Source organism: Marmota flaviventris, chromosome 8, assembly GCF_047511675.1.
Source record: "Marmota flaviventris isolate mMarFla1 chromosome 8, mMarFla1.hap1, whole genome shotgun sequence".
NCBI classification, from domain to species: Eukaryota; Metazoa; Chordata; class Mammalia; order Rodentia; family Sciuridae; genus Marmota; species Marmota flaviventris.
Window position 1 is genome coordinate 40,651,509 of NC_092505.1, and position 72,089 is coordinate 40,723,597.

The following is a 72,089-nucleotide window of genomic DNA, read 5'->3' on the forward strand; positions in this document are numbered from 1 at the left end:
AACAAGAACACTGCAGTTACCTTTTGCAGAGAACATTTGTCCTTGAGGCCAGCCCTTATGAAAATATTGTACAATATATATTGTCAATGGGGCCCCCATACTGTTTTTTCACCTACATTTTTCTGACCTGTCTTTCTTTTGTGACTTGTGATTGAAAAGCCCAACTGTCACATGGGACCACTTAGGAAACAACAGCAGGAGGTAGACTAGGTCCTGATTTCATGGCACAATCCTGCATGGGTTTTGCTTCATTTTAGTTTAGGGAGTGGGTTGTTTTGTTCTGATCTGGGCTTTTTTTTTTTTCTTTCTTTCTTTTCTTTTTTTTTTTTTTTGGTCAGGAGACACAGCTTCAACTGCTGACGTCATTTCTATGGTTAAATATGGTATGGAAGATTCAGCTTCATTCTTTTTCTTTCTCCTTGCCTTTTTTCCTGGCTTTGCTTGCAAAAATCACATTGTTGAAATTGACAGTGCCTGAGGGAATAGATAAATCCAACCAGAATGGGGCCAGTGCTGGTGACAAATAGCATTCTGGGCTGCTAATAACTTTGAGAGACATAGATGGAAAATACAGGGAAATAGGCACACAGTGAGAAGCCCCTAAGTGAGCTTTAGTGCCCCAGTGCATCCAGCATCCTGCTTGATTGAGATTTCCCTTGAGTGAGAAGTGAAAGCCCAATGAGGCTCTGTTAATGAAGCCAGATTTAAAGTTAGGTAGTCAGTGTAGTTAGATAAATCGGGTCTAATGCCGAGTGAAATCTAAAATGGAGGCCATGCTGGCAATGATTCCAGGAAACGCAGGACAGCTCATGGAATGTTAATGAAGTCCCAAAAGGCCCTAGGCCAAAGTCCACCTCAAAGAAATGTTAATGAACAGCCACCAGCAAAAAGGTGCTGACTCAGAAGTCCTTCCTGACCAGATTATTTCTTTGGCCCACCTGTGTCCCACCCCTCGGGCCTTCCCACCTACATTCCATCACTGAAAGAACTATAAAAAGGGGAGACAACATCCCTTCCACGGATTCCACCTCTTGGGTCCCCTTCTTCCTCCGGGAGAAGTCTTTTCTGCTGTCCTTTAATAAACTTCTAATTTCTACTCTGACCTTGCCTCGGCGTGCTTCTTTGGTGTTATTCTTCAACATTGGGGAAGCAAGGACTCGTCACCGGTCAACAGCGGTAACATTAGCTGGAGAAGGAGAGATGATTATTGCCAGAGAGAGAAGAGAAATCAGAATTTAAAAGGGTAACGATGTCCAAAGAACAGCACAATAACCATATGCATCATTAATTTTTATTTTCCATGTAAACAAAAATTAGTGCTGGGATATATATTAATTTCATTTTCTGGAATTATACATAAGAAACTATTAATGATACTGATGTGGTATAGAAATTTAACTGGGGTGGATTGAGGAGGGAAAACATTGCATTTATACTATACCTTTCTAGAATGAAGTTTTATTGTATTCCCAAAATAATATACATTAAAATAAAAATAATAATTAGTGGGGCTGGGGTTGTGGCTCAGTGGTAGAGTGCTTGCCTAGCATGCATGAGGCACTGAGTTCGATCCCCAGCACCACATAAAAATAAACAAATAAAATAAACACATTCTGGTCATCTACAACTAAAAAAAAATTAAATAATAATAATAATAATAATAATAATAATAATAATTAGTGTGTGTGGTGTGTATGTATTTTAAGGGATGGAGGGCAGGAGATGCTGACCTAAACTAGCTCCAGGTTTCTCCCATAATGCATCCCTCTGTGCCCTGTGCTCTGGGTCTAGGACAACCCATTCATCAGCCAGGACCCAGAGGAACATAGTAACATCAATAAACCCACCTTGACAACTGAGCACCTGTGGTTCCCAGTTATATTCATCATAGAATCAAGCCTTGGAGAAGCTTGAAGGAAAGCCCAGTCTGCAAGAAAAAGCCCAGGCCACGGCAGGGCAAGCCCATTTCAGATGGCCACTAAGCCCTTATTTCAGAAAGGAGCAAAACCACAGGTGATTAACTTCTTCCCTAGAAATGGGCAGCAGAGAACATGATGGGGTAACCACAATGAGCCTGCCTTAAGAGAAAAAACTCAACTGATGTGAAACCAGAGCATGAGTCTCCTGCCCATTTTGCCACTTACCATGGAGTTTGATCAGACCCCAGAAGGCCTCTCTATGTATGTGACAAATGATAGTCACATTATATAAAACAAGTCAATGCAGGTGACCAGCATCTGTAGCCTGGACATCTTCTACTTCCCCTTTGACCAGCAGAACTACACCCTTACCTTTGTTCTCTCCCATAAACAGGTAAGTTTGAGTTGGGGTTCAGGGATAGGGTAAATGACATCAGCCACAAAGCATGTATAGGCATCATTTTTAAAATTATATAAAAAGGGAGGGTAGGATATATGCTGAATGAGGTATGTTAGTTAGGTTTTTGTCTCTGTAACCAAAATACCTGACAAGAATAACTCAGAGGCCGGAAAGTTCATTTGGTCTCATGGTTTCAGAGGTTCAGTCCATGGTTGGCCAATTCTGTCTCTTTGGGCCCAAGGTGAGGTGAAGCATCATGGACAAAGGGCATGGTGAAGAAAAGCTGCTCAGCCTATGGCAGGGTCAGGAAGCAGAGACAGAAGGAAGGGTGAAGGGGCCACAGGGAAGATGAACTCTTCCAGGGCACACCACCAGCACTCCACCTCCTCCAGCCATGCCCCACCTGACTACAGTTACCACCTAGTCAGTCCATTCAAACTAGGATGGGGCTGATGATGTTACAGCTCTTACCTCTGAATATTCCCACATTAACATGCAAGTTTTGGGGGACCACATATCCAAACCATAACAAGGGGTATATGTGGAGGCTGGGGTGAGGGAGTCGAACTTAGAGAGGGGTCAAGATTTTCTGAGAAAGCACAGAATAGAAAAGAGGCAACCAAACAGTAAGCAAGTCATTTTATTGGGCAATCTGGATAAGGTGGCTATGGTAGGATTCTAATTCATCTCTGTAAGCCCTGCACAGGGTCACTGCTAAGCAGATGTGTGTTAAATGGCATCTGTCTTCCTTGTAATGAATAATATGTTGCTGGGCATGGACAAGGAAGTGCAAGACACAGATACTTTACATACAAGAGCAATGAGAGTGAGAACTAATGGGCTGCAAGGGATCCATGTGCCTTGTTTGTTTGAACAATGATGTCCTATGTGATCCCAGAGATTCTGGCATGGCTGTCCCCCTCACTACTACCTCTCTCACCCACACTTTTCTGAGTCCAGGAGCCAGGGCTTCCACTTTTTGCCCTAAGACTATAACTCTGACCCTTCCTCTTTTCCAAGTCCCCCAAAGCCTCTCCCATGTCTAAACTGCCAGTTTTGACCTAGGGTTTCTAGGTACAGGGAAGTCTTGTTAGTCCTAGGAAATCTGTTTCTCATCCAGCCCCAGGAAAGGCCCCTGTTGGGGTAAGGACACCAAAGAAGGAAGAAGCTCAAGCCATCCCTCTGTCCCTTCAGTCCTAAGGCACCCCATTCTCTACTTGCTCCTCCTCTCCGGGTGGCCATCAGGTACAGGTGAGAAACTGATGTGACTCCATTTTTTTAAAACAGCTTCTACCTCAAAGCCTGTCCAAGGGAAGGGGGCGTGACCCTTGTCCTTGGAGAAACCCACAGAGCACTCCTAGGCACATACCCACCCTGCTGAGTTATTTGTCTGCAAATAATAGGAGAGATCTGCTGCAGTGTCCCTGACTCAGTTAGGCTAGGTGAAGACCCATAGCAACCCCCTAGCAACCACCAATCAGCATGAGACAGGAAAAATACTTGGGATACCAGATGACCCCCCCCAGTAGTTTATGATGGTTAATAACATGTTAGGAAACCATGTAGTTTATCACGGACACCCCTCACGGATTAAACCAATCAGTTCAAAGGAATCCCCTTCTTGTACTAACCAATCACCCCGACCCAACTTGTTCCCACCAGAGAATGTGCTAATCAATGTTAAGAGCTGTTGTTTGACTTTCCCGTGGTGTGAAATGATTTGCTATGTGATGTTGTGACACATAGAATATCCTCCAAAACCTATAAAATCTCACTGAACAAAGGACCAGGACTCACTCCCTGGGACCGCTGTGTCGGAAACAGTTGTGAGTCCAGGCTCGAGCTTGCAATAAAGACTCTTGTGTAATTGCATGGGATTCGGCTCCTGGGGTCTACTGGGGTCCCATGAATTTGGCATTACACAAGCCCAGCCTCCAGGTGAAAAACCTCCTGGTGCCCAGTGGCTCTCTAGTGGCCATTGAAACCCTCCGCTTCTACCGGCTAGTAGAAAATTAGAACTGTGCCCCCATTCAAGATGATCTTTCTGCTGAGCTTTGTCTTCCTGCTCTGGATGAATAAACTCCCCAACCAGTGGCAACCCCTTTATCACTGTGGCTCCTCCCACTGCTGGAGAGTGAAAAGAATTTAAAAAGACAAGTTCACAAGGCAAGTGAACTAACCAGATGTGTGGAGGAAGTAGAGACAGAAGAGAGAGGGCATCTTAAAAACGGCATCTGCCTGAGACAAAGACAAAATAAAAATAAAACTATGACACTGTGACACGTCAACACACCAAAAAAAAAAAAAAAAAAAAAAACAAGTGGTACCTCTGAACCTGCCATCACTCCCCACCTTAGGCACCTACATTGCTCTGTGTCTGTCCCTTTATAAAAGAATGAAATATCCTAACTTACATCGCAGGCCAGAGAATGGAGGAGGGAAAAAAGTAAGAGAAGTATAACTTCAAGCTAAATTTACAAAAAAAAACCCTGCCCCACATCCCCTGCCTGGGTGCTGAAGATTTACCCATCAAGGTCAAGTCCCATCCTGCTTTTAGAACCAACCAACAAAGAAGCAACAAAAACTTCTCTTTGTGGACTAACCTCCTACCCCAGGACTCTGCCTTCCTGCACTGTCCTGTCCCTCCTATTAACAGACAGTGAAGGGCCAATGTAAATGACTTATGTTTTTTCTTCCCCAAATATCATTACAGAACACCCTGGCCCCTTTAGTGGGCATTTTCCCAATGGCTATCCGACCATCAGGCTGGTGGCTTGGAGAATTTTTTTCTGGGACTGGTCATTTCACCTCTGGGTAGTGAAAGGCGAGTGACTCACCCTAGACAGAGATTCAACCAGAGAGTTACTGGGGGGCTGTCCGAGGGGGAAGAAAAGGAAAGGTAGAGAGCAGAGAGAGAAGAGGAGGAGGGCAGAGAGAAAGAGAAAGAGCAGGGAGAGGAGAGAAAGAAGAGGAAGAGGGCAGAGAACATAAGCTTGCAAGCTTTGGCTTAAGAAGGGTTGCATAGGTGACGTGGCGTGTGCTGATTGGGCAGGGTGACTCAGGAATGGCGAGTGGACACTGTGTCTGGCGGGGATTGGTCAAGAAAACTTTGAATCTGGCGCCCTTCAGCTTGGCACCCTTCAGAGAGGAGGGGAAGGGGAAAGGGAAGGGATTCCGTGACTCTGGAGACAGCGGGGAGTCTCCCACACACCCAACAGGTAGCATCTGTAACAACTCAATAAACCCTTTATTTCAAACGAGATCCGGTGCGTTCGGGGTAGTATGGCCACAGACTAAATCCTTGAATTCAGAGACTTCTTAGCATCAACAGTTTGATTAACACCCAGATGATGGCGAGTCTGCTGCACCTGGCCTCCAGCAGCGCCCCCAACCCCATGCGGGGGTGGCTCCACTCCCTGTTGCTGCACTGCACCTGCCCCAGGAGGTGCCCCAAGATACAAGGGAAGGAGTATGTGAGGGGGGGGTCTCGCTCCCACTCATTTGCCTGAGGAGGGACTAGAACTGCCCACCTTCTCTTCATACTCTGCCCAGTCTTGTCCTCTTCTCACTTTAGATAAGACCCAAACAGACATGGTTGAATGGGGGCGCAGGATTGACAAAGACCCAGCTAGTTGGCCTCGTGTTGCAGTCCAGCCACATGAAGGGGACACTGCTTTTCCTGGCCTCCTCCATCATCACAGTGACCATTCTCTGGAGCACCTGGGAGCTGAACTCTCATTGTGCAAGATCACATCACTCTCAGTTTCCCATGGCCTCAGCTGGCCACGTTGGACACTGCTTCTCTGTTCCCACCTGCATGCAGTCCCCAGAATCTCCTGATTCCCTCTCCAGCCCCTTATACTAAAATAGAGCCACTGTCAACACTCCTAGAAATGAGATCATATTTTCAAAGTATAATGAACTCAGCATATACATGTTTATATTAGAAATATCATTTCTACTGGAACAGACAGGCATTATTAATTACAACAAATATTTACCAGAAAAGAAACTTATGCTACTAATGTAGAGGAAAAGGATTAATCCTCATTCAAGTATTTATACTATATGCTAGGTATTCTAGCACATACTATGTGCTAGGTACTCTTCTGGTGCTGAGGATATAGCAGTGAACCAAATTAACAAAACCTCTACTCTCGGGGCTGGGGATGTGGCTCAAGTGGTAGCGCGCTCTCCTGGCATGCGTGCGGCCCAGGTTCGATCCTCAGCACCACATACAAACAAAGATGTTGTGTCCACCGAAAAATAAATAAATAAATATTAAAAAAAAAAAAAACCTCTACTCTCATGGAGCTCACATTAGAGGTGGAGGGAGGAGAAAGAAAATAAAAACAGAGCCAAGCATGGTGTCACCCACCTGTAGTTCCAGCTACTTGGAAAACTGAGGCAGAAGGATCACTTTAGCTCAAGAGTTTGTGGCCAATGGGGGATGGTGGCGCATGTCTGTAATCCCAGCAGCTAGAGAGGCTGAGGCAGAAGGATTACGAGTTCAAAGTCGGTCTCAGCAACTTAACAAGGGCCTAAGCAACTCAGCAAGATCCTGTCTTAAAATATAAAAAACAGCTGGAGATATGGCTCAGTAGCTAAGTGTCCCTGGGTTCAATCCCTGGTAACAACAAAAAAAAGAGTTTGGGGCCAGGCTGGGCAAACTAGCAAGACCCTGTCTCAAAAGCGGGGAAGCGGGCGTTGCTGCTTAGAGAGTAGCTCAGTGGCAGAGTACTTTCCTAGCATTCTTAAGAGCCTGCTTTGGATCCCCCAGCACTAGAGTGGGGAGAAAAGAGGATTAAAAAATGATACATACAGTGTGTACCAAGTGCCAAGGAGGAGAAAACAAAGCAAAAGGAAGAATGGGAGACAGGAAGGGGTTATGAATTTGGATTGGGTGGCCACGCCAGGGCTCCTAGTAACTTCTGTCTGCTGGCTCCCATATATCATTTCGCAGCACCTGGGAGGTGGAGACTGTCTTGCAAGAGACTCAGAAGTTATGTAACTTGCCTAAGGTTATACAGCTTGTACTGTTTTTAGCTCCTTTTTAGAGCTAGGCTTCAGGTATGCACTTAATTAGTGTTTATAGAGCCCAAGTGATAGATGGTAAGAACAAATGTCCTTGGCTAAGCCCTGGTGGAGACCTGAAGATGAATCTAACACAAGCTCTGTCCTGGAAGAGCTTGTAACTTGGCAGGAAAAAGAAAATATATATGCTAAATAATTTCAATTAAATGTGTGGAACATGTTTTTAAGGTTTGTTGAGTGCCACTAAAGAGAAACTGCTCAGAAGTGTAAAGGAGCAAAACAGATTTTTTCATGGCGTGGTATGAAGGAGTCATTTGGAGTGCGACAGGACAAGATAGAGTTTGCATGTTAACAATGTGAAAATTTATCTGAATCCTGTGTTCCCAGGAAACAGCGATGGTTAAGAAAATCCTCCCTGAACTTTTTCTCTGAGAAATGGCTTACTGCAAAGACGCATCCTTTCCCATATAACTTAGATAAGACTCGCTATTCACTCTTTCTCCTGGCTCCCATAGGCTCACAGATGACTCCCTTGTCCTGTGACAAGGCCAGACACAGAGTCTTTAACTCCCTTTACTCTGACGTATGAACTATTAGCTGAGATTAGAACTATTTGAACCTGAATCTAGCTGGACACAGAGCTAAACATTTCCTGTTTGCCTAACTGCAACTTCCTCTGATTGGAACACAGTCCCTCCTGGAAATGATCCCACCTATAATGGGTATACTCCTTCCTACAAAAGTCCGAGTCAAAACCACCCTGCCCAGATACTCTGATCTGAGTGCTCTCCCTATCATGATAGCCTGAATGTGATCAATCTTTTTTATTTAGAGACAGGGTCTCACTAAGTTGCTTAGGGCCTCGCTAAGTTGCTGGGCTGGCTTTGAACTCAAGATCCTCCTGTCTCAGCCTCCCAAGCCTCTAGGATTATAAGTATGCGTCACCATGCTGGGCCTTGATCAATTTTCTTAATTGGCTCATTTTTGCCTTTGATAATATCCATCAGTTACCTGCAATTTGAAAAGAGCAGCAAAACAGCTCAAAGACAGCAAGCAGGGTTAGAATCCAACAGGTGAGAGCTGTTGTTATTGTCAATGCATAATTTTTCATTGAAGTACAGTTTTATTTTTTGTAAAATCTCATTCCTAATCTCAAAGGAAGAAGGAAGATTATTCTTGATCACAAAATAAGGCTGGTCTCATAACATTTGACTTCATTATTTACATGGTTGTAATAAGAGTGGTAATAAACTCTTTAGGCTTTTTTTTTTTTTTTTTTAATATAGTACTAGATATCCAGCCCAGGGCCTCCTACATGCTAGCAAGTGCTTTACCACTGAGCTACATCCCTAGTCCCCTTTAGGCCCTCTATAGTTGGCTTTCCTGAAAGTTTCCTAAAAGTTTCTTTTTTTTTCTTTTCTAAAAATTTCAAGTTTAACTTTTAAAAATCTCTTGAAGCTAGGTAGCCACGCAAATGATTTATCAATAGATTCCAACTCCAGAACCCCCAGATCTGGGTGAATTATCTTGAGGTCTCCAAACTAGCAAAGGGTTTCTGAGTGTGCTTGAAATTGCCCTGTAAGATTGGGAACACAAAAGCCCAGGTACCAGGCCAGTTTTCTTTAAATTAGCTTTGTAAGCACTGGCTCCATAACGCCAACCTTAGTTTCTTAAAAGTATCTGAACAAAATTTATTTGATTCAATGAGCATCATTCTCAAATATAAAATTTCAATCAAGGCTTTTATTGTACAACCAATGTTTCCAAATATGTTCTGGTGAAAAGGGAGGACAGATTCTACTAGAACCTATGCTAACAACTACTTTGTCATGAAAATACAATAGTTACATTATCACGAAATTAATAATATTCAATAAGAGTTTCCAAATTCTGCAAAAGTCAGGCAGGGAAAATAAGATATCATTTACAAATGTTTCATTTCAGTTTTCAAAAGTAGAGTCTTAAACACAAAGCAGAATTATAATTGCTAAATTGTTATGAGTTATAGATAGCTTAAGAGGAAAGAAAAGGCTTCCTTAAAGATCCAGAAAATAGAGCATTATAACAACAAAAACAATATTTCAAACAAAAACTGTAATCATACTCCTTAGTTCATTCAGTTCTGTGTAATGAAATCTTGTTACCTGGGATCTTGGCTTAGCATTCTTTTGAACCCACTGGCTTCTAGAAATTCTGGTTCACTTCATTAGTACAGTCTTAAAAATTGTTCAACTGGTACCATCAAATATCATGCCCATAGTATCCATGGTCCTTTTCCACAGGATTCTGAGATAATTGCTTGAAGACAAAGCACTCTGGCTTATAGTTGATGGTTGAGCTTTCATGAAGCATAAAAGTGAAACAAAAAAATATCTGTTAGTCAGTTTTTTGTCGCTGTGACAAAATACCTGAGAAAAACAACTTAAAGGAGGAAAGATTTATTTTGGCTCACAGTTTCAGAGGTTTTAGCGCATGGGCAGCCACTTCCATTGCCTTTAGGCCTGTGGTAAGGCAGAAAATCATGGTGGGGAGGGCAATATGGAGCAAAGCTGAACAACTCGCGGCAACCAGAAGACAAAAAGAGAGAGGAAGGGGCAGAGGTCCCAATATTTCCTTCAAGGATGTGCCCCCAACTAAAAACTCCCACATCCTAAGATTTCCGCTGCCTCCCAATAGGGACCAACCTTTAACACATGAGCTTTTGGGGAACATTCCAGATCCAAACTGTAACAGTATCTGTAGATGACAAAAGACTTTAAATGACTGTGGTTAGCTTACAACTCTTTACTGACGATTTTCAAAAGTGAAAGATCCAATAAGAATTCATTTTAAGAATGTAATTTTTTTAGTTGCTTATAGACCTTTATTTTATTTATGAATCTATATGTGATACGGAGAATCGAACCCAGTGTCTCACATATGCGAGGCAAGTGCACTACCGCTGAGCCCCAGCAGTCTCAAGAATGTAATTCTTTTTTTTTTTTTAGAATTTTAATATTTATTTTTTAGTTTTCGGTGGACACAACATCTTTGTTTGTATGTGGTGCTGAGGATCGAACCCGGGCTGCACGCATGCCTGGCGAGCGTGCTATCGCTTGAGCTACATCCCCAGCCCCAAGAATGTAATTCTTTATATCTTACAATTTGGTTGTTTCTATGAGATTGAAAACAAAACAATAAAACTAATTTTAACAACTTTAGGCAAAATAATTATAGACATAATAACTATTTTCAAAGGAGTCAATGAATATTACATCTAATTTATAAACTAGGATGAACATTCCTTTTACAGAGATAGAATATTAAGATATAACATACAATAATCCTGGCATATCATATATCATGAATATTTCAAGCTTATAATAAGAACATATTAAGAAAGCCAGGTGGGGTGGTGCACACCTGTATAATACCAGCTATTTAGGAGGCTGAGGCAAGAGGATCACAAACTTGAGCCCAGCCTAGGCAATTTAGTGAAATATATATATATTTCTTTTTTTTAATGGCTAGGGATGTAGTTCAGTTGTAGAGTACTTGCCTAGCATGTGTGATGCCCTGTGTTTGATCCTAAGTACTACCTAACAAAACAAAAGAGGAACATATTAAGAATATCAAGAGATTCAGTAAATCTTAAGACCTAAGCATCTGTATATTAATAACAATACATAGACACATTATATGAATCACTACTGGCCTAGAAGATGCTAGATTCAAATTGAAGAAGTAAAAATATAACCATTTGAACATTAAAAGGAAATAACTAAAATTATGATCAAAGGCTCCAACTACATGGGCAGAGATCTGCTGCCCTCTCCTGGAAGACAATACAGTTCTGCTCAAAGAAGGATTGCAGGCAGAACCAACCTCCTTCCTTCCTTCCCTCTCCCCACCTCCTTCCTCCTTCCTTCTTCCTCTTCTTCTTCCCTTCTTCTCTCTTCTCTTTTACTTTTTATAACTTTATTTGATTTATTTATTTTATGTGGTGCTGAGGATCCAACCTAGTCCCTCTCATGTGCTAGGCAAGCGCTCTGCCACTGAGCCACAACCCCACCCCTCTCTTTTACCTTTTTAAAGTGATTTACAAGAAAGTTGTAAAAATACAAAGAGCCCTGTGTACCCTTCACCTAGATATCCCAATTGTGAATATTTCTAGATCAATAAGTTACAGAATTGATGACCCATGAACTCTGAATACTTCAGCCTGTATTTCTTAAAAAGGAGGACACTCCCATATAAAACTACTGTATAACTATCAAAATCAGAAAATGGCTATCAATCCAGGTTGCCATCAATTGTATAAGCCCTATTCAAATTTTGCCAACCGTCTCAAAGTTCTTTTGTAGGTCCAGGATCCAATCCAGGAATGCACACTGCACTTAGCTGGTCACTCTCCTCAGCCTCCTTGAGTCTGGAACAGTTCCTCAGTCTTTTCCTTTGGTTCATTACCTGGGTATTTTTTAAGAATGCAAGCTCATTATTTTGTAGTTATATTGTCAACTGATTTGGATCGGTCTATTATTTACTCGTGATTTATTCATTTTGGGTAGGAATACCCTAGGAGTGGTGCTGAGTTCTCAATGCATATAGAAAGTGCATAATTTATCACTTATTCTGTTAACTGTAATTATTTAAAATGATGTCTGTCAGATTTCTCCACTGTAAAGGAATTAATTAATTAGTAAGTAATTTTTGTGAAGAGATACTTCGAGGACTATATAATTATCCTATTCCTCATCATGATGGTTCTGGCATGAATAAATCATTCTGTGATCTTTACAAAATTGTTATTTTCTAATTCCATCCCTGTTTCTATACTTATTCACTGACATTCTAATATAGAGTTTTCTTTACCCTTTAGCGCTTCATCCATTCATTATATCAGTATGGTTTCCCAGATTCTTCTTTTATTTAAAGGGTTACATCCATCATTATCAATATATATCTGGATACTCAAATTCTTTGAATTTACTCTAGACCAACAAAGAAAAAAAGCATTACTTGGTTCTGTGGCAGTGACAGGAACATGGACAATGTGACCATTTCATTTGTCAATGCTTTTCTGCCAAAGACCACCAAGAACACACCCCTAGTTAAGAACTTTTGGAGTTCTGAGACTCCAAAAGGAGTCTCAGAAAGGGAGTCTTAGAGCCTCTTACAGGATTTGGGTTTTGGTGGGGTGATTTTGGGAAAGTCTAAGAAAGTGGTAATTTGTAACTGTTGTCAAAAGGGTGGAAAATAATCAGCTAAAGAAGGAGTAGTTATTTATTTAGCAAGAGAGAGGTATTTTGAACCAGGCAGGGTGGCACATGCCTATAATCCCAGCGACCAGTTGGAGGTCAGCCTTAGCAACTCAGGAAGACTCTGTCTCAAAACAAATAAATAAAAAGGGCTGGGGATGTGGTTCAGTGGTAAAGCACCTCTGGGTTCAATCCTGGTATCAAAAAAAAGGAGGGTGGTATTTTGTGGATATAGTTATTCTGTTTATATCTGTGCTAAGACAAAACTAGGAAACAGTCTTGTCTAATCTGTTCTATTGTGGTCTTAAAATGATCATGTCTGAGATTAGAATTCTATAAATTCAGCCAGATGCGGTGATGCATGTCTGTAATCCCAGCGGCATGGGAGGCTGAGACAGGAGGATCGCGAGTTCATAGCCAGCCTCAGCAACAGCAAAGCACTAAGCAACTCAGTGAGACCCTGTCTTTAAATAAAATACAAAATAGTACTGGTGATGTGGCTCAGTGGTTGTGTGCCCCTGAGTTCAATCCCCAGTAACCAAAAAAAAAAAAAAAAAGAATTCTATAAATTCCTTTATGTTCAACCAGAGATCAAAAAAATGACCATGGAGTGTCAGATCAGTTCTAGATCTCAGGGGCTGCTCTTCTTCTTTCTCCCACTGTAGATTTCAGTCCTCCAAAATCAATGTAAAACTGGGCAGAGTAGAATATGGACAACATATATTAGGAAAACAGATTTCAATACTTTCATTAAAAAATATATTTGTTCCCTCTAAAATCTGGAACAAGACAGGGATGCCCTCTCTCTCCACTTCTGTTCAACATAGTTCTCGAAACACTGGCCAGAGCAATTAGACAGACGAAAGAAATTAAAGGCATAAAAATAGGAAAAGAATAACTTAAATTATCACTATTTGCAGATGATATGATTCTATACCTAGCAGACCCAAAAGGCTCTACAAAGAAACTATTAGAGCTAATAAATGAATTCAGCAAAGTGGCAGGATATAAAATCAACACGCATAAATCAAAGGCATTCCTGTATATCAGCGACAAATCCTCTGAAATGGAAATGAGGACAACCACTCCATTCAAAATATCTTCAAAAAAAATAAAATACTTGGGAATCAACCTAACAAAAGAGGTGAAAGACTTATACAATGAAAACTACAGAACCCTAAAGAGAGAAATAGAAGAAGATCTTAGAAGATGGAAAAATATACCCTGTTCATGGATAGGCAGAACTAACATCATCAAAATGGCGATATTACCAAAAGTTCTCTGTAGGTTTAATGCAATGCCAATCAAAATCCCAACGGCATTTCTTGTAGAAATAGAGAAAGCAATCATGAAATTCATATGGAAAAATAAAAGACCCAGAATAGCAAAAACAATGCTAAGCAGGAAGTGTGAATCAGGCGGTATAGCGATACCAGACTTCAAACTATACTACAGAGCAATAGTAACAAAAACAGCATGGTACTGGTACCAAAACAGGAGGGTGGACCAATGGTACAGAATAGAGGACACAGAAACCAATCCACAAAACTACAACTATCTTATATTTGATAAAGGGGCTAAAAGCATGCAATGGAGGAAGGATAGCATCTTCAACAAATGGTGCTGGGAAAACTGGAAATCCATATGCAACAAAATGAAACTGAATCCCTTTCTCTCGCCATGCACAAAAGTTAATTCAAAATGGATCAAGGAGCTTGATATCAAATCAGAGACACGCCGTCTGATAGAAGAAAAAGTTGGCTACGATCTACATTCGGTGGGGTTGGGCTCCAAATTCCTCAATAGGACACCCATAGCACAAAAGTTAATAACTAGAATCAACAAATGGGACTTACTCAAACTAAAAAGTTTTTTCTCAGCAAAAGAAACAATAAGAGAGGTAAATAGGGAGCCTACACCCTGGGAACAAATCTTTACTCCTCACACTTCAGATAGAGCCCTAATATCCAGAGTATACAAAGAACTCAAAAAATTAGACAATAAGAGAACAAACAACCCAATCAACAAATGGGCCAAGGACCTGAACAGACACTTCTCAGAGGAGGACATACAGTCAATCAACAAGTACATGAAAAAATGCTCAACATCTCTAGCAGTCAGAGAAATGCAAATCAAAACCACCCTAAGATACCATCTCACTCCAGTAAGATTGGCAGCCATTATGAAGTCAAACAACAACAAGTGCTGGCGAGGATGTGGGGAAAAGGGTACACTTGTACATTGCTGGTGGGACTGCAGATTGGTGCAGCCAATTTGGAAAGCAGTATGGAGATTTCTTGGAAAGCTGGGAATGGAGCCACCATTTGACCCAGCTATTCCCCTTCTTGGTCTATTCCCTAAAGACCTAAAAAGAGCATGCTACAGGGACACTGCTACGACGATGTTCATAGCAGCACAGTTCACAATAGCAAGACTGTGGAACCAACCTAGATGCCCTTCAATAGACGAATGGATAAAAAAAAATGTGGCATTTATACACAATGGAGTATTACTCTGCATTAAAAAATGACAAAATCATAGAATTTACAGGGAAATGGATGGCATTAGAGCAGATTATGCTAAGTGAAGCTAGCCAATCCCTAAAAAACAAATGCCAAATGTCTTCTTTGATATAAGGAGAGTAACTAAGATCAGAGTAGGGACGAAGAGCAGGAGAAGAAGATTAACATTTAACAGGGATGAGAGGTGGGAGGGAAAGGGAGAGAGAAGAGAAATTGCATGGTAATGGAAGGAGACCCTCAGGGTTATACAGTGGAGGGGGTAGAGAGAGAGGAGGGGAGGGGAGGGGAGAGGTGGGGAGGGGGGAGGGTGGAGGATGGGAAAGGCAGCGGAGCACAACAGATACTAGTATGGCAATATGTAAATCAATGGATGTGTAACTGATGTGATTCTGCAATCTGTGTATGGGGTGAAGGTGGGAGTTCATAACCCACTTGAATCAAAGTGTGGAATGTGATATGTCAAGAAATTTGTAATGTTTTGAACAACCCACAATAAAAAAAAAATAAAAAAAAAATAAAATTAAAATTAAAAATATATATATATATATTTGTTTTAATGACAGATACTCTAAAACAATAGGAGACTGTAAGAAATTGAATAATATGATAACTAATAACTATAGTTGAGTTTAAAAGAAAAATACATTTAAAAACCAGAATACTAGTGAGAAGAAAGCTCATTGATTTTGAATTTTCAAAGGCTGCTCAACCACTCATGAATTCAAAATCCCCAATTGACCTCTGTGGAAAAATTGTACCTCACCATTCCTGCAGAGAGGGTGGCTGGGAGGCAGGTTGCCTCTAGTTGCTGATGTCTCTTGCTATACTGATGAGGCCAAAATAGATGTGAACATTCTATTTTCCAGTAGCATCCAACCCAGGGAGAAAGGAAGGCAGTGAGCATGTTGGAGGGAGATCTACCCAAGAACTCTCTAAGGGGATTTGGAACAAGGCATTCCTAAATTAAGAAAGAAAAGTTTCGGTAGCTCAGTGGTAGAGCACCTGCCTCCCATGTGTGAGGCTCTGGGTTCAATCCTCAACACCACATAAAAATGAATAAATAAAATAAAGGTATAGTGTTTGTCTACAACTAAAAGTAAGAAAGAAAGAAACATTTCACTGGTCTTTCTACCGAGAAGCTGTGCCCTCCAATCTATTCTCCCATAACAGAAAATATGTGCTCTGTAAAATCTTATTTGTTTCCTGTTTTTAAATCTGTATTTTTTCTTAGTAAAGAATTTTTTAGAATTCTTAATTAATTAAAATGTCACAGGCGGGGCTGGGGATATAGCTCAGTTGTAGAGTGCTTGCCTCACATGCACAAGGCCCTGGGTTTAATTCCCAGCACCAAAAAAAAAAAAAAAAAAAAAAAAAAAAAGTCACAGGGGCATACATTTTTTCCATCACACCAAGCTGTAGTTGTGACTAACAGGTATGTTCATAAAGCAAGGATACAGGGAAGTTGGATAGTTGGAAAGGTGAAATTCAGATTGACTGATGAAAATAACACTAATGGCTAAGTTAAAAGATAATTTTCAGAAAAGGCAAAGCCATTGACTCTTATAGATATAAAAATGATCACATGTCAAAGATTTTACTCATACCACTGGTACAAGAGAATCAGACAAATGTTATAACCAGTTCAAAGGGAAATTCAATAGAGCATATACTTAGATGGGGTAAAGACTGCATTTGCAAGTGGAACAAACAGAAATTATAAATACTTTGCAATTCCTAATAATTTCGTTTTGTTGTTGTTGTTCTATTTGCAACATAATTTTTTCCAAGGGCAGAAATCCATTAAATTTCTCTTAGGACAGAATTTTTTCATGTTTCATCTGATCATTTACCTAGGTGTGACAAGAGTTAAGGTGTTAAGCTTCACTTTTTGGAAGTTTTCATGAGTAATCTCAGATTGGACTTTTTAAAGATTTTTCAGAGTAGGAAACCCCACCAAAACCTCTCCACCTGGTTTCATTTGCAGGAATCATAAACTTAGATGAAATTATCCTAAAATTTTGTGTTCTGTGAGGAAATTAATTTCTTTTCTCACCTATAAAACTGGGAACCCTATAAATAAGTTATAAGGGCTAATTTTCCAAGAAAGGATTATAATAATTGACTCCATAAAATTAATCTTTGTTCTTTAATAGTGTCTGGCCATATTTGATTAAAATAGCATCTTTCTCAAATATGACATTCTAGTCAAGGTCTTGGTTGCAAAAACAATGTTTCATGGTAAAAAGGAGAACAGATTCTCCTTGAATCTATGCCAGTTAATACAGTGTCCTGAAAATAAGAATATTCATTATGAGACTCTGAATTCTGGAAGGGTCAGACAGGGAGAATAATATTTACAAACATTTCATTTCAGTTTGAAAAAGCATAGTCCACTAAATTGTTATGAGCTTATGGGGAAAGAAAAGAACTTCCTTATGCACTTGGAAATTAAAACCTTATGATAATATCAACAATATTCCAAACAAATACTGCAATTATCTTTCATCTGTTCTTCCAGTCCTGTATAATTAATTCTTGTTCCACCAAATCTTGGGTTAGCAGATTTTGTTCCACTGGATTTTGATAGCTCAGGAGCTCACTAGCTTCTTGACTTGGTTCACTAGTGTGGTTTTAAAGTTGTTTAAATGATGCTTTTGGAAACCTGCATCCAAAAGTACTTGACATAGTTCTTTTCCACAGAGCTCTGTGATAGTACTTTGTTGAAGGCAAAATACTCTGGCCTGATTATTGAACATATAGGGAAGCATCAGAGTAAAACCAAAACTATCTGTAGATGCAAAAGACTAACTGGCTATGGTAAGCTTGAATTTCTTATTGATAATTTTCAAAAGTGAAATATTTAATAAGAGTTATTACAAGAATTATGCAACTAACAAGAAAATTTGATTGGTAAGGGCTAAGGGTTTGTAGTTCAGTGGTAGAACACTTGCCTAGTATGTATGGGGCCCTGGGGCCCTACCAGCACCAACCAAAAAAAAATTTTTTAAGAAAATTTGATTACTTCTTTGGCACATGAAACAAAATTAATAAGTCCAGAAGGCTTCATTGGTGAATTCTACCAAACATACATACAAGAGTCAACACCAATCCTTCACAAATTCTTCCAAAAAATAGGAGAGGTGGGACTACTTCTTAACTCATATGAATCCAGTATTACCCCAACACCAAAAGCAGACAAACACCAGAAAAGAAAATTGCAGATCAATATTTTTGTAAATATAAAGGTAAAAGTCCTTAACAAAGCCTATGGCATGGTGGTATATACCTATAATTCCAGCTACTTAATACACGGAGACAGAAAGATCACAAGTTGGAGCTCAGCCTGGGCAATTTAGCAAGACCCTGTCTCAAAATTTAAAAAATGAAAAGATCTGGGGAGGGGGCTGAGGATATAGCTCAGTTGGTAAAGTGCTTGCCTAGCATGCATAAAGTCCTGGGTTCAATCCCCAGCACCACCAAAAAAAAAAAAAAAAAAGGAAAAGAAAAGAAAGAAAAGGTCTGGGGATGTAGCTCAGTAGAAGAGCCTCCCTGTGCTCAATCCCCAGTAACACAAAAACAAAAACAGAAAGCAAAATCCAGCAACGTATACAGGGATTATATACTATGACCAAGTGAGATTGATCCCAGGAAAGGAAGGCTCTAAAAGTCTGTTAATATAACATATAAAAGTCAGAGTAAAATACAAAAAAAAAAAAAGATAACTTTAATAGAGTTGCAAAAAAAAGTATCTGACAAAACTGAACAGTCTTTTATGAAAAAAAAATAATCAACCAGCTAACAATGGAAATGAACTTTCTTTTTTTTTCTTTTAAATATTTATTTTTTGATTGTAGTTGGATACAATACCTTTATTTTATTTATTTATTTATACGTGGAGCTGAGGATCAAACCCCAGGGCCTCGCACGTGCTAGGCAAGCACTCCACCACTGAGCCACAATCCCAGCCCCACTGGAAATGAACTTTCTCAACCTGATACAAGGCATCAACAAAAAGCCCACAGTTAACAACCATATTTTTTGTTTGTTTGTTTTTGTTTGGTTTTGGGGGTTTGGGGGTTTTTTTGGTTGGGTTTTTGTTTTGTTTTGGTACTGGTGATTGAACCTAGGAGTGCTTATCTACTGCATCACATCCCCACCCCTCTTTATTTTAAGACAGGGTATCACTAAGTTACTTAGGACCTTGTTAAATTGCTGCAGTTGGCCTTGAACTTGCAATCCTCCTGCCTCAGCCTCCCAAGTAATTGGAATTATAGGTGTGTGCCACCATGCCCAATCTAGCATCATACTTAATGGTGAAAGAATGAATGTTTTCCGGGACTGGGGATGTGACTCAAGCGGTGGCCCGTTTGCCTGGCATGAGCAGGGCGCTGGTTCGATCCTCAGCACCACATAAAAATAAAATAAAGATGTTGTGTCCACCAAAAACTAAAAAATAAATATTAAAAAATTTTTTTAAAAAACCTCTTACAAAAAAAAAAAAAGAATGAATATTTTCCTCCTAAAATCAGGGAAAAAAAACGGATGTCCAGTATTGCCACTTCTATTCAACATTGTGTTAGAGGTTTTATCAGGACAAATAGGCAAGAAAACAAGTACAAGGCATACATTGGGAAGAAGTAAAACTATTACTTTATATATGGATGACATGATCTTATATATACTGAAAATCTTAAGGAACCCACAAAGAAACTATTAGAACTAAGTGAGTTTGGCAAGATATCAGGATATGGGAGACCAATATATAAAAATCACTTGTATTTCTAATAGTGTAACAATGACTAATACAAAAAATGAAATTAAGAAAACAATTTCATTCACAACAGCATCAAAAGAGAATGAGTACAGGGGAATAAGTTTATCCAAAAACAAAAACAAAAACTCAAGACTTGTATACCGAAAACTACAAAACGTTGAAAGAAATTAAAGCATATCTAAATAATTGGGAAGATATCCCATGTTCATGGATTGGATGACTTAACATTGTAAAGATGACAATACTCCTCAAATGGATCTAGTGATGCACCATAATCCCTATCCCAATTCCACTGTCTTTTACAGAATTTGACGAGCTGATCCTAAAATTCATAGGAAGGCAAGAGACAGAATAGCCAAGATACTTTGTTGTTTACTAATTAATTTATTTATTTGTAAATGGTTTTAACATCCAAATATATAACACACTACTTACAAATAGCAAAATATTTACATTACAATGTAAATCCTATGTAAATAGTTATTATGCTGTATTGTTTAGAGAATTATGACAAGAATAAAAGTCTATATGTTTTTGATATAAATGGAGTGGATTTTTCCCCTGAATATTTTTGATGAATGGTTGGTTGAACCTATAGATATAAGGACTATATAACAAAACAGGCATTTTTGCTCTGAGTGGTAGAGAATAAACCTAGAAAAGATCTTAGAAAAAGAAAAATACAGGCCAAGCTCAATATCCCTATCCAAGATGTCCACGAGATGGGGAAACTGAGGAAGGTGCATGGAGTTTGAAATTCATAGATCATCCAGTCATACTTGTGAGTTATAACATTTCCCCTCAAAATGACATATGGTACTCAAAAGAGAGAACACTGTCCTACCAGATGAGATTGCCCCAATTTTGAGAAACCTCCTTTGAGCATTCTTTTCCAACTTTAAGACATTTCATCCTGTGTGGTTAATGAGAATCTTTCACATTCTGGCTGGAGTAGACTTACATAGCCATCATGTCAGGATAAATGTTCATACCAGCCTGCACTCAGTATAGAGTTCCTATTCTTAGGCAAAAATCCCAAGACACCTTACCCATACAAATTTAGTCTAAGGAAGGCTAATGTCTCTTGTGATTTGACAGTTTTTTCCCATTCAACTTATCAATAGTGAAATATAAACTAGATGCAATTCTTTCTAATACCTCTCTTTGTGATTTTTCTAGGGGCTCTCTGGGAAATCTCAAAGATAATTTAAGACTTGTTTATTTTATTTTATGTTTGGGATTTTATTTTGAAAAGACAAAAATCATAAGTTTTGCTAAGAGAGGAGCATGGGAGAAATTTCCAGGATCATATCTCTTGATTATGGTAGCAATAACACAATATATACATTTGCCAAAACTCTCAGAACTATAGTCTTAACAAGAGTTCATTTTATTATATATCAAGTACACCTTTATTTTTTAAAATTGAAGTTTTCAGGAGATTTGCACTAAGCACTTGAGATGATAGGATTTGGCTCCCAGAGAAACAGTACTATATTTGCCTATTCATGTCAAAGTGACATTTAAAAAGTAAACATAGAAGGAAATGTAATTGTAAAGAACCTTATCTCTTTCCTAAGTGAGAAGCTTTTGTCTTCTTAAATAAGGAAAGATAATAAAGTCAACATAAACCATAGATAGCTATTCTGGTAATACACAGAATCTTTACCATCTAGGCAAATGACAGAAAACTAGAGAACCCTTCATACTGTGAATGAATACAATAAACAGTAAACTAAAGCCTATCAAAAATGAGCAAAACTTTGCTAAGATTTTAGCACATTTCATAATATTTCAGACTTATTTGTAGACCCTAAAAGGTAAATAAAATCCTTTTTCATAAATTTTCTATAACTTTATTTTTCCATTCTATTGTCCTTCACTTTTTTCTTTCTCATTCTAAAATGAGTCATTTTATTGTAGGATATAAGTATTCCCTGCTTCCTTTAATGAACAAAAATATATCTCATTATGTTGCATGTAAAGTGCCTCTTTGCCACCAATACTTTGGTAGAATTTTATTCACATATATTAATTGTAACTGGATTGTTTTTGTTGTTGGGTTTATTTATTTATTTTTGCATTGCTGGGGAATCTAACCCAGGGCTTGTGCATTCTAGGCAAGTGCTCTACAGCTGAACTATGTTCCCAGCCCTAATTGTAACTTCTAACCAGTGTAATTTTAACTTCACAGAGAAAACTGGGAAGTAGACAATTGTGCACTGTCACACATGAACATTTTGACAAATCACAACATAACCTTCTAGGGGCCATGTGCAACCCTAACAGTGCAATCTGTCTACTGGGAAAAATTGACAGATGCACTAACACAAAGACACATCCTCTCAGCAGTACATATAAATAAGAAGTAAACATATGTAAATTTGAAATTATGTGTAGTAATCAGTGTTTCAATTTAGACATGATCTAAACATCCAACAAATCCATTAAGTCTGTTTTGTGTCTATCTGAAGTTTTAAGCTATCTAAATTATCTTTAATCTGATACACAAAATAAAATTACTGTGAAATAATATTTCAGTAAATAAAGTGATAATTATTGCCATAATAATCAATTTAAACATAAATTTATATTTTTTATGAACTTAAAAATTAAGAATGCTAACTTATTTGATCAGTAAATCTATAGGTTTAGGAAGAACCTGTCCAAGTAGGAAAAAAAAAATAGTAAACTTCCATTATACTAACCACTGATAAATCAGAGTAGCATTTTTTAAACCAAACTTAGTAGTCTCATTTGACAAAAATTTGCCTAAATCACGCGAACTTGGATTCTTAAAACAATTCTGTGTTATTTTCATATGAATACTTTTTAAATCTAGCTCAGTGAAAGTATTCAACATTCAATTTCCCTATCTCTGGAATTTTAAGGAATGCTCAGTTTTCCTAAATGCTTATTTATTTCTGTAAACCCATCAGAACAGAGCTCCCTGAAGAGACTTTATAATCAACGTCATTAATGCCATCCAGAGGTGGACAGTATTCTGCCTTTACAAACAAGAAATGAAGGCCCCTCTGAATTGCAGACATAAAGACAACCAAACACAGACAGAATTTATAGCTTAAATTATAAAATTTCAGCCACAGGATGAAGAGTAAACATAGAATTAAGTGTGTTACAGAAGAATTACACAGAATTACAAAACTTGACAAAACTCAGAGTGTCTTTTAGCTTTCACTGGATTTTCAAAATGATGAAGGGAGTGTGGCTCGATTGAGGGTAAGCATGAAAATTGACTGAAATTTCACGTTTTTTAGTATAATGTGTTCGAGAAAGTTTTTAGCTTTCATTGGGTTCTCAAGGTGGTATAGGGGGAAACTTGGGGCAGTGGAGAAGGGGCCTCTGGTTGGCATGTGCAGGTCCTACTCAGTCCTCTAAATTCTCTTGTCTTTATGGACATCCCTAGTCTCCTAGTCACCCAGCACTCTGCTGACACTACTGCTTAAAGTCAGTCACTGGAGAGTCTCAGTCTGACTCTCTCGGCTCTAAGACAGTTCTCCCTCTCTGGATTGGTTCCACCTTAGCAATCCCTGCTGCCTCATTCAGGGCCTTGGCCTTGACCGTCCATTCCACAGCCTCCACTGGAGTGTTGCTTCATCTCTCACTGGCCCCACACAGTTCCATGGGCCCTAAGTGCAGCCCTCATCCACCTCCCACACAGGACATGAAGGGCTCTGGGTGACCTTCCACATCTCATGGGGACTATGGGGGGCACAAGAGTGCTAACTCAGTTCCTTTCTCTGTCTAAACACTTCTCACCTCTGTTTCTGCTCTCTAAAGGTTTCCATATGTCAGTTTTAGATCACAAAGTTTGGGCCCCAAGTGAGTAGTGGATCATATCCCCCATTCTGCTTAGAGCTTTCCTCCTGATCTATCTAACCCTTCTCAATATGCAAAACTCTCTCTCTCTCTCTCTCTCTCTCTCTCTCTCTCTCTCTCAGATTTCAGCAGAATCAAATTGTGTGTGTCCTTTGTCCTGAATTTCTCAAGCCAGAAGGAACAGGATTTAGTCCCCTTCTCCTGAAGCAGAAATTTTCCATAAGTCAAATTCTCTTGGGTGTAGAATTTTTCCTCCTCCAGATCTATAATAGAAGGGTTACAGAGAAAACCAATTTATGGGGCCATAGGAAGATAGAGTATATGTGTGTTTGGAAGGAATTGTGGGGGTTGAAACTATTGTAGGTTTCATATTTTTAAACATTATTCCATTATACATAATTGTCTTAAAATAGTTGAAAGGCGGGACTGGGGTTGTGGCTCAGTGGTAGAGCACTCACTTAGCACATGTAAGGTGCTGGGTTTGATCCTCAGCACCACATAAAAATGAAGATATAAAATAAAGATATTGTGTCCAACTACAAATTTTTAAAATATTTTTTTAAAAAATTAGTTGAAAGGCATCATTAAAAAAAGGTAGAATTGAACTAATTCTTTGTTCTCTATTGGGCAGAAATTAAGCCAGTTGTGTAATTTACATGAATGTAAATTTGGACTTAAAAAACTTAAATAATTAAAGAGATCAATGAGTGATAAAATGGGATAGCTAAGTAATGGGATGGTGTCTCTGCTTAGTTTAAAGATTATAATAGATGACCTCAAAATTACTTAAGCTATAAATTCTCATCCTTTTTCTCAGAATAATATTTTTATCAGGTACATCTTCTGACATTATTTTCAATCAGACTGAAGACTGATATGTCCCTGAGCTGGCTATCCACTACTCCCACTGGGTTCAATCCTTAGCATGGGGGAAAAAAAAAAAAGTCAATACCAATACTTCTGAAGCAACCAATAGATTCAATGCAATCCTTATGCAAATCCCAATGATACTTTTTTGCACAAAATAGAAAAACCCATCCTAAAATTCATATGGAATCTTAAAGGACCCAAAATATTTAAAAAGAAATGCAAAGCTGAAAGACTACACACTTCCTGTTTTCAAAACTTACTACAAAGGCACAACAATCATAATAATGTGTCACTGGTATTAAAATAGATATGTAGGCCAATAGAATAATAAAGAATACAGGAATAAACCATCATGTATGTTTTAGTCAACTTTTTCACTGCTAGGACCAAAAGACCTCACAAGAACAATTAGAGGAGGAAAAGTTTGTCATTCATGGTTTTCAAGGGTCTCAGCCCAGAGATAGCCAGCTCTATTCCTGGTGGAGGGAAGCTACTCAGGACATCAAGCCAGGAAGGAGGGGGGGGGGGTGGGAGACAGAGCGCTCCACTCTCCAGGAACAAATATATACCCTGGAGGCACGCTCCCATGACCCACCTCCTCCAGCCATACCCTACCACCTAAGTTACTACCCAGTTAATGCCTATCAGGGGATTAATGCACTGACTGTGTTAAGGTTCTCATAACCCAATCCTTTCACATCTAAGCTTTCCTGCATTGTCTTACACATGAGATTTTGGGGGATACCTCATATTTAAACCATAACAAGGTGAGGCAGAACATTATGGTGGAAGGGCATGATGGAGATGTGTTGCTCATTCATGGTGGTCAGGAAGCAGTGACAGAGCAAGGGCAGCCCTTCCTGGAAGATGCACCCTTCCACAGTATGACCCTCATGACCATCTCCTCCAGCCATGCCCCACTTGCCTACAGTTACCACCCATTTAGTTCATTCAACCTAGGATTATCTGATTAGGTTATTCCACCATGCGACCAGTGCACTGGTTTCATTAAAGAGGTTCTTGGCATAAAGTTAGCTAGCGAGATCGAAATAAAACACACAGACTCAGTTACCTTTTTCTATGACCAGGTCCGAGACGACTCCCCCTTTGGCTCTCACTACGAACCACCCGGTAGGGCAACAAGGATTACTCAGGGCTAGCAGGAGAGAGAGAGGGAGCACGCCAGGGAGTAGCCTTTTATTGGGGAACAAGAAATTCAGGGGAGAATTCCATCCAATGAAGGTTGAGGGGGGCCGCACTCCAAGGTCAGGGTCAGTGATTGGCCCCCAGGGTCAGTGGTCAGTCACACCCCCACACGGACAGGCTCTCGCACCAGGAGAGGGCCGGGAAAGCTCTGACACAGTTTAGCCAGAGCACCTCAGACCCAAACCAGGAGTTGCCCAGTCACGTGTGAGAATGGCTCCCCCCAGGTTATAGCTCTCACAATTCAATCATTTTACCTCAGAATATTCCTGCACTAACATAGGAGCTTTTGGGAGACACCTCATGTCCAAACCATAATAATAGTTTACCACAATTTTTAAAATGTTAATATTTTAGCCGGGCATAGAACTTCTAGAAATGAAAAAAAAAATAGGAATTATCAAAATTTAGAACTCCATAGAAATATTAGAGAGCAGTTTAAACATGGTTGAGGAGAGAATTTGTTACCTAGATGCTAGCTCTGAGGAAATCATTAGGGACACAGGTAAAAAGGTAGAAAATAGGAAAGAGAGGTATTGTAGGAAGCATATGGCTCTCCCAAAATATTCATGCCCTAATCTCTGGAACCTGCAAATAGGTTAAATGGAAAAGGGGGAATTAAGGTTGCAGATGGAATCAAGTTGTCTAATTAGCTGACCTTAAAATGGAGAAATGAGGGTTGGGGTTGTGGCTCAGTGGTAGAGTGCTCACCTAGCACGTGTGAGGCCCTGGGTTCAATCCTCAGCACCACATAAAAATAAACAAAAATAAAGGTATTGTGTCCAACTACAGCTAAAAAAATAAATATTTTTTTTTCTTAAATGGAGAGATTATTCTGAATTATCCAGGTAGAATCAATGGAATCACAAAGAACATTTCTTATAGGTGAAAGAGGAAGAGAGAAGAGAATGAGAACCAACAGTGTGAGAATGACAGCCAATGTTTCTAGTTTTGAAGATGGAGAAATGAGACAATGAACCAAGAAATGCAGGCAACATTTAAAATCTTAAAAAGCAAGGGAATGGATTTTTCCCTAGAGCCTCCAGAAAGAATACACCCCTGATGATACTTTATTTCAGTCCCATGAGACCTATTTCAGATTTCTGGCCTATGGAACTGTAAAATAATAAGTTGTGTTTCTTTAAGCCACTTAAGCTTGTAGTTTGTTACACAACAGCAATAAAACTAATATAAGCTATTAAAAGGCATTTGCGATAGAAAGAATCACTGGGTATTATGATGCACACCTGTAATCCCAGCTACTAGGAGGGCAAGACAGGAGGATCACAAATTCAAGATCAGCCCAGGCAACTTAGTGAGACGTAGTTTCAGAAAAAATAAAAAGGATGGGGGATGTAACTGCATGGTAGAGTTCTTGCCTAACATGTGCAAGGCCCTGGGTTTGCTCCCCAATCCTGGGAAAGAAAAAAAAGAAGGGGAAACCACTCCAACATATGTCTAACAAGAGAAAGAATAAACCAGGCACAGTGGCACACACCTGTAAGTCCAGCTACTCAGGTTGAGGCAGGATGATCACAAGTTTGAGGCCAGCCTAGACAACAAGACCCTCACTCAAAAGAAAACAAATAAAGCTGGGTGCAATGGCGCATACCTGTAATCCCAGTGGCTCAGGAGTCTGAGGCAGGAGGATAGTGAAAAAGCCAGCCTCAGCAACTTAGTGAGGCCCTAAGCAATTTAGGGAGAGCCTGTCTCTAAATAAAATACATAGAGAGCTGGTGACGTGGCTCAGTGGTTGAGTGCTTCTGCGTTCAATCTCCAGTACCCTAGGGGAAAAAGAGAAGGGGACAGAAAGGGGGTGTGGGACACGAGAATATAGAATAGAATAAAGCAAATGCACATGGTTTTAAATAGCTAGAAATGTTCCAGAATTGCAGCATTGAATGCTCAGACTGAGGGATGAACACCAAGGTCTGAACATAATCAGTATAAAGTGTCTATAACCACACACAATGTGGTGAAATACCCAAGACTAAGACAAAGTCTAGAAGCAGACTGAACCTCAAGCCTAGGAAAAAACAAGATGACCAGAACACTCCTTCCAGGGAGGTTATGAATGTCAGTGGTCAACCAATGCTATCAGTATTCAAAGTTGGGTGCTGCGTGTGGTCCATGACCCTTTAATCTGGGTATTCCTGAGTCCTGGTACATGCTCATTGAAGAATTTAGAAACAAAGAAGATAGAAGGAAACTGGTTCCCCAGGGAGAGATTTCCTTTCTGCCTTGTTCTCAATCTTCTGCTTCAAGGTAAGAAAGGGGCCATGATAGGGGAAGAAGAAGAACCCTCTGCAATAGGAACATCTAGAAACTTCTTTCAGTTTTCCAACTCCTAGAGATTATCTAAAATAGGCATAGTTATTTTGCTGGGAGCCATTAGCCAAGTAGGTATGACAATTTCCTTGCCAGTGTACCCCATGTTGCAGTGACATTGCATGTAGGTGACCTTGCTCAAGGACCAGGGCGGATTAGGGTGTTCCCGGTTTAGGATAATCGGGTTTAGGGCGTTCCAGGTTTAAGATTATTCCTGCTGGGAATAGGGCGTATCCTGCTGCCTGAGTTCCCCTTGAGTTCTCACGGGATTCAGACAGTATTTTTTGGGAGACAGAAGCCCAGTGGAGGTGGATTTGGGCAGAGAACGTGGATTTGGGCAGAGAACGTGGATTTCCCCAGAACGTGATTGTAGACGGCTGGTGTGAGTTCGGGAATAAAGAGTTGCTGTTTGAATCTACAAGCTGTGTGGTGGCTCGTGATTGTGTGCCCAGCCAGACTGTGGCATCTGTGCCCAGCCAGACTGTGGCATTTGGTGGCCCGTACAGGGAATGTCTAAAGCTTGGAGGTAAGTGAAATTGCTCGCCCCTGAGGAAGAGCAAAAGAATGGGTGACCAATTCAAAAAACAATGTGTTATTGTTTTGATTTATCTCGTTTTTGTTTCAAGCTGCCTATCCCTAGAAATTTCTCAGGCAAACTGGAAAAAATGGTTGACTAAAGGTTTGAAGTTTGTCAGCCCTGAGGAAGAGAAAATTGATACAACGATTTTTTATTCCGTTTTTGTTTCATTCAGTTTCAGTTTTGTTTTGTGTTATCTTATTGGGTTGCGTTATCTTTATAGTAGATTAGAAATTAGTAAAAAACAAACCGAAAAGATGTTAAGTAAATTGTTAGAGGTTCAGACCATGGAGAAAGACATTTTAGATCAAGCAAAAGAGAAGGTCTCTCCAGCTAGTCAGACAGAGGAAGAAAATTTAAAGGAAAAGGGGTTGTTAGGAAAAAGGCCACAACAGGAGGCTGTTACTAACTCCGTTTTATCACAAGAGGGCATAATTCAACCAACAGCCCCACCGATGGAGACAGCTGAGTGGCCCTCAAACCCCGTAGTTGATAAATGGGATCCTGAGACAGGACCTCAAAGATTAGCATGCTCTGTACTTGAACAGGCAGGAGGGCAGCGAATTCACCGTGCTTTAGATTTTAAAACAGTGAAGCAGTTAAAGGAGGCTGTAACAACCTATGGTCCCCAAGCTCCCTTCACGGTAAGCATGGTCGAGTTCATTACTAACTTGGACATGACGCCAGCAGATTGGGCTAGCATGTGTAAATCTGTACTAAATGGAGGACAATATTTGTTATGGAAGGTTGCCAATGAGGAATTTTGGGCGGAGACAGCTAGGCGAAATGCAGCAGCCGGTTACCCTCAAAGAAATCTAGATATGTTGTTAGGAAAAGGACCTTATGAGGGTCAATGGCAACAAATTGAATATGATCCTGCTATATATGCACAAATTGCTGCAGACGCAGTTAGGGCATGGAAGACTTTACAAGGACATGGAGATTTACAAGGTCAGCTATCTAAGGTAATACAGAGAGCTAATGAACCTTACGCTGACTTTGTAGATAGGCTAATTCAAACGGCTGCCAAAATTTTGGGGGATACAGAACAAGCAATGCCATTAATAAAACAACTGGCTTATGACCAAGCAAATCGTTGCTGCAGAGAGGTTATTAGACCATGGAGACATGAAGATTTAAACACATATATTAAATTATGTAGAGATATTAATGAACAAGGGCAAGTCTTGGCAGCTGCAGTACAACAGGCTTTAGATGCCAGGCCAAAAACATGCTATGATTGTGAACAAACAGGACATTTTAAAAGGAATTGCCCCATAGGAGGAGGGTTTAACAAAAGTAGGTATCAAAGGAATAGAATACCGGGTATTTGCCCACGATGCCGTAGAGGGAGACATTGGGCTAATGAATGCCGTTCTCAAACCACCATAGAGGGTACTCCCTTATCAAAAAAAGGACAAAGACCAGGTATTTATCCACGATATCGTGGAGAAAGGCATCGGGCTCCATTGCCAAAAAACGGACAGGGGGGCCCAATGCCCCGGGGCCCACAACCACAAATCTACGGGGCAGTGGAGGAACCCAGCAACACCATCAGGGTAGTGCCCAGGACACATTGTCCATTAAATCCCTCATCAGACAAACCCGAGGGAGCGCAGGGTTGGACATCTGCGCCTCTGCCAGAGCAGTATTAACTCCAGAGATGGGAGTTCAAATCATTCCCACAGGAGTAAAAGGACCTCTTCCCCAAGGAACAGTAGGCTTATTATTGGGACGTAGTTCATCTACATTAAAAGGACTTATGATAAGTCCTGGGGTAATTGATCCCGATTATGTAGGTGAAATAAAAATTATAGCTAGTTCTCCAAGAGGTATATCAGTAATTTCACCTGGAGATAGAATAGCACAGTTGTTAATAATACCCAGCCTACATAATAAATTTCCTAGTCATAGTATAGAAAGAGGTTCCAGGGGATTAGGCTCCACAGGTGTAGATTGGGCTATGTTGTCTTTAAATTTAGATTCTCGCCCAATGCTAAAACTAAATATTCAAGGTCATGAGTTTAATGGGCTACTGGACACAGGAGCTGACCTTAGCATCATATCTTGTCAAGAATGGCCAAAACATTGGCCATTACAACAAGCCACTCAAATGCTTCGAGGCCTAGGAGTGGCGACTAATCCCCATAGAAGTTCTATGATATTAGATTGGAAGGATCCTGAAGGATGTGAAGGAACTATACAGCCATATGTATTGGATCATCTTCCTATAAATTTATGGGGACGAGATGTCCTAGATCAATTAGGTTTGACGTTAACAAATAACATCAATCCTAATGCGCCCACTACTAGGGCTAGACAAGGCTTTAGGAAAGAAAAAAGATTAGGAAAACAAGGGCAAGGTATAACAGCACCAATACAAATAGATCAAGGAACAGACAGACATGGGTTGGATTTTCAGAAAGGGCCACTGAGACAATCAAAATTACTTGGAAATCAGAAAGACCAGTGTGGGTTCCTCAGTGGCCCCTGACTAAAGAAAAGATACAAGTAGCCCATGATCTGGTCAAACAACAATTAGCGGAAGGACATATACAACCTTCCATATCTCCCCATAATACTCCCATTTTTGTCATCAAAAAGAAATCTGGTAAATGGAGATTATTGCAAGATTTAAGAGCCATTAATAATGAGATGGTTATTATGGGACCTGCTCAATCAGGGATTCCTCAATTGTCTGCTTTGCCAAAAATCTGGCATGTTTTAGCTGTAGATATTAAAGATTGTTTTTTTTTCAATTCCAATTCATCCCGAGGATAGTCCACGTTTTGCATTTACTATCCCTGCATTAAATCATGAAGGTCCTGATCAGAGATATGAATGGAAAGTACTCCCTCAAGGGATGGCTAACAGTCCAACTATGTGTCAAATATATGTTAACAAAGCAATCCAGCCACTTAGAAATCAAAATCCTGAACTACAAATATTTCACTATATGGATGATGTATTATTGGCACATAAAGATAAAAACATATTGCTGGAATGTTATGCCACACTTACAAACTTATTAAAAAATTATAATCTAGAGATAGCAATAGATAAAGTACAATTAAATTTTCCAATTAATTATTTAGGAGTTCTATTATCCTCAACCATGGTCCGTCCACCAAAAATTCAAATACGAGTAGATCAACTCAAATCACTTAACGACTTTCAAAAGTTATTGGGAGACATAAATTGGATAAGGCCTTATCTAGGTATACCAACAGGAGAGTTGGGACCTTTATTCTAAAAGGTCCATAAGATCCAAATTCACCCCGCATGTTAACTCCTAAAGCAAGAAAGGCATTAAAAATTATTGAAACATATATGGAAAATATACATTTGGATAGAATTGATATGTTTGCCTTGATTATTTATTGTACTACCAACAAAAAATATTCCTACAGGAGTATTTTGGCAAGAAGGTCCATTATTGTGGATACATTTATCTTATTCTCCTAACACTATTCTTACTAGGTATCCTGAGGCTGTAGGACAATTAATACTCAAAGGAATAAAAGCAGCGAAGGGAGTGTTTGGAATTTCTCCCAATAAAATTATTACTCCATATACTATGGATCAAATTGATGAGTTAGCTAATGAGTTAAATACTTGGGCAATAATCATGTGTAAATCTAATGTTACATTTGATAATCATTTACCATCTAATCCTTTGTTGTCTTTTTGGTCTAAGCATCCTGTAGTTTTTCCTAAAATGACAAGAAAAACACCTATCATGAATGCTCCAAATATATTCACTGATGGGTCTAATAATGGTACAGCAGCAGTAGTTACCCCAGATCGAACTTTTACATTTTTAGTACCCAAACAATCAGCTCAAAAGGTAGAGCTTAATGCAGTTTTACAAGCTTTTTTGATGTTTAAAGATTCTGTATTTAATTTATTTTCTGATAGTCAGTATGTAGTTAATGCTATAGTATCTCTTGAAGATGCTGGTAGGATTTCCCCTTCTTCTACTGTTTTCTCTTTGTTTTCCACTATACAAAGTCTAATCTGGGACAGAAAAGATCCATTCTTTATAGGACATATTAGGGCACATACAGGATTGCCTGGAGCCCTTAGTTTAGGCAATGATTTAGCAGATAAAACTACACATGACATACATATTTTCTCTACATTTGAAGAAGCTACAAATTTTCATAAAAGGTTTCATGTTAATGCTAATACTTTACAAAAGCATTTTAAAATAACTAAGGAACAAGCCAGACATATAATAAAACAATGTCAAAATTGTGTGACATTTTTACCACAAGTTAATCTTGGAGTCAATCCTAGAGGACTGATACCTAACCATATTTGGCAGATGGACGTCACACACTTGCCAGAATTTGGAAAATTAAAATATTTACACGTTACAGTTGATACTTCTTCTGGATTTTTGATGGGCTCCCTTCATGCTGGAGAAAAAACTAAAGATGTTATAGCTCATTGCTTACAAAATTTTGCCACTGTGGGCATTCCTAAACAGTTAAAAACCGATAATGGTCCTGGCTATACCTCTACCTCTTTTAAACAATTTTGCTCATCATTTGGTATTACTCATATAACAGGAATCCCATACAATCCACAGGAACAAGGCATAGTTGAAAGAGCTCATCAAACTATTAAACGTACTTATTAAAGCAAAAAGAGGGAATTGGAAGAGGGTATATATCCCCCAAAGATAAACTTAAAATAACGCTTTTTACTCTAAACTTTTTAAATTTGGATTCATCAGGACTTAGTGCTGCAGAAAGACACATGTATCCAAAAAATGTACATAAGCCTAAAGTACTTTGGAAAGATATTCTAACAGGACAATGGAAAGGTCCTGACCCAGTGATTGTCTGGAGTCGGGGGTCTGTTTGTGTTTTTCCACAGGGAGAACAGCAGCCGATTTGGATTCCAGAGAGATTAACTAAAACAATTTCTACAGATCGAAAAGAAGATGATTTGACTCAAATCCATAACAGCTGATATCCAGAACTCCAGCTTGGCCATTCTTACATCTGCGACAGTGATTAACCAGGATGCTTTTTTCAATAGCTATTTTATTATTGCATTTTTCCACATCATAAGGTTCTATTTTTATTTTTTGAGCTCATACAAACCTAGGTTAATGTTTTTCTGATCAGTTTTATTTTTTAACTGTGAAGTTTTTAAACATTGCAATGGAGATTTCACCTAGGTAAAGCTACAAGGCCTTTACTATTTTCTTATGTGTTGTACGTTTGTGTGCACTCTTGTGTTTTGTGTTGTATGTCTGTATGTGCGTATGTCCATATGTCTTATATGAGGAGCGCTCATGAAAAAATGGATCCGAATTATTATTTTTTTTTTATTCACGTGATTTAAATGGTTTAATTTAAATTAGGTAAACAGCTGTTAAGGATTGTTTTTAAAGGTGGTTAACAGATCTGTTTGTTTAGTAATTTAAATTAGGTAAACAGCTGTTAAGGATTGTTTTTAAAGTAGGTTAACAGATCTGTTTGTTTACTTTCACCTTTCCTTTTCATTATATTTAATAATTCTTTTCAGGATAATGTCTCTTTAGCATCATTGCCAGAATTCCTATCTTCATCCCAGTGCCGGTGAAGACAAAGATACAACCAGACTACAGCTTCTATGATAGCTATCACAGTAAACTGTATAAACTGATGCATCAATGAATATAACTCAACAAGTAATGCTCAATCAAGGAGTCAACTTACTTTGGGAGGAAACGGATTTTGGGAGGAAATGGACATATTGATAGATTCCTCCGCTTTGAACTGCTTGCAGAACTTGCCTGGACTATGTAACTATCGTTTGGTGCAGCGAATTGTGGTAATGCTGGCATATCTTTGCTGATGGTGTCACCAGTGATGCAATTTTTATTTCCTTGTCAGCGCACCCCATGTTAATTGTGGTAGTGCTGGCATATCTTTGCTGATGGTGTCACCAGTGATGCAATTTTTCCCAAGGAGCCGTCAATTGGCTTGGTGTCGTGGCATTTCTGTATCCTCCTCCCTTCTGCTAGTGATGGTCTAAAATTTGGGGGCCAATGGCTATATGCTGAACCGGTAGTCAGTGACGGGTATGATCCGATTGCAGTGGTATCAACCTAAGACAGGAGGCTGACGCCTAAAGGTCAGTTTTCCAATGACGGGTAAGAACCATATGTTGAATTGGACAACCTACCAGGCACGGTCCTTAAGCCACATTGCTTGTTGTTTAATTAATCAGAAGGGGGGAGATGCTGGGAGCCATTAGCCAAGTAGGTATGACAATTTCCTTGCCAGTGTACCCCATGTTGCAGTGACATTGCATGTAGGTGACCTTGCTCAAGGACCAGGGCGGATTAGGGTGTTCCTGGTTTAGGATAATCGGGTTTAGGGCGTTCCAGGTTTAAGATTATTCCTGCTGGGAATAGGGCGTATCCTGCTGCCTGAGTTCCCCTTGAGTTCTCACGGGATTCAGACAGTATTTTTTGGGAGACAGAAGCCCAGTGGAGGTGGATTTGGGCAGAGAACGTGGATTTGGGCAGAGAACGTGGATTTCCCCAGAACGTGATTGTAGATGGCTGGTGTGAGTTCGGGAATAAAGAGTTGCTGTTTGAATCTACAAGCTGTGTGGTGGCTCGTGATTGTGTGCCCAGCCAGACTGTGGCATCTGTGCCCAGCCAGACTGCGGCAGTTATTTCATAAGTGTATTACTATGATGCCCCATAGAATCTCCTTCTCCAAAAGAGAAAATCCACTTCCCAATATGTGCCACACCAGAGTAAGCACTTCTATTTTTCTTCCTACGAACCATCCACAATTGTCTTTTCTTCCACTTACTGTCTGTGTTCATCCATCTTTCTGTGCACAGTGTAATTCTTTCCATCTGTAGGTATGAAACCCACCCCGCTGTAGCAAAGTACCTACTTTAGCCATCACTTTCCTACACACCTACTAGATCAAAGTGCTATAGGTAAGGTTGATGCCAGAGGGCAGCAGGTCAAAGGTGAAAGTAGACTGCTTCTCTTCCAGGAAATTAAAATGGCATAGTGGAAAGAGCATGAGATTTGGAGACAGACAAATGTGAGTTTGAATCTTGGTTCCTTGCTTTTCTAGCCTTGTAACCTCAGGTGAATTGCTTAACCAGTTTTCTCATCAGTAACATAGAACCTACCTTTCAGAGTGGGGAACATTTGAAGAGAGAAGAGTATGCAACATGGTGCTTGGTATCTGATAGGTGCCAATAAAATTCATCCCTCCCTCTAAGGTGGTCACATAACTTCTGGATAAGTGGGCACTGGAGAGGACTGAACCAGAGGTGGCTTTAAAAGCCAGTACAAAGAAGATAAACAAACTGTACACCTGGTCCAGGAAGTAGAAAACATTATAAAAGCTCCTCTGGGCACTTGGAGAGCAGGGATCAAAAAATGAATATTCAGTGCTTCCATAAAGATTCAAGGATTTGTATGGAGAACACTGTGACTCTGGGAATGGATATGCCATCTCTGTCACTCCAGTTGTTGCACCTCCAACCAATTTCCATCTGTAGAAAATTAAAATCTTTATTAGTCAGAAGAGGGGAGCAAGTGACACCTCAAAAGCCTCAAACTAAAAAAAAATTTAAAAAAATTTTTTTAAAAAAGCCTCAAACTAGAAAGCTGATAATAGGGCTATGCAGCAAAGTAGGGAAAAAGGAAGGGAGAGACAGTCCAGGAGAATACAGATGTGTTTCTTTTTGAGGCCTCCAGGTTGGAATCCTATCTGATGCCTGTCACTGTCTTCGGGACTCAGTTCGCATACAAATTGGGGCATGCAAAGCGTAGAGATAAAGTATAAGAAAGTAGGTTGATGCTCTAACTCAGCTCACCACATTAGCTTCCTTCATTTGCCTCTCAAGCCTATTCTGTTTAGCCTTGGCAGGAAGTGCCCAGCACCTGGAACCCTCTCAGTGCTCCCTCCCACCCTTCCCCATCTCATCCCGAGGGAGCATATAGCACAGCAACAGACAAACCTGGACCAGATCAAATTCAACTGCTGCCCCTTACTACTGTCTAACCTTGGGAAGTTACTGCTTCTTGCACTTTAGTATTAATTCATTTATCATATGAGAATAAACATAGTATCTACCACCTCGTAGAAGTGGGGAGTAGAAGAGTGGTTACCAGAGTCTGGGAGGAGTACGGATGGAATAGGTGGAACAGCAAGGATGCTTAGTGGGTACAGGGGTGCAGTTGAATAGGAAGAATGACTTCTAGTGTTCTCTAGCACAATATGGAAATTATGGTCAACAACAATTAATCATATGTTTCATAATAGCCAGAAGAGAGGATTTTGAATGTTCCTGACACACAAAAAATGATAAGTGTCTGAGGTGAGTGATATGCTATCACATTGATCAGATCCTTCCATGTTGTATATGTCTACTGAAATGTCACACTGTACTCTATAAATATGTATCAATTAAAAATAAGCTAGGTATGGTGGCACACACCTGTCATCCAATCTACGTGGCAGGAGGAGGCAAGAGGACCACAAACTAGAGGCCAGCCTAGGCAATAGCAAGGCCCTGCCTCCAAAAAATTAATTATTTTTAAAACAATTATAATAAAATAAAAATCAAAACTATATTTCAAAAACAATTGCTGACTAGGTATGGTGGGCCACACCTATAATCCCAGCAATTGGGGAGGCTGAGGCAGGAGGATCATAAGTTTGAGGTCAACCTCAGCAACTTAGCAAGACTCTGTCTCAAAATGAAAAATTAAAAGAGCAGGGAATATAGCTCAGAGGTAGAACACTCCTGGCTCAACCTCTAGTAATCCCCCAACACACACACACACACACACACACACACACACACAAACACACGTTGCTGGTAAATGTAGCATTAACATATGTGAATAGCAAATATTATGTTATAAAGTTATTTAAAATGATATCTCCTAGAACCTTGGGAGGATTAAATGAGGTTATCTCTTTAAAGGGTTCAGAATACATCTGACATATTCAGTGCTGAGTACATGTCAACTCTGGTTATTATCATGGCTGCTCCCTGCCCCACCTTGGGCCTCCTCTCATAGGAAACACAAGAATTCTTCCCTCCTCTCAAATATTTGGCATCCATTACAGGATGGGGCAGTACTTTCACCATCAACTGCTCAGAGTGTGGCCAGCATGGGGTGGTAAGACTGTTCTGAATTCAGTGTTTTCCAGTCATCAACTTCACTGTCCCTGTCCGAGTCAACATCTCCTACAGGATATCTGCCATCTGAGATGTGGTCAGTGCTGACCCCTCTACCCTCCTTGGCATTCTAAAGTTTTCCAAGCAACTGTTAAGGTGAGCCCCAGAGTTCCTAACCACATTGTAGCTTCTTTCACCACTGTTACATGGCAATTCCCTTCATGGGGAATCTCAAAAGCTCTATCCAGCTCATGGGCATAAGAGCCCATAGAAGAGACTTTCTTTTCTTCTCACCTAGGGTTTTCTACTCTGGTTAGATGCCAGTGTCCAGGATCCACACCCTGAGGTTCTGATTGGCTGGAGCCCAAGGATTGGTTTTCCTGTCATTGTTGTTTTTAACATATCTGCTCTTCAATTAAGTTCTTGTAAGAAATTTAGAACACCAACTTGTGAGGATAAATTCCATTTGTTAAAGCAAAAACAGATTGCATGTGGCACTGTAGCTGAGGAATAACTTTGGCTTTTGGTAAAATTTGTGAGTCCACAGCTTTCTGATCAACCTTGAGCTGCTTGGAAATTTCGTATTTCTCTTCCTTTGTGTGGAAGACCTCACATTCCTGGTGCCTGGGCTTCTATAGCTTTCTTCCTGAAGTCAGCATCAGTGCAGTGTTTGGGGATTTTCATGATTCTGATAACAATTTTTGTAGAGGCAATGATGACAAATTTTTGATATGTTCTACACAGAGGAACTGGAGTGGGGATCAAACTGCATCAAGCCCTTGCTCAGCTGCCTTAAGAAAACCACTCTTCTTCCTCTGTGCACCCTGTGAGGATGACCAAGATGGTCCCAGGAATGATCTAACACCCAATGCTGACTGGAAGGTTATCTTGGCATGGGTCAACAACTCTCACAGCACACATTCAGGAGGATAACATCTAGAAATTTTGTGAAGATTGATACCACCATTCTTGCCACCACTAACTAGTTTTGAGACAGTAACTAGAACATTCTCCCTTTTCTTCTCACCCTTGGATTTAGCAGCTGAGTATTTCCTCTCATACATGGCTTTTCTGGAATACATAGCAGATTGGGGAGTATCTGCCAATTTTTTAAATTAGGACAGGGTTTCAGTGGCAGTTTTTTTTTTTTAGTTGTTAATGAATCTTTATTTTATTTATTTGTTTATTTATTTATTTATTTATATATGGTGCTAAGAATCAAACCCAGTGCCTCACACATGCTAGGCAATCACTCTACCACTGAGCCACAACCCCAGCCCTTTTTAACATCACCAATGGCAAAAACCTTCTTGGTTTCAGGTTTAATCTCCTTAGTGTTCAACATCTTGAAGATGAGAAAGAGAACCAGGCATTTTTAAGCATCCCAAGTTATTCAAAGATAGCTGGGCATGGTGGTACACATCTGTAATTCCAACAAATCAAGAGGCTGATGAGGGAGGATTGCAAGTTTGAGGCCAGCCTCAGGAGTTTAGTGAATACCCATCTCAAAATAAAAAAATTTAAAAAGCCAAGGACGTAACTCGGTGGTAAAATTACATCCAAGCTCCAGTAACACACACACACACACACACACACACACACACATACACACACAAACACGCTCTCCTGCCTGCTACAAACTCTCCTGCCCAAAGCCCAATATATCTCTTTTGATCAAATCTTTGTCCTTGATCCATAATTTTGGCTTTGATCACAGCATCATGTTTATATACCTGGGAGGTTGGTAAACAAAAATGGAGAGTGGTTGGGGGGGTGGTGATGAACAGAAATTTTACAGGCAAACATGCTGGAAACAGGAAATTCTTTTGGCAGGACGAACAGCGATAGCTCATGTCATCTTTCCTGTGGCTGGAAATGGTATGACCTGCACATTATTCTCTCTCTTCCCTATAGCTGGGAAAGATTTTAAACAAAGATATAATTATGACCTTTTTATGTACCCAACCCACATAGGAAGGAGAAATCGAAAAATCTGCAACAATGATGAGAAGCTTCAACACACTGCTTTTGAAAATCAAATAGAGGACTAGGGGAAATAGCTCAGTGGTAGAGCAATTGCCCAGCATGTAGGAGGCCCTAGCCTCATCTCAACAGGGGCTTAAAAAAAATAACAACTCAGACAGAAAAAGAATAAAGATACAGTGACTTTTAAGAACAAGATTAATAAACTTAATCTGAACCAGGCATGGTGGCTCACACCTATAATCCTAGCTACTAAGGAAGCAGAGGGAGGGTATCACAAGTTCCAGGCCAGCCTGTGCAAGTGAGTGAGACCCTGTCTCAAAATAAAATCAGAAGGTCTGGGGGTGTCGCCAGTGGTAGAATTGGAGACCCTGGGTTGAATTGCCAATATTGCAAAAAGAAAACATGCACGCACACGCACACACACACACACACACACATACACACACACACACACACACACACATACACACACACACACACACACACACACACATATATATATATATATATATATATATATATATATATATATATATATAAATCTAATAAACATTATCAAACTTTGTGCCAGTGAACATGCATAGGCTTTTCTGACACATAAAAGACTATTCCCCAAAATTGACTACACTTCTGGCCACAAGGAATATCCTAACAAAATTGAAAAAGCAGAAATTGTCTAGATTGTATTCTCTGACAACAGCAACAAAAAAAAATAGTAAATAAGTACAAAAGGACCCCACACACACACCAAGAAAACCTTACTTCTTGGGATTTTAAAATTAAACTTCCAAATATTTGGGGCTGGACTGGCTCTAGCTAAGTGGTTCCTTTGACAGAGAATTTACAACCAAATATTTGGGGCTAAAGAGAAAATAAAACAATTAAATAGAAATTATGAACTAATTAGAAATGAAGAGCACAATATAGGAAAATCTATGAATATAATGAAAGCATAACTCAAGTGCAAATTTTATATTTTGAGTGAATTGATTAGAAAACGAAGTGGGAGTGTGGAAAATAAAAGTAAAAGAATTAAGTTTCCAACTTGAAAAGCCGGATTGTAGGGAAGAAGGGAGCATAGAAAACATAGTAACAACCACCAAACCTTGCTCTCAAAGTTCCCACACCCATGTCACCAGCTAAGATTCACCATCTGGAAGTTTATTAGAAATGCCCTGGAGGCCTGGTGATAGAGCGTGGGCTCAGATTGTGCAAGGCCCTGAGTTGGATCCCCAATACCACAATGAAAAAGAAATGCGCTTGATCTGGGGCTCCACCTAGGATGACCGACTGTCCCATCCTGCCCAAAACTGAGGCGTTCTCAGAACATGGGGACTTGCAATACTAAAAACAAGAAAATTCTAGACAAACCAGGAGGAGTTAGTCACCCTACCTAGGAACTAAAATCTGCATTTCAACATGATCCCTAGGTGTTTTCTATGGATGGTGAAGTTCAAGAGGCACTGATCTTATACAAACTTTCAGTTAATATGCATAGAGCTCCTTGTCTTGACTGTGTTTCCACAAACCATAGCCACTAACATTGGAAGTGCCCTGAGACTAAACAAGACCACCCTGAGTTGGACGAATCTTTTTTTTTTTTTTTTTTTTTTGGTACTGGGGATTGAACTCAGAGGCACTCAACTATTGAGCCACATCCCCAGCCCCATTTTGTATTTTATTTAGAGATAAGGTCTCACTGTGTTGCTTAGTGCCTTGTAAGTTGTCGAGGCTGGCTTTGAACTTGCAATCCTCCTGCCTCACCCTCCTGAGCCAATGGGAATATAGGCATGCCTTTCTTTCTTTCTGTTTTCTTTTCTTTCTTTTTTTTTTTTTTTTAATGGTGCTGGGGATTGAACCCAGGGTCTTGTGCAAGCACTATACCAACTGAGTTATATCCCCAGCCCTTGGACAATTCTTGAAAACATTTTCCAGAAGAGATGACCAGCATGGAAAGGAGAGCTAGTCATCACAAAGATGGTGCCTGGCATCCACCAAGTTCTTGGCGTCAAAGAACTCAAAGTCCTATGCAATGTTTCCTTACAAGAGAGACCAGTGAAAGGGGTGTGGAAGACACTTAAGACCTTGCTAGGTACTAATACATAAAAGCTTCTGAACAACATTACAGTTTACAAAATCCTTCCATACACTCAATTTCATTTAATATCCACCACTTCCCTTATCTAACTCTAAGAAAATTCCAGCTCAGAGGCTAAGTTACTGAATTCAACTCTGAATTTCATTCCTACTGCAGAAAGGAGAGGATGTCCCTGAGCACCAATAATTTTCCACTCAAATGGGAGAGCAGAAGGCTGAAATTTAATGAAGAAGTAAACACAAGGAGATCCAATTTTATCTGAAATTTTGATTTCTTAGGGAAAGAGGGCAATTTAGCAAAATATTAAGACTCCATAAATTTGGAAATCTCAATGCATAGATGTTCATTACATTATTTGTTTAAACTTTTCTATTGGATTGAAATATTGCATGGCTTTTTGAAACAATAAAGCAAAGGTCAGGAGAAAATAATCCCAATGCATATTGAGCTCTCACCTCTCTTCCACCTGGGTCTACGTCTGGGATAACCCATCTATCAGCTGAATCCCAGAGGACTGTGAGAGCATCGGGGAGATCAGTATGGCAGCCAAGAATCTGTAATCCCAGTGGCTCAGGAGTCTGAGGCAGGAGAATCTCAAGTTCAGGATCAGCCTCAGCAACTTAGCAAGGGCCTAGGCAACTCAGTGAGACACTGTCTCTAAACAAAATATTAAAAAAGGGCTGGGGATGTGGCTTGGTGGTTAAGCACCCTGGGTTCAATCCCCAGTACCAATAAATAAATAAATAAATCTTACGGATGTTGAAATATTTTCCATAAATATTTCAATATGACCAGCATGGAAAGGAGAGCTGGTCACCACAAAGATGGTGCCTGGCATCCACCAAGCTCTATCTTGTTCATTACCATCCCTAGCACCTAGAAAAGTTCCTGATATATGGTAGGCCCTCAAAACTATTCGTTGAACAAAAGGGTGGGAAAGGGGCTGGGATTATAGCTCAGTGGTAGAGCGCTCAACTCGCACTTGTAAGGTACCGGGTTTGATCCTCAGCACCACATAAAAATAAATAAATAAATAAATAAAATAAAATAAAGATATTGTGTTCATCTTTAAAAAAAAAAACTTTTTAAAAAAAAAGGTGGGAAAGCAAAGGCAGTTTATCCTCCAGGAAACCATATCCTTGGAAATTATTTGGATGGTTCTCCCTTTCAGTGGATAACATGTTGCTGGGTGTGGAGAAAAAAGTGTGGGAAAGAATAGACAAGTTCCAAGATATTGTTCAGGTGCACGGAGAATGGTAGCTCCTGAGCATCAAAAAGACTGCTCCAGTGGCTGGGGATGTGGCTCAGCGGAAGAGCGCTCGTCTAGCACGTGCGAGGCCCTGGGTTTGATCCTCCATACCACATAAGAATAAATAAATAAAATAAAGGCATTGTGTCCACCTACAATTTTAAAAATACGTATATAAAAAAAGACTGCTCCAGAGATAACCGAGGGTGCCAAGCTGTATGATCAGATTGTGTTCTATGTGAGTTTGCTTTTTCCTTCCCTGTTTGCTTCTCCCTTTGCCTAGAGTCTGCACCACATGGGTATTACTCCAAGTTTCAGGGTCTTTCAATCTTGACACTTGTGTCTTGAAGGAGGCCAAAACCTTTCTCCTGGATTCCCAGCCTAACTCTCTGAAGGCTTATGGCTGTGCTCACCCTCTGTTGGCAGGTTCTATACTGGATTGTGAGGCTGCACTCCATATGGCTGCTGATCCCAGGGCCCTATCAGACCATGAAGAAGACAGACCGAAACTGTCACTGCAATTCACAGAAGCAAACAGCTATCTATTCCTAGATTTGAGATTTCTCCCAAATCCCATATTTACTTCACTCCCTCTCTTCCCCACCAGGTGGCCATCAGATGCAGACCCAGGCTCTATGTGACAAACCTCCTGGTGCCCAGTGGCTTTCTGATGGCCATTGAGGCCCTCAGTTTCTACCTGCCAGCAAAAAACCAGAATCGTGCCCCATTCAAGATGACCCTTCTGCTGGGCTACAAGGTCTTCCTGCTCGGTCAGTGACACGGCCTTCATCAGTATGGCCCCTTCCACTTTGCATAGAAGCAATGGCAGCAGGGGACAGGGAAGGGCCAGAAGAATCAGCCACTGCTCCACTTAAGTGGGGAGGGAGGCTTCTGAGGAAACACTGTTTTTTGGGAAAGAGGCTTAAAGAAAGTTTAGAAATGAAGCTGAAGAAGCCAGTTGTGGTGGCACATGCCTATAATCCAAGGGCTTGGGTTGCTGAGGCTGGACACCTGAGATAGGAGAATTGAAAGTTCAAAGTTAGCCTCAGTAACTTAGCCAGACCCTATGTCAAAAAAAAAAAAAAAAGTTGTTCTGGTCCGGTGGCTTGGGAGGCTAAGGCAAGAGAATCACAAGTTCAAAGTCAGCCTCAGCAATTTAGCAAGGCCCTAAGCAACTTAGTGAGACCCTGTCTCTAAATAAAATATAAAAAGGACTCAGGTTAAGCGCCCTTGGGTTCAATCCCTCCCTGGTGAAGGAGGAGGAGGAGGAGGAGGAAGAGGAGGAGGAGGAGAAAAGAAATTAATCTCTCCAGGTTTAGTATAATTTTCTTTGCCCTGTGACTGTCCCTGATGGTGCAGTCTGCTAGAGACCATCTTCATCACCTATCTCCTGCACCTCACCTCCACCCAGCCCCCACCCATGCCTGGCTCCACTCCCTGCTGAGGCACTGCACCAGCCCAAGGAGGTGCTGCCCCCCTGGGGCCCAGAAGGAGAAGAAGGGTCTGGACCTCAGGCCCACCCACCTGCCTGGTGAGGAAGCCAGCACTGCCCACTTTCTCTTCCTGTTCCTCCACTTCTCTTCGCCTACCTCCTCTCCTGTCTCCCTCCCTTCCCAGGTGAGCCCTGCATTCCACAGGTGAGCCCTGCACTCCCCACAGGGGTGAAGGAGCCAGGAGACTTGGTGGAGAAGGTGTCAGGTACCAGGGAGGTGGAGCTAACTGGGTGCCCTGAATCAGCAAGAGCCTGGCAGGAACTGGAGGCCCAGAAGCAGCACTGTGGGTGGAATTCAGCCATCTATCTGATGGACACCCTGCTCTTCCATCTCTACCTGCTCTTTATGGCCTCCTCCGTCGTCACGGTCATTGCCCTCTGGAACACCTAGACATCATGTCTCTCTGTTCCTGTAGATCCCAACCCAGAGCTGCTTCTGGCCTCCTAGGGCCAGCCTCATCTTTTCCCCTTTTTGAGCACCAACTGTCACGTCCCCAAAGATTAACAATTCCACCTGTCCTAACCTAGCCCTGCTGCTTGTTATATCTCATCCCAGACATTTTCCCTTATTCCTGCATATTTGTGGGCTTCCCTCAGTCCTACTGCATGGTTCTAGATCCCTTAGGTCTTCTGAATACAGCAGGTTCTACCCCACTCTACCCACTAATTTGCCTTAATAAATCAATTTGCAGAGATCTCTGGCTCTTTGTCATGTTATAGGGTAGGAACTTAATTATGCAAGACTGATAGTCCCAAAATATCACCTGTGCATCCCTCTGCCTGTGATAAAGCTTTAATGTCATTAATGGTGACGCTTTCACCTCAAGTCCACTGTGTCAGTTTTTCTGTTGGAGAAGTTTTCATTCTCTAAGGTATTTTCAAAGACATGTTTTCCTATTAGTAGATTCTTTCAATTTACTTTTTTCCTTATCTTGTACTAATTTCATCTTAATACTCTCCTAGGGCTGAGGATGTGGCTCAAGCAGTAGCATGCTCACTTGGCATGCGTATGGCCCGGGTTTGATCCTCAGCACCACATACAAACAAAGATGTTGCGTCCGCCAAAAACTAAAAAATAAATATTAAAAAAAAAATTCTCTCTCTCTCTCTCTCTCTCTCTTTAAAAAAAAATACTCTCCTAATTTCTTCTCTTTCATTTGATTCCTTTTCTTATTTTCCTAGTTGAATTTTCAAAACATTCTCATTCTTTCTATAAATTTTCCTCTGAGATCAGCTTTAGCTCTATTCCAGAGGCTTTATGATAAGTTGTTCTCCTTTCATTACTTTGTAGATAAATCATAATTTTTATTTTTATTTCCATTTCCTCTTTGATCTAAAGGCTAGGGGTGGGGTACTGGGGATTGAACTCAGGGGCACTCGACCACTGAGCCACATCCCAGCCCTATTTTATTTGGAGACAGGGTCTCAGTTGCTTAGCGCCATGCTAAATTGCTGAAGCTGGCCTTGAACTTGTGATCCTCCTGCCTCCACCTCCCCAGCCGCTGGGATTACAGGCATGTGCCACTGTGCTGGGCGAGAACATGAACTTTACATTTAATTTTTTTTTTAAATTTATAAAGCTTTCTTTCTGGATGAAAGCATGATTGATTTTGTAACTGTTTCCGGACATTTTAAAAGCATATGTCCTGCCAGCATATGGTGGCATGCCTGTAATCTCAGAGACTAGGGAGGCAGAGGCAGGAGGATCACAAATTCAAAGCCACACTCAGCAACTTAGTGGGGCCCTAAGCAACTTAGTGAGACCCTTTCTCAAAATAAAAAATAGGGCTGGGGATGTAGCTCAGTGGTTGAGTGCCTTTGGGTTCAATCCCTGGTACAAACAAACAAATAAACAAATGCATATGTTCTCAAGCTAGAGGTGTAGCTTAGTGCTAAAGCACTTGCCTGGCATGTATGGGTCCAATCCCCAGCGCTACGAAAAAGGGAAAAAAAGTATATATATTCTCTGTTTATATGTACATCTATTAAACAGAGATTATTGGTTGCATTATTCAAATCCTCTTATATCAAAGCTTACTTTTGTCTACTTGGTCTGATAAAGATTTGAAGTTATTTTATTCAAGTTCTCTGGGTAATTGCAGTTTTTCTTTTATGTAATTGACTGTTAATGCTGCATAAAAATGTGTGGTTGTTGTATCTTTTTGAATCATATCTGATTTTATCCTTAGATAATGTCACAATTTGTTCTGTTCAATGTGTTTTGCACATGATTTCCATTTGATTCATAGCAATGTTGCAAATCTTTGCTTTTGACCAGCATATTTTTGCACATCTCTTTTATTATTATTATTTTTTTTAATCAGGGATGGAACCCAGACCGTTTTTTGTATTTTATTTAGAGACAGAATCTCACTTAGTTGCTTAGGGCCTTGCTAAATTGTTGAAGCTGGCTTTGAAATCGTGATCCTCCTGCCTCAACTTCCTGAGCCACTGAGATTACACGCATGCACCACCATGCCAGGCCTCTCTTATTAATTCTTGATTAATTTTTGGAAAGGTAATAAATACACGAGGTACAACATCAAAAGACATAATATGACATAGAGTGAAACACAAGTCTCTTTTCTAACTTTGTTCCCAGCCCCTTGCTACAAACAACCACTGTTATTTTCTCGCGTATCTTCCAGTTTCTTTATTTTCCACCTTGCCTTGCCTCTTTATTTTAGGTGCATTTTTGGCAAACAGCACTAGTCTAGTTTTTATCCAATTCAATACCTTCTTTTAATAAATGAGTTCATCCTATTCACATGCAGAAAAAAAAAAATGGTGCACTTGAGGGGACTAAGGTTGTGGCTCAGCGGTAGAGCACACGCCTAGCATGTGCGAGGAGGCCCTGGGTTCGATCCTCAGTATCACGTAAAAATAAATAAAATAAAGGTATTGTGTCCAACTACAGCTAGAAAATAGATATAAAAAATGGTGCCCTTGATTTCATATTTTCCATGTACTTTATGTTTACCATATATATTCCTTGGTGCTGTTTTCTCTATTTTCCCCCCTTTTTCTGGTTTAGTTTCGGTTCATATTTTTCCTGCTATAAATTTGAAGTTCTACAGAATCTCTTAAATTTCTGCTTATGATTATCTTCCTAACAGATAAAATTAGGACTCTATTTTTTCATTAATATATCAAAACTAAATTTTAATTCTGTTTTCCCACTAAAATGTTTTATTTGCCCATTCTTCCCAACCCCAACAAAGTGAAAACTAAAAGAGAGTTTTAAAAACATTTGCTTCCTAATTTGCTTTCCCTACCTTCATTTCAACACTCAGGATCTATAAATAGAGTTTAAACTTTTAGTACTAGGGTATTGTTTTTTTTTTTTTTTTCTTACATTATGATTTCATTTTCAAGAATCCTTGTGTTTAAGTCATTTTCCCATTTATGCCATAGATTTAACTCTTTTTATATTATGGAAAATTTTTTCCCGGTCTAGGGATGTGGCTCAAGCGGTAGCGCTCACCTGGCACGCGCCCAGTGCTGAGGTTGATCCTCAGCACCACATACAAATAAAGATGTTGTGTCCACCGAAAACTAAAACAATAAATACTAAAAAAAAAAATTCCAGAAAATCAGGGAAGGTAAGTGAATATATCCTTCAAAACATTTTAGGTTACACTGCAGTGATGAATTAAGTGTAAAATGTGAGGAGATCCAGACTGCAAACGTTTATCTGAGTATTTATATCTGACTTTGGTTGCTGGGGAGTAAAACTGTGCACCACAGGTCACTACAGAAGAGGAAGAAGGAAGCACCACTATCTTGGTGATGTACCTCCCCAAAAGTTCATGACTTCTTCAGTTCCCACTGCAGGAGATGAAGAGTACATGCGAGTCTTACTTACTTGTTTTGACACTTTGGTTTGGGGAATGAATGTGGTCCTGTTTTTTGTGTGTTTGTTTGTTTTTGTTTTTATTTTTTTGTGTGTGTGTGATACTAAAGATTAAACACATGGATGTTCTACCATTGAACTACATCTTCAGCCCATTTTAATTTTTTAATTTTGAGATAAAATCTTACTAAGTTGCTCAGGCTAGACTTGATCTTCCAATCCTTCTGCCTCAACCTCCCAAGTAGCTGGGATTATAGGCATGCTCCATTTTGTCAGGCTAACCTTGGTCTTCTGTATGCTTCTGTATAAGAGAACTGGATATTCTCTACAGCAGTCTTCTCTTCATGCAATAGTATTTTGTTAACTAACCCTCTCATCCCCTCCCCAGAGGACAACCCCTTGTCCCACTATACTAAGAATCACAGGGCTAGGGTTGTGGCTCAGTGGTAGAGTTCTCTCCAAGCATGTGTGAGGCACTGGGTTCGATCCTCAGCAACACAAAAAAATAAATAAATAAAACAAAGGTACGAAAAATTCCCCTGTTAAAAATAAATAAAAGAATCATGATATTTTTCTTACTCAGGTCACATATAGTCCTTTTAATCCTATGTAAATGATAAAGACAATTTTCCATCATTCTTTTCAAGTGACCGGCAAGGACTGTTCTCTGGACCACGGGATGATCTCATTGTGGCTGAATCTGGGTCACATTCTTTATATCTGATGATAAGAAGAAGAACAGTTTCTTCAGGATTGGAAAGCAGAGATGGTAAAGAAAGGCATCTGCATGGCCTTTACTGAAAAGTTCAATGCCACTGAGAAATTTTATGGATCAAGGGATAACTCTCTCATGACTAGAGTTTCATCCACAAGTATGCATATAATATATGGAGATGTGGAACGCCTCATTATTGTGGACATTGCAAGATAATTTTTTTTATCCTTGGGATTGAACCCAGGGTGCTTTGCCACTGAATTATATCCCCAACCTTCTAATTTTTTATTTTGATATAGAGTCTTGCTAAATTTTTGAGGATCTCACTAAGTTGTTGGGTCTGTCCTCAAACTCACAATCCTTCGGTCTCAGCCTCCCCAGTTATTGGGATTACAAGTGTGCCTGCAGGAGAATTTAAATGACAGGGAAGGTATAGATTGATTCAGAAAAGTAGGAATGTTATGTATGATTTGAACTACATACTGTATCCTTTCCATGGAATCTTCAATTCATGGTGCAATGAGGAAATTGCTATCTTCAAGCACTTTCTCAAGATGGTTAACCTTCCCCAGACCCAAATGAGTTTTACATCAGTAAATTATAGTTCCACATTTTTCATCACTGGCTTTCCGATTCAGTGGCCATATTGGAGTCAGCCCACCAAATTCTTCTTCAGAGTTTATCCAGGAAATTTTACCATGACAACTATTTATGACTTCAGAAATAATTGAAGAATGTAAAATGACGATATGAAGAACAGTTTCTTCAGGATCTTGGGGTATTGATGGGTCATCCCAATAAGAAATGGTTTCAGAGGTTCGGTTGGACAACTCCACAGCTCTGGGCCCAAGATGAGGGGGAACATCATGACAGAAGGGTGTGGCAGAGGGAAATTGCTGGGTTCATGATAGCCAACAAGAGGATAAAGAGAAGGAGAGAGAGAGAGACTCTTTATGATACAAAGATCCAGTTTCTCTATTCTCTCCTCTTTCCCTTCTCCAATCTAGTAAACTTTGTCGTTTTTACTGCCTCCTGGTTAACACATTTCTCAAGTATTTTCCTCAATCAGAGTACTGGGTATATGCTCTGAATCCCTAAAACTGTCTTTTGTGTAGTAGATAATGCTTTCTCTCTTTTTTTTTTCAACCTTTATTTTATTTGTTTATTTTTATGTGGTGCTGAGGATCAAACCCAGCTCCTTGCACGTGCTATCGCTAGGTAGAGATGGTATGGGTATAGAATCACAGCCCACCCCACTCTCATTATCTACATCTATTATTCTAGTTTCCAACATCTTAGATGAGAAATCAGAGCTATTCTGATTCTCTCCCCTGTGAAAGGACATGTTTATAAGAATTTTTATTTATCCTGGAAATTAGAAATTTCACTAGACTGTTTCTACATGTGAATGCCTCTCCATGAATCCTACCTAGTCTTGGTGGCCCCTTTCAATATGGATATTCAAGTGTTTCTTCTGCTTAGGGAATTTTTTTTCTAGGATTTACTTAACACTCTCTTCTTTTGTTCTTTTTCTGTTCTGGAATTTCTGCTCTTCATAGGTTAGGTCTCATGGATTCTTTTTTTTTTTTTTTTCATTGAACCCAGGCTACATCCCCAAATCTTTTTCTTCATGTTTTTGCTTCTTAATGGTTTGGCTTTGTGTTATGACTAATCTTTCAGACACCAATTCTATTCTCAGTAGTGACCAATTCTACTCTCAGTTCATATATTGAATGCTTTAATTAAAAATAAGGGTCTTGAGGCTGGAGTTGTGGCTCAGCAGTAGAGCACTCGCCTAGCAGCACGTGCGAGGCCCTGGGTTCGATCCTCAGCACCACATAAAAATAAGTAAATAAAACAAAGGTATTGTGTCCAACTACAACTAAAAATAAATAAAAATTTTTTAAAAATAAGGGTCTTGGGGCTGGGGCCGTGGCTTAGCAGTAATGCGCTTGCCTAACACGCGTAAGGCACTGGGTTCGATCCTCAGAACCACATAAAGGCAAATAAATAAAATAAAGGTATTGTGTCCAACTACAACTAAAAAATATTAAAAAAAAAAAAAGTATGGGTCTTGCTGGGCACAGCAGCCCACACCTGTAATCACAGCAGCTCAGGCGCCTGAGGCAGGAGGGTCACGAGTTCAAAGCCAGCCTCAGCAACAACGAGACTGTGGCTCAGTGGTTAAGTGCCCCTGAGTTCAATCCCCAGTACCAAAATAAATAAATAAATAAAAGTAAAAATAAGGGTCTTTACAAACCGATGTAAATACAGTGATCTTGTAATGCCAGATTTGTGGGACCCCAATAGACCTCCAGGATCCGAATCCGATGCAATCACACAAGAGTCTTTATTGCAAGCTCGAGCCTGGACTCACAACAGTTTCCGATGCAGTGGTCCCAGGGAGTGAGTCCCGGTCCTTTGTTCAGTGAGGATTTATAGGTTTTGGGGGGATACTATATGTGTCACAATATCATACAGCAAATCATTCTATACCACGGAAAAATCAAACAACAACATTGATTAGCACATTCACTGGCAGGAACAAGTTGCGTAGGGGTGATTGGTTAGTTCAAGAGGGGAATTCATTTGAACTGATTGGTTTAAGCCACGAGGAGTGTACGTGCTAAACTACATGGTTTCCCAACATGTTATCAACCACCATAAACTACTGTGGGGTCATCTGGCATCCCAGGTATTTTCCCTGTCTCATGCTGATTGGTGGTTGCTAGGGGGTTGCTATGGGTCCTCACCTAGCCTGAGTCAGGGACGCCTGGCGCCACAGAGTTCTCCTGTTATTTGCAGACAAACAACTCAGCAGGGTGGGTATGTGCCTAGGAAGGCTCTGTGGGTTTTTCCAAGGACAAGGGTCACACCCCCTTCCTTAGGACAGGCCTTGAGGTAGAAGCTGCTGTTATTTATTTATTTTCAAAAATGGAGTCACATCAGTTTCTCAGTCTCATACTAGACAAAGGCACTATAAACATACATTGGAGAGAAGATACCCTCTTTAACAAATGATCCAGAGAAAACTAGAAATTCATATGTAGCAAAATGAAATATGATCCCTATCTCTCACCCTGTACAAAATTCAACTCAAAGTGGATCAAAGACCTACGCATAAGACCAGAGACCATGTGACTACTAGAAGAAAAAGTAGGCTCACCTCTCCATCATGTCAGCTTAGAGACTGAATTCCTCAACAAGAGTCTTAAAGTTCAAGAAGTAAAATCAATAAATGAGATGATATAAAACTAAAAAAATTCTTCACAGCAAAGGAAACAATCAAGAATGTGAAGAGAGACTATGGGAATGGGAGAAAATCTTTGCCACCTGCATCTCAGATAAAGCATTAACCTCCAGGATATACACAGAACTAAAAAAAAAATTTAGCACTCCCCCAAAAACCCAAATAACCCAATCAATAAATGGGCAAAGTAACCGAACAGACACTTAACAGAAGAATCAATATGATTGGTCAACAAATATATGAAAAAATATTCAACATCTCAAGCACTTAGAGAAATGTACATTAAAACTACAGTGAAATTTCATCTCACTCCAGTCAGAATGGCAATTATCAAGAATACAAGTAACAATAAATGTTGGCGAGGATGTGGGGGAAAAGGTACACTAATACATTGCTGGTGGGACTGCAAACTGGTGTAAACATTCTGGAAAGCAGTATGGAGATTCCTCAGAAACCTTGAAATGGAATAGCCCACCATTGGACCCAGTTATCCCACTCCTCAGCATATACCCAAAGAACTTAAAATCAGCATACTATAGTGACACAGCCACATCAATGTTTATAGCAGCTCAATTCACAATAGCTAAGCTATTGAACCAACCTAGGTGCCCTTCAACAGAGGAATGGATAAAGAAAATGTGGTATGTTACTCAGCCATAAAGAAGAATGAAATGATGGAATTTGCAGGTAAATGGATGGAACTGGAGACTATCATGCTAAGTGAAATAAGCGAATCCCCAAAACCGAAGCCAAATTCTCTCTGATATGTGGATGCTAACTTACAATAAGTGGGGGTTGGGGGAATAGAAGTTCACTGGATTAGACAAAAGGGAATGAAGGGAAGGAAGAGGGATGGGAATAGGAAATATAATACAATGAGTCAGACATGACTTTCCTATGTTCATATATGAATACATGACCAGATGTAACTTCATATCATGTGCAACCACAAAAATGGAAAGTTAACACAATTAGCAGAGTTTAAGTAAAACAGGTTACTCTCCATAATGTGGGTGGGCCTCATTCAATCAGTTGAAGTCCTTCAGAGCAAACTGCTGTTTTCTGAAGATGAAGGAATTCTGCCTCAAAACTGCAACATAGAAACCCTCCTTGTTTCCAGCCTGCTGGCCTACCCTGCAAATTTCCCACTCAAGACCATAATATCAGTTATCTCCTGAATTCCAGCCTGCCAAGTCTTAGCCTGTTCTATAGACTTAGTCCCCATCATCAGGTGACCGACCCAGTTTCTTAAAATAAATGTTTCTCTCTCTGCTCCAACCTTCTGAGTAAGAAAATCCCAAATCTTAATCAATGTTCTTGAGATACATACTAACCTGGAACTCTGCAGGGATGGCAGTTGCAGGCAATGCAGTTTCAGCTTAGCTAAATGACATGATACAAATCTACAACAGAGTAGCCCATGTTGACCTGGAAATTGTATAGCTCTAAACACCACTTTCAAACATAATTTCCAAATAAATAGCAATTAAAAAAAAAAAAACTCTGTGTGCATATTATTTCTTTGGAAAACCCTGGCCAAACAGTTGTTCTGAGCCTCCCTTAAATAAATTGTTAGGATTTTTGCCTGATTATTGATTTTGTGTCCCCTCAGCACCTATAAAGTTCATGTGTGTGAGATTCTTGTGAAGAGCAAACCATCTAAACTGTGGAGAGCCTAGAATAGTCTCCTTTTAACAACCAGTGATCAAACATTTTCTTCCTGCTGCAGCACAGGAAGGCATTTCTCAATTCCCAGGTCAATCCAGAACAAAGAAACAATCTCTCCCATCTGCAGGAACTAGAAATAACTGAGCACATGAGTGCAGCTCCCCTCAGCCCCCAACATCAGTCTCCAGACAACCACAGCAGAGGAAGAGCAGTGAGGGGCAGCTCTTCCTCAAGTTCACAGCTTCTGCCTCTGGATTTCTTGGAGGAATGTGAAGTTCTGTCTTTACACCAGTCTGAGAGAGACAAGCTGTCTTTGGGAATAAATAAAAATGTACTAAAGCCAGGCACAGTGGTGCACACCTGTAATCCCAGCCACTTGGGAGGCTGAGGCAGGAGGATTGCAAGTTCAAAGCCAGCCTCAACAACTTAGCAAGACCCTGTCTCTAAATAAAATATTGAAAAGGGCTTGGGATGTAGCTCAGTGGTTTAGCACCTCATTCCCTGGTACAAAAAAAAGAAAATACTAAAACTATATTATAGTAACATTTGCTCATCTCTGTAAATATACAAAAAAAACCACCCTGAATTATAAACAATAAAATTATGTTGCATGTAAATTGTATCTGGAAAACACTGCTTGGATTGGAGATTAAGGAGAGGTAAAAACTGAATGTGAGGGGCTGGGGTTGTGGCTCAGTGATAGAGCGCTTGTCTAGCATTGTTGAGGCATTGGGTTTGATCCTTAGCACCACATATAAATAAATAAAAATAAAATCCCATCAAAATTAAAAAAAAAACCCTGAAGGTGATATGGAATCATGATCTAATCATGAAACAGATAAGTGATATTAAGAGGGAAATTGTTGGAATTCCAAGAAAGTCTGTAGTTTACTAAATAATATTGTACCAATTTTTAGCTTCCAGGCTTTCATGATTGTACTATGGTCATGTAAGTTGTTGACATTAAGGGAAAAGCATATTATCCAATTAATGGAATTCTATTTAAATCCATTTGATTAAGATGAATGTGATGTTCAAGTCTTCTGTGTCCTCACTCATGTATCTGCTTGATCTACCAAATACTGAGAGAAATATATTTAAAATGCTTTGCGATGATGTGAACTTGTCAATTGTTTCTTATTGTTGTCACTTTTTACTTAATATGATTTGAAGCCTTATTTAAGATGCATCCTTTTAAGTATGTCACTTGAATACAGTATATTGCTAAATTTTATTTCTTGGTCCAGTCTTTAGGAGAATAGTAAATATTTTAGATAGAATATTTTATCTGTAACCTATTTGCTGATTTCTATGTATAAGAAATTTTTCACTTTATTCTTATAACTTTACAATTGAGACATTAATATTATTTTATATCATTAGCTGTATTTTAGATTTACTCACACATTTAGTGTTTTCTTTACTAGACTTTCCACTTGTATTTCAGACCCTTGTTCTGGAATTTTCTCCTTCCACTTCAGGTATATCTTTTAACACTTTCTGCAATGGTGGAAATATTCTCTATCTGCATTGTCCAATATAGTGGCCACTGGCCACATGTGGCTACTGAGAATTTGGAATGTGACAAATGTGATTGCACTGTGAAATTTTTAATTTCATATAATTTAAATGTAACTAGCTATAGGGGCTTAAAGCTACCACATGGGACAGTATAATTTTAGAAGTTCCTCTAGGCTCAGTAAGGACTTGCCCAGCATGCAAAGTATTGTAAAACAACAAATATTTTGAAGATGTTGCATCATTGTATTCTGGCTTCCTTTGTTGTTCTAGCACAGTCAATCTATTTTTTATTCCCTTTTATGGAACATGTATTTTGTCTTTGGTGTTTTGCAGTCAGCAACAGTGTTGCTAATTTGAGGCTCCACCAGACTTAGGGTCTCCTTTCTCTCCAGGCATTGGGAAAATCAGGCTATTTCTCCTTGTTGACTCTTGAGGAGGGAGTTCCCACAGCAGAATTCTTGGCACTTAGTGATCCATCTATACGGTGACCAACCATTTCAGTGTGCCAGGGACTGAGGGGTTACCCTCAATCTAGAACACAGGATTGTCAGTGCTGAAACTGTACAGTTCTGGGAAAACAGGAATAGTTGATCATCTATCCATTTCTCTTCCTTCATACCACAGCCTTCCCCTCGGGGGAGACTAGATAAAAAGTAGTCCGGGCAGGGCATGGTGGGGCATGCCTGTAATCCCAGCTACTCAGGAGACTGACGTGGAAGGATCACAAGTTCAAAGCTGGCCTCAGCAACTTAGGGAGGCCCTAAGCAACTTAGCAAGAGCCTGTCTCTAAACAAAATATAAATAAATAAAATATAAAAAGCAGTGGAGATGTGGCTCAGTGGTTAAGCACTCCTGAGTTCAATCCCTTGTACAAAAATAAAATTAAATTTTTAAAAAAGCCAGTTCCTGTATATGTATCAAGGGTTCCCTGGGGGGGGCATATAACCTACCACTATTTTGACACCTATAGGTAGAATCTGGGGAGAACAAAAAACTTAGAAGAAAATATAGACAAAAATTTTTATGACACTGGATTTGGCAATGCTTTCTTAGATATGACAATAAAAGCACACGCAATAAAGGAAAAACAGCTTCACACTGCCTGCAATCCCTGCTCCCTCTGGACTTGAGACCCTGATGCTTAGGCTGACTTACTGGGCCATTCTTTTTCTTCTGGGTAATGAGGTTTCAGGAGCCCTGTTGTCATTCTGAAGTCCAGTCCCATCCAAGAAGCTCGACCTCTCTTCAAATATACACATGTCTAGATCTCAGGGCAGCCATGAAAAATTATTTCTCACAGAGCCTCTAGCCTCCATGTACATCACGCATATGGCTGGTTCCCACTTCAAAGTCCCTAAATGCTCCAGATTTAAAAGTACCTCAATTGTCTATGACAATTGGTGAGGAGGGTGGTGCATAGCACAGAGACAACCTCTAGGGGGCAGTGTTGCCTAATGCCAAAACCCCTGTCCAGCATTTCACCTGTGCCCAAAGTAGTGTATTATATGTTGATGGCTTTCTTCTCCTTCCTCTTTCCTTAAGTTTTTAAATTCCTTTCGGCAAAAACCCGACCCATTTCAACTGATGGAGAATATTTAAAGGTTTATTTTTTTCCCCTCAAGCCTCATCATAGAAAACAAAACATTGTTATTTCTCTGGAGCCTAGTGTATTTTTTGAAGAACTCGGACTTTTTTTTTTTTTTTTTCTCGCTCTCTTATTTTATAGAAAGCTAGGAAATAGACCGTGTGTGGTGGTGCAGGCCTGTAATCCCAGAGGCTCAGGAGGCTGAGGCAGGAGTATCACAAATTCAAGGCCAACCTCAACAACTTAGTGAGGTCCTGAGCAACTTAGTGAGACCCTGTCTCAAAATAAAAAATGTCAAAAAGGGCTGAGGATGTGACTCAGTGGCTAAGCACCCCTGTGTTCAAACCCTGGTACAAAAAAAGAAAGCTAGGAGATAGGGGTAACAATTCAGCTACTCCATAACATATTTAGATCTCTTGACTTTCAGAACTATTCCAGACCCAAAAATTACCTAGGGGGCGGGGCTGCCAGTTCCTGTATATGTATCAAGGGTACCTTGATGGGGGGGGGGGCACATAACCTACCACTATTTTGACATTTATAGGTAGAATCTGGGGAGAAAAAAAAACTTAGAAGAAAATATAGAGGAAAAACTTCATGACATTGGATTTGGCAATGCTTTCTTAAATGTGACAATAAAAGCACAGGCAACAAAGGAAAAAAAAATAGATCAGTTAGCCTTCCATTGAAATGAAGAATGTTTGTCTATCAACAGAATCAAAAAAGATAGCCCATAGATTTGCAATCATATATCTGATAAGGGATTGATGTCCAGAAGGTACAAAGAATTCCTACAACTCAACCAAACAACCCAATTAAAACATTACCAAGGGACTGGAACATATATTTCTCCAAAGAAGATATATGATTTTGTTTTGTTTTTTGTGGTGCTGGGGATTGAACCCAGGGCCTTGTGCATGCAAGGCAAGCACTCTACCAACTGGGCTATATTCCCAGCCCGCCAAAGAAGATATACGAATAAGCACATGAAAAGATGCTCAACATCATTTGTCATTAGATAATTACAAAACAACACCACAATGAGACCACCTCACACCCACTAAGAGGGCTATTATATCTTTTTAAATATATATATATATATATATATATATATATATATATTAGTTGTTGATGGACCTTGATTTTATTTATTTGTATGTGATGCTGAGAATCGAACCCAGTGCCTCACACATGCTAGGCAAGCGCTCTACCACTGAGCCACAACCCCAACCCCTATTATATCTTTTTAAAAAGAAGAGTGTTGGTAAGGATATGAAGAAATAGGGACTCTTGTGCATTGCTGATGGGAAATAGAAAACATTGCAGGTGCTGTAAAAAAAATGCACCTGTATATTAATTTATAAAAAGAACCAGAACTCACAGTTGAACCCAAAAATTCAAATAAGGCCTTTAACATATAAAAAGATGTTTTCTGACACATACACACACACACACACACACACACACACACACAAAAGCTGCAGCTCACAGTTTTTCAAAATATTTAAACATGGGTTTGGGTGCAGGGGCGCAGACCTATAATCCCCTGCTCGGGAGGCTGAGGCAGGAGGATTGAAAATTCAAAGTCAGCCTCAGCAATTTAGTGAGGCCCTAAGCAACTTAGTAAGACCCTGTCTCAAAATAAAATATTAAAAAGGCTGGTGATATGGCTTAGTGGTTAAGTGCCCCTGGGTTCAATCACTGGTACAACACAAATAAATAAGTAAACATATAATAAAATAAATATATATGAAATTACCAGGTGATACAGCAATTCTACTTATTTGGAGCATACACCAAAGTAAGTAAAAGAAGGGATTTTAAACAAATATTTGTACACTTCTACTGAAAGGTAGAAGTGACCCAAGTGTCCACTGACAGACAAATGGAGTATGATTCATCCTTTAAAAGGAAGGAACTTATTAAACATGCTATAACATAGATATACCTTGAAGACATGGTGCTAAGTGAAATCAACCAGTTTCAAAAGTACAAAATTGTGTGATTCCACTTACATGAGGTACATAGAGTAGTCAGACTCATAGAAAGTAGAATGGTGGTTGCTAAGAGCTGGGGAAAGGAGGGAATAGGTATATAGTGCTTAATGTCTACAGAGTTTCAATTTTGCCAGATGAGGAGTTCCATGGATAGATGGCAGTGATGGATATGAATGTAATCAACACTACTGAGCTGTACACTGTAAATGGTTAAGAGATAACTTTCATGTTACATATTCTTTAATCATATATTTTAAAACAGAGACTCAGTTTTTAAAGAGCCCAAAGTTACTTCTGTTTGTCTAAACTTGATCAGACTCAGTTACTGACTAGCAACAATCATTCATTCATTCCCCAGATATGTATTAAGCATATGCCATATGCCTTACTCTTCAAAATACCTGGGATACAGTAGAATCAATATAATAAAAAACAATAAAAACAAATAGCCCTGATTGTCACAGAGCTTATACTCTAGACTGATTAAAATTCAAGATTCATTTTGAAATCTAAATGCAGATACAGATGGTCACCATCTGTAATGGCTTGACTTATGCATTTTTTTCTTGGTTGCTGTTGTTGTTTAATTTATGATGGTATAAAAGTGATACACACTCAGTAGAAACCATGCTTTGTGTTTTGATCTTCTCCCAGGGTAGGGATATGCAGTACCATGTTTTCTTTCCTGTAATGCTGGGTAGTGATAGGAAGCTGCAGTTCCCAGTCAGCCACTGGCATACAAAAGTAAACAACAGATACTGTACATTGTACTGTGGTGCCAGCATTTTTGAATATTGAATTTTGGGTTTTCATATCCCATCTTGTCTAAAAAATGCCTATCTGTATATGTATATGAGATATTCAACATCTTACTATTAACAATGCTTTGTGTTAAGACAATTTTGCTCAACTGTAGATTAATATAAGTGCTCTGAGCACGTGTAAAGTAGAATAGGTTAAGTTAAGATGGCCAGTAGATTAGGGATATAAGTATATATCTGACTTACTGTGTTATTAATCTTGATGGGTCTAATAGAGTATAACACCATCATCAATCAAGGAGCATCTGTATATTAATTTACAAAAAGAACCAGAACTCAAAGTTGAACCCCCAAATACAAATAAGTCCTTTAACATATGAAAAGATGTTTTCTAACACCAAAATAAAATCAAAAAATGGGCAAAAGAACTGAATAGACACTTCACAGAAGAAGAAATACGATCAATCAACAAACATGAAAAAATGTTCAACATCTCTAACAATTAGAGAAATGCAAATTAAAACTACATAGCGATTTCATCTCATTCCAGTCAGAATGGCAATTATCAAGAACACAAGTGGGGGTGGGGTTGTAGATCAGTGGTAGAGCGCTTGCCTAACACATGTGAGGCACTAGGTGTGATCCTCAGCACTGCATAAAAATAAATAAATAAAATGAAGTCATTATGTCCATCTACAACTAAAAATTATTTTTAAAAAAGAATATAAGTAACAATAAAGGTTGGCGAGGATGTGAGGGTAAAGGTACACTCGTACATTGCTGGTGGGATGCAAATTGGTGCAAACACTCTGGAAAGCAATATGGAGATTCCTCAGAAACCTTGGAACGGAACTTCCCATCATTGGATCCAGTTATCCCACTCCTCAGCATATACCCAAAGAACTTAAAATCAGCATACTATAGTGACATGGTCACATCAATGTTTATAGCAGCTCAATTCACAATAGCTTAAGCTATGGAACCAACCTAGGTGCACTTCAACAGATGAATGGATAAAGAAAATGTGGTACATATACACAATGGAATATTACTCAGCCATAAAGAAGAATGAAATGATGGAATTTGCAGGTAAATGGATGGAACTAGAGACTATCATTATAGGTGAAATAAGTCAATCTCCAAAACCAAGGCCAAATGTTCTCTCTGATATATGGATGCTAACTCACAATAAGTAGGGATGGGGGGGGATAGAAGTTCACTGGATGAGACAAAGGCTAATAAAGGGAAGGGCGGGGAGATGGGAATAGGAAAGACAGTAGAATGAATCAGACATAACTTTCCTATGTTCATACATGAATACATGACCAGTGAAACTCCACATCATGTACAATCACAAGAATGGGAAGTTATATTCCATATATGTATACTGTGTCAAAATACATTCTACTGTCATGTATATCTAAAAAAAAAGTAAAATTTTTTAAACACTTATTTCTTAGTTTTTTTAGGTGGACACAATATCTTTACATTTATGTGGTGCTGAGAATCGAACCCAGTGCCTCACGCATGCTAGGCGAGTACACTACCACTTGAGCCACATCCCCAGCCCTAAATTTAAAAAAAAGACATTTTCTTTTCATCTCACTCAAAATAAGAGAAATGCACATTTAAGTTACACTCTCCCCCCCACCCCTTATTGATTGGCACAAAGTCCAAATTGTTGACCAAGTACTCTACTGGTGAGGCCATGGGGAAACAGGGGCAGGCCCATGCACTGCTGAGCCTCGCATGTTCATGCCAATCAATATGGAGAACAATAAAACCATAACTCCAAGGGGCTCCATCAGTGCCACAAGAGGCTTCCCAGTCAGTCACCTGTCCCAGGAATTGTATCCAATTTGTACTCCAAGAATGAATTCTAGAAATAAATGCAAGTTGGTAAAGATACATATAGGATGATACTTGTTATATTATTTGTAATCACAAAAATGTCAAAACTCTGAATGTTTAACAATTAAGAAATAGTTGAACAAATAATGGTCTAGCCATAGTATGGAATATTATGGATTAATTGAAAATAGCTAAGGTTGTCTACTTCCATCATATATTAAATAAATATCAAGTTGCAGACAAATATATCATCATATTAATTAACCACACACCCAACGGTGCTCTCAGGACTTTTAATACAATATCTCATTTAATTTTTGCAACAACCTTATGAGGTGAATACTATCATTATTCCATTTTAAAGATGAAAGCAAACAATGGGGAGGTAAAGTAATCTGCCCAAGGTTAACCAGTTAGGATATGACTAGGCCCTGGAATAGAACCCAGGGAGGGTGGCTTTGAAGTACCAGCATAGAATCATATGGTATACTTTCTCTAAACATAACTCTAAGTTCGAATAGGTGTAGGTATACATATTTGTTTGAATGAATGTAGGAGCATATATCTATCTATCTATCTATATAATGGGCCCCTCTGGTATGGCTATAACTCCTGAGGTTAGGTAAGGTGAGAGAAGGGAAGAGATTTTTACTTCTTTCTATAATTTGTTTATGATTGTGTATGTGTGGTTTTCCATACCTTTCAAGTAAGTTTTGAAACAAAAAATTATATATATATATATATATATAACCTTAGGGAAATGAAAAAAAAATATCTACCAAGTTATTAATACAGATGTTCCTCAACCTAAAATGGGGTTACATCCTGATAAATCCATCATAAATTAATAACCTAGTAAGTAAAAAATCCACTTAATATACCTAACTTAGGGAATATCATAGATTACCCTAGTTTACCTTAAACATGCTCCATTAGTCTACAGTTGGGTAAAATCGTCCAATAGATTATTTTATAATAAAAGTACTGAAAAATCTCATGTAATTTATTTAATATCTGTATCCCAAAAGCACCGACAACAGAGAACTATAGAGTATCAATTGTTTATCTTTGTGATGTAGTGGCTGACTGCCAGGGGCAGCTCCCTACCACTACCCAGAATTGTTAGAGAATAAAACACATTTTTGAAAGCCTGGGAAGATATCAAAATTCAAAATTCAAAGTATAGGTTCTGCTAAATGCACATCACTTGTGCACCATCCTAGATTTAAAATTCACAAACCAAGCCAGGCTCTTGGCTGTGCACCTACCTATAATACCAGCAGCTCAGGAGGCTGAGGCAGGAGGATTGCAAGTTCAAGTTCAGCCTCAGCAATTTAGCAGGGCCCTCAGCAACTAAAAAGACCCGGTCTCAAAACAAAAAATGATAATTTTTTTAAAAAGGACTGGGGCTGTGGCACAGTGGTAAATTGCCTCTGAGCTTACTCTTCAGTACAAACAAACAAACAAACAAAAAATCACAATTTGAATCATGGGAAGCTGGGCCCCTCTGGTATGGCTATAACTCCTGGGGTTGGGTAAGGTGAGAGAAGGGAAGGGATTTTTACTTCTTTCTGTAATTTATTTATGATTATGTATGTGTGGTCTTCCATAGCTTTCAAGTAAGTTTTGAAACAAAAAATTAATTACAGGTTGAGAGTGAGTGATATACCTAGCCTAGTTATCTCATTAGATCAGAAGCCAGCTTGTCACAAGTTATGAAGGATTCATTTCTGTTTTCTGTAAATATATCAGGATGTCTGTATGGCCTGGCCATTAGTTGAGGTTGTAAAGCTGATTGGAATGCCTGCCCGTGCCCTGAACTCACCCATGTCCGGTTTTCCCTGACCATATAACAACCCTTTCCTAAACCTTAGTGATGCCTCATAAATTCTGGCCTTCCCTGGCCGGATAACAACCCTCTCTGAGTCTCTAAGATCTCCATAAATTCTGATGCCGGGGCCAGCAAAAATGTAAACTTGTGTTATGCTCCTCAGAGTGTTGTTATCTGTAACCCCCCTTTGTGTAACTTTTTGGGCTATAAAACTGGTCCACAAAGAAGCCTCGCGGCTGTCCTTGGCTCCCACGATTTTGATGGGCAAGGCAGCCCGGCCGGTCGAAATAATAAGCTTGCTTTAATTTGATTTTAATTGGAGTCAGTGGTCTTTTCTTGCGTCGTGGTCTAACATGAGCCTCCTCCAGACTCATCTTTTAAAATGAAATCCATCTAGCTGATTCGTAAGACCTGAATTATTTACTGCTCCCACTCATGTCTTAGCAGGGGACTCACAACTTTCCAAAATCGTGGAAGCCATTTAAAACGTCCACCATTGGATCTACTTTCCATCCCCTGAACACCCACCCGCATCTTTGTGTCAGCATGTCCCTACAAGCACTCAAATCACTAATCCTATTTAATTTTTCTCTCTTATGCTGCCTGTGAATTTGTAGGGCAGCCCAACAGTTCTTTACAACGTACATTTCATTTAATTGAAAACTTTTACTGAATTACCATCTACTTTTCTGTCTCCAGGCAAAATTTTCCAAAATCAAATGGTTTTCATTCATTAACAATGGAAGAAATGACAGACTCCTGGGTCCCACAAGGAGGGCACCTGAATACTGAGAGTCAAGTCGGAATGGCAACATGGAAATAAATCTCAGTCAAACCACAAGCGCAAAGAGGAGGTGGGAGGGAGTAACTTGTACAGAAACCTAGTAGAAGTTTCTAAGCTGTGGATTTCCGGCAGTGTCCATGCAGAAAGGACAGGCGGTGTCTTGCTGGAAAATTCTTTGCTGCGAAATGACACCTAGGCTGCTGACCTTGCCTCCCCGGCTTCCCCAACAGCGCGCTTCATTTACTTGCTACAGCCACCTCTTCTTTCCCTAAAACGTGCAGCTGTCCTTCAGCATGGCGCCTGGGAAGCTTGTTGCTTCAACCTACTGTTGTTCTTGCATCCACCCCTGTTTTCGCTCTGCTTCAGCCAGAGAGTAGTCTGATGGGTTGAATGAATGAAGGAAGGTAGTCTTTGTTAACCCCACCTAACTTGTCAAAAAGATCATGTAACTATGAAGTCAGACTTATTGAGTTCCAGAACCAGTTCTTCCACTTACTAGCCAGTCTAAGAGTTTGAGAAATGTTTGTTGTCCTGGATTGGACTTCCAGCACTGGGGGGGGGGGGGGGGGGGGGAAAAAGCAAGCAAGTTTTTGTTTGTTTCCAGGGATTGAACCCAAGAGCGCTTAACCACTGAGCCATAGCTACCAGTCCCTTTTTATTTTTTCCTTTTGAGACAGGATCTCGCTAAGTTGCTAAAACTGACTTTGAATTTGCGATCCTCCTGCCTCAGCCTCTGGTATTACTGGCGTGTGTCACGGCGACCGACGAAAGAATGTTTGTTGAACCAAAGAACAAGACGTCTTGAAGAGACATTTTATATTACATTAATTGTAAATGAGCTAACACTTGCACCACACCTGGCCCACAATCAGGGTGTGTAAGACTAACCACCCTCCCTCCTACACCGTGAGTTTCCTGCCAGGGGTGGGGAAAGTCGGACTCGGTTTCAGCTGCCCAACATCCCATTAGGCGACTAGAATGACTGCATTACACACACAAACCCACATGATTGAACCCAGGGCGCCTTACCACTAAGCTACATCCCCAACCAGTCCCTTTTATTTTTGAGACAGGTTCTAGCTACATTGCGAGGCTGGCCTAGAACTTGCGATCCTCCTGCCTCAGTCGCTGGGATTACAGGCGGGCGCCACCACGCCCGGCGAGGACTACAATTTTTAACATGCTCGGGCAGGGAAACTGCTGGACCACTACAAATTCCACGTGGGTCTGGCTCCTTCGTGGCGACCACAAGTCCCATCGCGATGCAAGAACTCCAGCTAGCACGCGCACGAACAAAGGCCTACGACACTTGCAGACAGAGTCTGACGTCTGCGCGATCCCACCCGGCAGCGTTCCCACAGCCCCAGACCGCGGCTCTGGACGTCACGCCCCCAGCTTCAGACCTCCCGAGGGTGCTTACATCAGACGCATGCGCACTCCTCCCTCTGCGTCTCCTCCCACTCTTCGTTAGTCCTTCGCGTTTCCAGTGCGGATCCTTTTTGTCCCCTACTGCGTGTGGTGTCACCTTCCCTGCGGAAGTGTTGGCTGTGAAGGAAGAACATGGCGGCCGCAGTGGTGGCGGCCCCCGGTGCTCCTGCCGGTCGAGCTAACAAGCGCGGCGGCGGCGGGCCAGGAGGCGGCGGCGGGGGAGCCAGAGCGACCGAGGAAGAACCGCCGCCGCCCCTACAAGCGGTTCTGGTGGCCGATAGCTTCGATCGCCGCTTCTTCCCTATCTCCAAGGACCAGCCTCGGGTAAGCGCCGGCACGTGAGCAGCCAGCGGACCGGGAGGTGATGGGGCTGGAGCAAGTTAACCTTTCGACTGGCTATTGAAGCATGCCCTGGAAGGTCTTGTGTTCTTCCCAATTTTCCTAAAAATTGGGTTGATCTGTTTAGAGGAAGGCAGATGTCTAAAGCTCGGTGACTGCCTGACCAAGTGAGTGACTGGCAGATGTAGGGCACTCAGGGCCGTCCTCCCAGGTTTGGGAGGAATGACGAGGAATAAATATAGAAACATTGTTTGAGGGAAGCCTGCACACAGCGATGCAGTGGCCCAAGGTGGAGGCTGCTTTGCCTTTTAACTTTGCAGTAATACAAAAGGGATAGTACCTTCCTTTGCCTCCAAAAAGGCGATGGTGTGCCTAAGAAAGAGCAGGCAGGATCTCGGGTTAGTGTATTTTTTTTACCTTCCAGCTTTTAATGACAACCTCCATCTGTCAAAAGGAGGACAGAATGATTTTAGGGGTTAGTTATCATCAGTCCCTGAATTCTCGAGACAATGAGAAATTGGACTGAGCTAGTCCTGGGATCATCAGGTTAAGAAGGAACTGCACTGAGTTTTGGGGAAATCTTCCCTAACTACCCCGCAAAAGATTAATGGTTGTTCATTTGTAACAAATGATGGGGGTGGCTAGTCCATGACTCTTAGGACTCAATAAAATTTTATGGGGAAGAAGACCTTAGCAGTGGTTAGAGTTCTGGTGATGTGATTGATTTCCAGTATTGTCCTTTGCCAAAAGACCCAGCAGCTCTCTAGATTCCATGCTTACCATGTCCAAATTGCAACAACTCAGAATTTGAAGCTTAGAGCATGCTATGAACATCAAAGGTGGGATCCTGTTTATTCTTGAACTGGAAAGATAAGGCAAAACTACAGTGTTTGGGAACACTGGTAGAGGAGTGAAAATTATTGTTATGGGGTACCTAAAGGGCCCATAAAAAAAGACTTCAAATATTTTTCATATCCTGCCCTGCAGGTCCTCTTGCCCCTGGCTAATGTGGCATTAATTGACTACACTCTGGAATTCCTGACTGCCACAGGTGTACAGGAAACCTTTGTCTTTTGCTGCTGGAAGGCTGCTCAAATCAAAGAACATTTACTGTAAGGCCCTGTAATTTTGCTTTCTATGCTTCACCATTTCTATCCAGTTTTTTCAGGATGGATATAAGTAAGGGGAAACGAAGGGGTTAAAAAAAGTGTCTTTTTAGATCCTATTGTAAGGTCTAAGGTCATTTTCTATACTTATCATGAGGTGAGCAGCTAAGCTCTGTGTCTGTCCATTTTTTTTTTTTTTTTTAATATTTATTTATTTTATTTTTCCGGCAGACACAACATCTTTGTTAGTATGTGGTGCTGAGGGTCGAACCCGGGCCGCACGCATGCCAGGCGAGCGCGCTACCGCTTGAGCCACATCCCCAGCCCTGTGTCTGTCCATTTTGAGGTTCCTGTGACAAAAATAAGAATAACACTTGGGCCAACGAGTTCCCCTAGTTCCAGCTACTCAGGAGGCTGAGACAGGAGGATTGCTTGAGCCCAGGAGTTGAAGGCATCCTGGGCAATATAGTGAGATCCTCATCTCATAAAGAAAGAAAAAAAATTAATGACACTTGGGCTTGGGTTTCTCTGAATCTCACTTACAAAATTTGGTCTCAGTGGGTTTTTTTTTTTTTAATGGCTGTAGTATGTAAATTATTAAAATAGAATCTTTGTTTTCCACTGAGTGTCTATATATCATCTGTTCTGATCCTCAAAGACAAGAATGAGTTCTCCTTCATCTTTGTATCCCTACTGCCTAGCTTAGTGCCAGGCATGTAATAAGCCCTTACCATGTTCATTGAACTGGGTGTGGTGACAGACACCTGTAATCTCAGCTACTTGAAATCTTCTTGGAAAAGAGTGGCTCTCAGAATTTATGGAAGCTTAGCAAATAAAGGGCATTAGCATGGTCACCATCAGACAGTTCCTAAATTTTGTATGGACTTCGAAGAGTAAAGGTGACGTGACAAGTATGTTTTCATAGGACTTTTATACCCTAGGTTTCAATAGGATTTTAAGTTCAAATCTATGTTTGGGGATAGGGTTCAAGGTATAGAGAAGAAATAACCACGTTTCTCTAACCCATAAAATAAAACTGGTGGCACAGGATGCTGAAAGCATTAATTACAGTACATAAATCTCTTTGAAGTTGAGGACGCTGGCAGAAACCCAAAAAAGCCAGAGAGAATGAGGGTGAATGTTTAATTGAGGAAGGGGTTGGGAAGGTCCATGTGATGTTTATGGTTGATTTACTCGTTCGCTTCCCTGTAGGAAATCCAAGTGGTGCCGCCCCACATCCCTCAATGTGGTTCGAATAATTACATCAGAACTATATCGATCATTGGGAGATGTCCTGCGTGATGTTGATGCCAAGGCCTTGGTGCGCTCTGACTTTCTTCTGGTGTATGGAGATGTCATCTCAAACATCAATATTACCAGAGCCCTGGAGGAACATAGGTCAGGAAGGGAAAGTGGCAGGGACAAGGGTTAGGGGACAACAGAATTCTAGGATTGCTCTTTTGCAGCTCTCTCCGTCCTATCCTTTATAGGTTGAGGCGGAAGCTAGAAAAAAATGTATCTGTGATGACAATGATCTTCAAGGAATCTTCTCCTAGCCACCCGACTCGTTGCCATGAGGACAATGTGGTGGTGGCTGTGGATAGTGCCACAAACCGAATTCTGCATTTCCAGAAGACCCAGGGCCTCCGGCGTTTTTCATTTCCTCTGGTGTGTGGGTATCTGGGGTCCCCAAGATGGGAAAGTGACTGGCTTCAGCAGGAGAAACAGGTTAAAGGTCATATCACTTCTCCCCTCAGAGCCTGTTCCAGGGCAGTGGAGATGGAGTAGAGATTCGATATGATTTACTGGATTGTCATATCAGCATCTGCTCTCCTCAGGTGAGCTGTCAGAGCCAGAGTTACACATTTGAAGAGTAGAATTCTGAGGGTCTTTTGTCTCCTCAGAAGGATAGGGGATATTTTTTCTCTCTCTTTTTCTTATCTGTTGTAAAGCCAAAAGATGATGTCATCTTTTCCCCAGTGTATTGAGAGCCTCTTTGGGATTCTGGTCCATGTCCAAAATAGGTTTGATAGGTCTCTGGTGGCTGGTATTTGCTTCCAGAGAATAGCACCTAACCTTAGCCCGCCCTGCTTCCTCTTCAGGTGGCTCAACTCTTCACAGACAATTTTGACTACCAAACTCGAGATGATTTTGTACGAGGCCTGTTAGTGAATGAAGAGGTGAGAAAAGTCTTCCAAAGCCTCTTTAGGAGGGTAGGAAAGAGCTTGGATTTTATCCCACTTTGGTAACTTTTGTGTTTTATTGAGGCTTAGGAGCAAGGAAAATAGCTGGGAAGCTGGGGAAAACAGACCACAAATAAAACTCTCGGGCTGTTTGGCTGTTACAGAGAGGAAGGGGGAACTGAGGATATTTAGGAAGATATTATACTTGGGGATGTTCTTCCTGTCTTGCTTGCTTAGCTGACCTCAACTTCCTTCCCATTTAGATCCTAGGGAACCAGATCCACATGCACGTAACAACTAGAGAATATGGTGCCCGGGTCTCTAACCTACACATGTACTCAGCTGTCTGTGCTGATGTCATCCGGCGATGGGTCTACCCTCTTACTCCAGAAGCCAACTTCACTGACAGCACCACACACAGCTGCACTCATTCCCGACACAACATCTACCGAGGGCCTGAGGTCAGCCTGGGCCATGGCAGCATCCTGGAGGAAAATGTGCTTCTGGGTTCTGGCACTGTCGTTGGCAGCAATTGCTCTATCACCAACAGTGTCATTGGCCCCGACTGCCACATTGGTGAGCACAGGTGGGGAATCAAACCAACCATCCTAGGAATAGGAACCTGGGGACCTTGTGTTTTCAGAAGCAAGGATGGACCCATGGGTTTTAGTCCTTGGGAACAAGGGACTAGAGAGGCTAGCTTAAGAAAAAAAGGAATGAGGATTTGACAACTGATACTTTAAACTGTAACCTGTGAGCCTATTATTGGATGACTCTTCACATTCCAGAGCACCCTATAGTCACATTCAGGACCAAGTGGATAATTAACATGCAGTAATAACCTCTATTTAGTGTATTACTATTTATATATCTGAGCTTATTCAATCCTCACAAAAACCTTGAGGTAGGTATTATTTATCCTAATTTATAAACAGGCTCTAAGAAGTTGTCTTGCCCAAGGTCATAGCTAATAAGAGGCAGCACTATCCTTGAATTCTGGGTATTCTGGTTGTAAACCCAGAGTTCTTTTTACCCTCTCATAATTAACTGGTTAGCCTCTTGGTAACTCATTGTGGCTGTAGGAAAGTGATGCTTCTAATGATACTGCCCCTTTAAAGAACAAAGTAAGGTTCAAATTCTAAAATGTAAAGAGGAGGCAGACTAATTTGATTCTATTTGTAGAGATGGATATGATTCTAATAAAAGTCTTGAGTTTGTTCCCAGAAATCTGGAAGGTTTCCCAGTTCTTAAGCCCTGTATATAGTCTTTAGTAGTTGTGAACTTGGTAGAGAATGGTCAGGCAGAGCAATGTTCTGTTCTCAGGGTTGAGCCTAGAGAGTGACTGGATATTTCTGCTTCGTTGGTATGAGACATTAGAACTATGTGGGAACTGGGCTAGTGTCAGTAAGCCTTGTCCTCCATGAAAGGCTCTGGCCTAGAGGTGAAGCCCTGAGTAACCAGGAGTCCTTTCTATCCTGAGTCAGGTGATAACGTGGTGTTGGACCAGGCCTACCTATGGCGGGGTGTTCGAGTAGCTGATGGAGCACAGATACATCAGTCTCTGCTCTGTGACAAAGCTGAGGTCAAGGAACGAGTTATTCTGAAGCCACGTTGTGTCCTCACTTCCCAGGTGAGATCTGCTCCATACTGTTCACAAGCCCTGAATTGAGTGGTAGTCATACCAAGCCAAAAGAAACCTTTTTTCTACCAAAATTCAACCTGAATTGAGAGTTTAAATCCACTGGTTTCATTTACTTTCCACTTAGTCTAGAAAATAAAATAAAAATAAAAAGGTCCCTCCTAACACACTGATGGATCTGTGCTACCTATTCCTTTCTTCTCCCCTAGGTGGTAGTGGGTCCAGATATCACGCTACCTGAGGGCTCGGTGATCTCTTTGCACCCTCCAGATGCAGAAGAAGATGAGGATGATGGCCAGTTCAGTGATGATTCCGGGGCTGACCAAGAAAAGGAGAAAGTGAAGCTGAAAGGTGTGGGGCATCTGTGTACCTCTCTGCCCTGTAGAAAAGCCACTGTTCCTTTGGGAGGGATGATACTTCTGTTGGGCCTTCTCTAAACATCAATGCCTTTTTCAGGTTACAATCCAGCAGAAGTAGGAGTTGCAGGCCAGGGCTACCTCTGGAAAGCTGCAGACATGGATGTGGAGGAAGAGGAGGAACTAAGGCAGAATCTGTGGGGTAAACAAGGCCTTACACCTGCCTTCCTGCTTCTAAGTCAATATTTTGAAGGAGAATGACTACTTCAGAGTCAGATTACTTTTCATTCCTCTTTTCATGCTGATAGGAGAGATATATTGCTCTCTGACAATGGCTCTTTTCTTATTTTTCTTTTTTTCCACCCTTTCTGTGTTCTAAGGGCTCAAGATCAACATAGACGAAGAGAGTGAAACTGAAAGTGAGCGAAGTATGGATTCTGAGGAGCTGGACAGTCGGGCAGGCTCCCCTCAGCTGGATGACATCAAAGGTGAGTGACCAGGGGAGCAGAGGCTATTCTTTACCTACAT

The 72,089-nt window shown here is 40.3% G+C and overlaps 1 protein-coding gene and 2 pseudogenes across 1 annotated transcript in view; 2 read left to right on the forward strand and 1 right to left on the reverse strand.

Moving 5' to 3' along the window:
* Positions 1–2,220: 2,220 nt before the first annotated feature.
* Positions 2,221–45,085, forward strand: LOC114105136 (5-hydroxytryptamine receptor 3E-like; annotated as a pseudogene).
* LOC114105164 (large ribosomal subunit protein eL6 pseudogene) lies at positions 38,304–38,991 on the reverse strand (annotated as a pseudogene).
* Positions 45,086–66,058: 20,973 nt separating the features above from the next.
* Eif2b5 (eukaryotic translation initiation factor 2B subunit epsilon) overlaps positions 66,059–72,089 on the forward strand; it is an 8,571-nt gene continuing 2,540 nt past the window's right edge. Inside the window, exons 1-11 of the mRNA XM_027951510.2 lie at positions 66,059–66,262; positions 67,265–67,389; positions 68,596–68,781; positions 68,874–69,051; positions 69,141–69,221; positions 69,486–69,563; positions 69,830–70,142; positions 71,051–71,196; positions 71,415–71,556; positions 71,662–71,763; positions 71,942–72,049. Coding sequence (XP_027807311.2) covers positions 66,071–66,262; positions 67,265–67,389; positions 68,596–68,781; positions 68,874–69,051; positions 69,141–69,221; positions 69,486–69,563; positions 69,830–70,142; positions 71,051–71,196; positions 71,415–71,556; positions 71,662–71,763; positions 71,942–72,049 — 1,651 coding nt within the window. The 5' untranslated portion in view covers positions 66,059–66,070. The remainder of the gene's footprint in view (positions 66,263–67,264; positions 67,390–68,595; positions 68,782–68,873; positions 69,052–69,140; positions 69,222–69,485; positions 69,564–69,829; positions 70,143–71,050; positions 71,197–71,414; positions 71,557–71,661; positions 71,764–71,941; positions 72,050–72,089) is intronic.